The 60948-nt window shown below is 40.8% G+C and overlaps 4 protein-coding genes across 8 annotated transcripts; 2 read left to right on the forward strand and 2 right to left on the reverse strand.

Moving 5' to 3' along the window:
* The first annotated feature begins 10278 nt into the window (after positions 1-10278).
* psme4a (proteasome activator subunit 4a) lies at positions 10279-37858 on the forward strand. 3 transcript variants are annotated; one of them, XM_035530331.2, is made up of 48 exons: positions 10282-10752; positions 11995-12135; positions 12590-12706; positions 13147-13203; positions 14496-14540; positions 16573-16722; positions 16878-16941; positions 17040-17114; positions 17655-17777; positions 17940-18032; positions 18992-19257; positions 19562-19748; positions 20085-20174; positions 20264-20328; positions 20526-20673; positions 20971-21069; positions 21297-21366; positions 21517-21584; positions 21681-21896; positions 22617-22774; positions 23070-23165; positions 23281-23336; positions 23460-23516; positions 23671-23726; positions 23980-24078; positions 24178-24240; positions 24329-24424; positions 24879-25010; positions 25181-25390; positions 25682-25818; positions 27097-27150; positions 27245-27374; positions 27560-27668; positions 27893-28046; positions 28338-28407; positions 28553-28678; positions 28919-29071; positions 29624-29728; positions 29832-29923; positions 30643-30774; positions 31010-31215; positions 31304-31389; positions 31558-31686; positions 32036-32191; positions 33298-33460; positions 33745-33878; positions 35751-35891; positions 36053-37858. In XM_035530331.2, the coding sequence occupies exons 1-47, from the start codon at positions 10556-10558 to the stop codon at positions 35883-35885; spliced, it is 5565 nt and encodes a 1854-aa protein (XP_035386224.1). In that variant the 5' UTR covers positions 10282-10555; the 3' UTR covers positions 35886-35891; positions 36053-37858. The 3 variants fall into 3 exon arrangements, 2 of the variants coding, with proteins under 2 accessions (XP_035386224.1, XP_035386225.1); XM_035530332.2 differs by lacking the exon at positions 13147-13203; XR_014123823.1 differs by lacking the exons at positions 31304-31389; positions 33298-33460; positions 33745-33878; positions 35751-35891; positions 36053-37858 and having other exon boundaries at positions 10279-10752; positions 21517-21896; positions 32036-32175.
* gpr75 (G protein-coupled receptor 75) lies at positions 35752-41127 on the forward strand. Of its 2 annotated transcripts, none has more exons than XM_081714441.1 (2): positions 35752-35891; positions 39044-41127. In XM_081714441.1, the coding sequence occupies exon 2, from the start codon at positions 39140-39142 to the stop codon at positions 40793-40795; it is 1656 nt and encodes a 551-aa protein (XP_081570567.1). In that variant the 5' UTR covers positions 35752-35891; positions 39044-39139; the 3' UTR covers positions 40796-41127. The 2 variants fall into 2 exon arrangements, with proteins under 2 accessions (XP_081570567.1, XP_026870026.2); XM_027014225.3 differs by lacking the exon at positions 35752-35891 and adding an exon at positions 37994-38435.
* Positions 41128-42390: 1263 nt separating this feature from the next.
* Positions 42391-48740, reverse strand: erlec1 (endoplasmic reticulum lectin 1). 2 transcript variants are annotated; one of them, XM_035530272.2, is made up of 14 exons: positions 48410-48740; positions 47870-47974; positions 47614-47694; positions 47272-47349; positions 47036-47075; positions 46809-46864; positions 46449-46672; positions 45591-45726; positions 45130-45291; positions 44846-44905; positions 43821-43945; positions 43620-43697; positions 43458-43533; positions 42391-43310 (listed from the first exon to the last, which is right to left on the reverse strand). In XM_035530272.2, the coding sequence occupies exons 1-14, from the start codon at positions 48551-48553 to the stop codon at positions 43233-43235; spliced, it is 1443 nt and encodes a 480-aa protein (XP_035386165.1). In that variant the 5' UTR covers positions 48554-48740; the 3' UTR covers positions 42391-43232. The 2 variants fall into 2 exon arrangements, with proteins under 2 accessions (XP_035386165.1, XP_026870027.2); XM_027014226.3 differs by having other exon boundaries at positions 47012-47075.
* Positions 48741-53774: 5034 nt separating this feature from the next.
* Positions 53775-57017, reverse strand: chrna9a (cholinergic receptor, nicotinic, alpha 9a). The gene is made up of 3 exons (XM_027014221.3): positions 56942-57017; positions 56301-56655; positions 53775-54958 (listed from the first exon to the last, which is right to left on the reverse strand). The coding sequence occupies exons 2-3, from the start codon at positions 56641-56643 to the stop codon at positions 54129-54131; spliced, it is 1173 nt and encodes a 390-aa protein (XP_026870022.3). The 5' UTR covers positions 56644-56655; positions 56942-57017; the 3' UTR covers positions 53775-54128.
* Between the last annotated feature and the right edge of the window lie 3931 nt (positions 57018-60948).

Genomic DNA, 60948 nt, shown 5'->3' on the forward strand with positions numbered 1-60948 from the left:
AAAAAAAATCTTTAAAATGCTCAAAAAGCAGGCAAGACAATCCAGAGTAATTCTGTGGGTTACTCCACTTCTAACCCAATCTGGCTCTGCAGTCTCTGCTTCTTTTCCTCAGACCAGTATCCGAGTTAGAGTCTGTTTTCCTCTTTTAAAGTCCGACCGCTATGCAGGCGCCATGCACTTTCTTTACCAACTGGCCACTTCTAGAGGATTCGATCTACCATTTAAGTTATGTATTTATACATGTGGTGAGTCATGTCCGGTCAGAAATAAGTGTTTTGGACTTGCCACGCTCAATGCACTGGTTGCTGGTTTGAAATGGCTTTAGTCACACATATTCTGAGCATGTTAAAACTGCTAAAGAAGCAGTATGGGTCTGCACCGTTTGCTCCCATACACAGAAACCTCACTTTAACCAAACAAATGTGACGTTTATGGCAAGGCTTGTGCTGCATGCATGAGTGTTGTTTATTTGGCTAGAGTTTACTTGTGCATTGGAACAAAAACTGTCTCAAGGTGCAAGAGTGAGTGAGCAAAATGATATGACAGAGGGCACTGGACTTTATGCCTGCTGCATTGCTCACCTTTCCACTTGCTGTGGAAACAAATGTTTGCTTCTTTCCCATGTTTGTCACAATCACTGAAAACTATGTTTGAATGTATTTACTCAACATTGTGGCTACATTTCTACCAATCCAATAGCAATGTGAATGGGATATAAAAACATACAGTGTTTGTGTGTTTTGCTTGGTGTATCATCCACATTTCAAGCAATCCAATAATGTTGTAGGTGGACATTAGGCCAGACTACACATTTTTTGATCATGGTTGCATTAGATACCCCTAGAATGTGCATCAGTATTTTTACATTTTCTTTGTTTTGTTTTAATGTTCAGAGTACCAAAGATCAAATGTACAAAGTTGGTTGTGCCAAAAATAATATTTTATAATAATTCAATACATAATAAAAAATAAAAGTTAAATATATGTATATAATTATATTACAGTCTTGTCTAGACTTGGGGCTGCAACAGCAAGATTAGGGATAGTGAAACAGCATACAAATGAATAATGATGAGGAAAAAAACAGTATCAGGGTGAATGGCAAATCTGTTTAACAAAAGTATAAACAAAAACAACACAAACTGGTTTTACCATCAGGAGTGATTATCACAAAAAAACAAAAAAAAACAAAACAGGACCCATATTAGAAAACTAACAAGAACTAAACTAAACTGAGCTTATTAGGATTTTGGGAATAGGTAATGTGAAATAAAGAATGTTCATGTCATTCCTATCACATTTTGCAAACTCAAACTTATCACTAAATTGACTGTACGTTCTGAATTACAGATACGTTTTTGTTGTTTTTTGCCAAGTAGCTCACAATATTGTGAATCATTCATATAGTGTTTCTATAGCTTTAACAAAAATCTGCGCTTCCTTAATCTAAGACGTTTGTTTTTGTCATCTGAATTTTATTTTGGCTATTGCTAACTAGCACTGCAGGAATTATATATTGCTAACACTGTACTTTCTTTTATGCTCACTATTGCCAGATAGATAGATGTATTAAATACAGCTAGCACTGTAGGATTCACACATTTCTGGTACTATAGGAATCTGCATGGTAAAATGACATATTATACAAGCAGAGCAAAGCTACTAGACAAAATTAACTTTGTGACATGACTGCTATTATAAGGCAAATGATATGACAAAATACATAAAGCAATTAATTAATTTCATTATTTAACTATAATGTAAATCACTTAGACTGTGTGTAGATTGCTTAGATTGCTTAGGAATTAAACAGCAAATAGAATGTTAAACCTTCTCAGTGAAAGTGCAGAAAGCAAAGTGCACTATGCTATAAAAGAGATGTGATATTTTACAGAGGATCTCTTCTTCAGTGGGAATAACTTTGCTTTGAAAAGTGCTGGACAAGAATACAGATTGGTTATTCATTTTAGCTGCCCCTCAAATTCAAGTTCCATTTAAGAAATCGTTCTCAAGCATACATGTTCACTGAAAAGAAATCAGTGCAGGGACTAAAAAAAAAGGTTGACCAAAGGTTTTACAGTTGTATTTGTCAAGCCTAACGCTGTTGAACAATACAAGTAGTACCAGCACAGTGATTTAAAATATATTTGTAGTAAAACTGTTTTCTGTTTATTTTGATAAAGAGTTAGTTTCATTTCTCGAAATATCACTTGTGCCGCCTTTATTATCTCAGCATTATAGATGTGTGGTCATGCCTACTATTTGTTTTTTTCTGTGGGGCCATCATTTCCTTCCAAACAAATCTATGTATCCTCATCCTCAGAGCACTCTTCCTCAGTGCGTAATCGGGAACAGTCCACCTGGACACATTTCTCTTTCCTAGAACTGGAAATCAAGCTTTTTTACTGCATTAAGTCAATGGATCCATGTTTCAGGGATTGTGGGGCCACACATGGATGTGCTTGTGGAACTCGTCTTATTCACACTCAACACCTGGCAAAAACAACCAGAATGCCAGAGGCATGCATTCCCTGCACTCTTCCACTTCATATGTAATATCTTGAGATGTGGTGCTTTTTTTAAACATGTATTGATACCAGCTGGCATCTGCTGTTTTTTTGTTGGTTTTTTTTGGCTGTTGAAATGCCCTTCTCTACATCTGCACAGTATATTGGGTTTGTCTGTCTTTCGTGTCTATCTTTCATGACGTCTGAGACTTCATGCTGCCGCAAATCATGATTGACATTTACATTTAAAACAGACCTCACCAGCTTCAATGGACAGTTTTCATTTTCTTCACATTTCTCTGGCCTTCTCAAAAAGAATCCAAAAACCATTCCAATCAGCTGCAAAGGAAATAAGGTAATAAATACAGGAAGAGTTTTGGAAACCTGTGAAACATAAAATGGATATTTAAAAAAGGCAAGGGTGAGCTATGTATATAACCATGCATGAATGCAGGATTTGCAAGATAAACTAGAATACTATAACAAAAATCCATTACAAATTGTAATACAAACTGCACACATACTTTGAGTAATTTGTTTCCAAATGTAACACAACAGATGGGTTTTTTAAGAGAATGAGCATCCAAAGATGTGGTCAATAAACAGAAGCAGGTAAAAATTAGGGCAGGCAAAAAGGAAAAGTTGAAAACAGTCTAAGTAGGCAAACAAATTAGAATGGGATGACAAAACAAAACAGGTCAGTTAACAGGAAGGCAAACACAGGTACCACTCAGTGTATGCTGAGAAATCATGGCAATACTTCACAACAGGCAAGCATAAGGAGACAGGTTAAACAGACAGGATTAAACTAGGAACAAGTGCAAACAATTATAATCAGGAGAAGCAGAAAATAGGGCTTGGCTGAGGTTAGTGAAGCTGGTTGGAGTGACCGGTGGGCTGGTAGTAGGTGGCTGATGAGAGATGTATTCAGGGGCAGGGCTCATGACACTGAATGTCTTCATTCAGGATTCATCCTATGAAGGCAGTTTATTGATGTGAAAGATAATTGGTACCCAAAGGCATAGTTCATAGTTCTTCTGACTCATTACAGAATGCTGTAACTAACATGCAGACGGTGGATCCTGACACCTTACAAATGGCGATATCCTCACAGGGAGTTTTGTTGAGTCCAGAAGTTGAGTTTGCTCTGCAGCAGCAGAAACAACAAACACAGCTTGGCCAAATGGTGGCAGGAATCCGTGAACTCTCCTGAGGGGGACACCAATGGTGCTACAAGGAGTAGTTTTAAATATACAGGTTACAGATTATATGTGTCAGCCAAACCAGTGTTAAGGCTGCATGTAGACGATTTAAGGCTCATAGAGCCTTTGAAGATTTCTTTGTGAATCAGACATTTTGCTTAACACCACCTGCGTTCAGTCTTCCTGCATGCTCTCTTTGAATTTGAACCACAGTAGCATTTCTCCATGGTGCTTTCTGTTGGCATGAAATGATTTTAGCTGTAACTGGAGCAATCTCATTCATAACACTAATAATTTTTAATTGAATCTGTCCAACAGAGCATCAACAGACCTGGATGGTTTGTATGGTGCAATGCACATTTAGCTCTTGAAAAGTGTAGTTGTGCTGTAATTTATAAACCTCTTCTTAAAACTGATGCATTGGGTCTTAAGCTCTAGTGAGGTCCACATAGTAAAGAACACACAGTAGGGATCTGACAAAGCTACATCCTTAACAGCAGCTAATATGTTGAGACCTTTTGAGATAACCAAATGCAGAGTATGACCATGACAGTGTCTGCTCCCAGCCGAGAGAGACCAAAAGCATCCACTATAGGACATAAATCCTTGACAAAATTGTCCTGGGGATTCTCAATGTACATTTTAAGATTAGCAGCAATTACAAAATGGTAAAACATGACATCTATAAATTCATCAATAAAATCTGCATTGTCCTTTAAAGGCCTGTAGACCATTACTAGTAATATCTTTTGCATCTCTGTCAGAACTACACAGACATACTCAAAGGATATAAAGTAAACAGATGATAAGATCTTGCAATGGAATGATCCATTAAATAGAGCAGATATACCTCCACCTTTCTGGCTGGTGCGAGAGACATTTATAAAGTTGAAAGTTGGCAGTGCTTATTCGGAATGTGACTCGGACTACATTCATTTAATCATGTTTCGGTTAAAAACATAAAATCAATATAATTATTAATTAAATGAGATTTGTTTGTGAGTGATCTAATATTGAGAAGATGTATCTTAGTAACCTGTGTGCAGGTTGAACACATTTACAGTATCTGATGTATTCCTTTTTTCTGTTTCTTATAAGCATTAAACATTATGGGAGAGATTACAGGCAAACTGTGTCCGAGCTTCTTTTGAAAACATGTACTATTGACATCATCACTGTAGCAGCAGAGACCTGAAGAATATCAGTGTGGCACACTATATAAGAATGGGGTGTCTTCTTCCATTAGAGAGGATGACGGTGGGTAGGGCTCCTGTTGGTAATGGGGTAGAGAGTGAAGCTGCCTTTCCTGATGGTTGAGGAGCTTATCTGTTTCTATGAGGTGGTGGAGAACTTGATGCTAATTAGAGGAAGGACTGGGGATGGAAGTGGAGATGAGGCCGTAGATGAGGGCAGAGGAGGAACTGGGCTGACTTTACACTGGACTTAATGGGTAGCTGACTGGGAGAGCCACAGCCTTGTATCAGTTCAGGTGGCATGACTGGAGAATGGAGATGGAGGACAGTATTCCTCATGGGGTTATGATGTTCCTGGAAACTAATAATCTCAGTCATCACTGTGGCTCTCATTCAGTGTGAGCAGCTCCATCAGGGCAACCCACAGTGGGGGGAAGCTCTGGAGGGGTAGCTCTGTAGCTCTGGAGGGGTAAAGTTCGCTGAGAGAAGAGAGACCTTGGCTGTTTGTGCCAATATATTACCACTAATGAGAGTGGATAAATTGTGCACTGAGAAAATTAAGTTCTCTATCAGAGTTTTGAAACCACTCTTGTTTGTGTGCATTCCCCCCCAAAAAACAGTTTATCATTGTCAACAAAGTTCAGCCTGTTTGACCTATAGCCTTTGTATAGCCAAGTGTCTAATAAGAATATATCCTTAAGAATATATTTGTTCTCCATGCAGAAAAAACAAATATAATAACTTTGTAATAACTGACTGCTTTTCCCTGTCATACTTGCCACCATGCACAATAATCTGCTTTACTGTTAGTCAGCCAGTATAGTCAGCAGCTTTTCATTAATCTCAGAGACTTGTGATGTTTGGCTCACATTGAAGTTTCTAATATTTCACACCATTGATAGACTTGTCCCCAATTATGAGAATGTCTGCTTGGTCCACAGCCTGAGGCTCTCTGACTCTTCTTTCAGTGTAAATTTCACTGCCTTTCCAAGGATCCATACTGAGGCTTTGCAGGGCACAAATGTTTATCTTAGATAAAATTACTATACACTTCCCCTCAATCCACTGTTTATACTAACGGTGTCAAATCAGATTATTTTCCTTTGTCCCGTGGGACCAGACAGGCACATCCTTTATCTCCACTTTTTTTTTATCAATTGCACTGAAATCTTTGCCCCTCTTCCAAGGAATCACTCGTTCGGGTATTGGGCTAAAACTGTCATTATATGCAGATGACTTGTTATTATATGTGATAGACCCAGTGATCTGCTTTCCTTCAGTATTGTCACTTTTGAAGATGTTTTGTTCCTTTTCAGGATATAAAGAGGGTTTACAGAAAAGTAAATGTTATCCAGTTATTTAGCACTATCTCTTAATCAGTCTTACCCTTTGAATTTGCTCCAACTAGGTTTAGATATATGAGGATATAAATATCTCATACTTTACCCTCCCTCTTTCCCACTAACTTTTCTTCTTTATTTCTCAAATTCAAAATGGATTTACAGAGAAGATCTCTTCTTCTGTCTTTACTAGCCAGGGAAAACATTATAAAAATGAATGTCTTTCTTTTTCTGTTACAAACTATTCCTTTATTTTTGCCTAGAAAATTTTTCAAATCCTTGGACCAACTTATTGACACTTTCACATGGGATGCGAAAATCACTTTTACAGAGATTTAGAGCTCTTGGGGGGCTTATACTCCCCAATTTTTTGTTTTATTATTGGTCAGCCCACATACATAAAGCTGGCTTCAACCCAGCTTCACTGGCTTCAATCTCCAGGATTGCCATGGTGTAGGTTTGGGGCACACTCTTGTGCCCCATCCTCCATGCTTGCATTGCTTACTTCCTCATTACTACCTAAGCTCTCAGACTTGACTAACAATCCACTGGGGCTTTCCACTCTTTGCATTTGGTTCCAGTTCATGCATCACTGTCACCTTCTACAACATCACTCATTTCCCCCCAGCTTTGACTGACACAGCATTTAGAATATGGCTAGAGAGAAGTATTAAGTCTTTTCACAACCTTTATGAAGATGGTACCTTTCATAGTTTTGCTCAGTTGTCTGCTGACTTCAATCTCCCCACTTCACATCTGTTTTGTTATTTCCAAATCAGGCACTTTGCTCTCTCTTCCTTTTCAAATTACACAAGTTTTTCCACTGGACAACCTGATTTTGGAGGACTGAGAATGAGCCTGATGCCTTAAAGCAATGATTTGTTTTTCCACAGCCTTTCCCCTCTGTCACCATGCACCAGGCACCTATCCAAATGGATATGCCCACTGATATACATATACCACATCTACCTTGTTTGCGAACCCCAAAATAATTGATCAATGTCACCTGTGCCTTGTTTTCTCTTATTTAAGCCCACAGGTGCCTATAACTAAATATAAATAAAACAAAAACAGACAAAATGGGAGAATGTTAGTCCCTCCTAGCTTGCATGTTCAATGGTTTCCCTGTCTTGTGTGTTTTGGTTCCATTCCTTATTTTCGTTTTCTCCACCCCTCGTTTGGTTTTCGCCTGTCATTGCTTTCACCTGTTCCTCGTTTCTAGTCTTGTTAAGTTCATGTATTTAAACCCTGTCTGCTTCCCTTTGTCTTGACTGTTCAATGTTTGGTGGAATGCTTGTTTGGACGTATGTTTTGATGTTTTTTTGCAAGCCTGTATCTGTATGCTTGTAAGTTTGTATTCCGTGTATCCTAGTCTGACTGTTTGTCCTAGCCTTCGTGTTTCCTAGCCTATGGTATAGCCTGCTTCCCTTGTTTGTCTTCGTGTGTTTTTTGGTTTATAATGTATCCCTGTAATCTCCGTATTGGCTCTATGACCCTGGACTACTCCAGTGACTATGATTCTGGATTTGCCCCAAATAAATCTTGCTCTTCTCTGCACATGCGTCCGCCTCTTTACTGCTCAATGTTACAGTGACAGAGTGTGGGCCTGTGCTGCAAGACAGAAGGGGCAGGATGCAAACAAGGAGTCCATCTGATATTTTAACCAAAGTAAAAAGAGTCAGGCATGGACTGGTGAGCCCCAGGAGGGTTCCCACCCAGGCTAACTGTCCTATCAACCCTGAGATCTACCGGGGACCGGTCAGCCCCTAGCACCCCTCCCCCCCAAAAAAAAAATTCCAAGGGGAACCCTTCTCTCTGAGGCATATGGTGGCCCTGGAAACCACAACCTTTGTACTTCCAGCAGTGGTTGCAGTAGGCTCTGGATGCGATGCCCTGCTGGATATGAGATCAGCTGACTCCTGAAAAGAGTCAAAATAATCAGTTTTAGGAGTGGCACCATAATCTCTGGTGAGATCCTGGGGCAAACCGTGCCCCAGTGAAGAGCACTGGGGTATACTGTACCTCTACTGGCTTCACTGTTGTGTCAACACAAAGATATAACCACATTTGAGCAGGCCAGTCATGTAAGCTGCTTGGACTTACTGAATAACAGTCAGTTATTCTGTGATGAAACATTGTGCACAGGAACACAGAGTAGCAAGATGCAGGTGTGAGCCTTATGAAGGGAACAAAAAGGTGTTTCATTTAATTGAAACATCCAAAACAAGAATGGAAACTGGACAAGTATCACTGAGAATACACAACTATGCAAAACGACAACAAATAAGGGCATGCAGCATACACATGTTGGGAGTCCAATAACCAGCACAAGAGGTAGGAAACAAGTAGGATTTACACAGGGTTAAACAAGGAACAGGTGGCAAGAATGGGTGATGAAATGGAGATGAAGGATACCTGAACAGGGGAGTGGTGAGGAAGGAAAAAACAAGGCATATGGCTACTTAAATAAACAAAAGATCATGTGGGGGAGTGATACAGGTGGGGGGGGTATTACAGAGATCTAACTAAATAAAGCAATACACTTATAAAACAATATAGTAATAACAATCAGTAATTATAATAATTATGATAATAATAATGGTAGTAATATAACATTTGTAAGTCATACAAATTATTAAACATTCAATGTCAATTTAAAAAAAGGTAATAAAAATAATAACAAATAAATAAATCTAACATGGACAACATTCAGTTCATAATAATTAGGCATCTTGCTAGCAAAGTGGTGAAGGCAATAACATGACAGTTGGCATTAGTCAGAGATGAGTTGTTGGGTCGGATACCAAATGAAGCAAGAAGGGTATGCTTAGTGAATCTGAGCATCATAGATGTTACTGTAGGACTTAAATATGCTCCTCCAGATCTCTGCCAGTTTAGGGCATGACAAAACCATATGGACTATGGTGGCTAGAGTTTGTTACATAATGAACTAATAATGGTAGATGTGTTGGCTAATTTAGAATTGGTTTGAGCCTGTAGGCTATTTTAAATTGTATTACTCTGTGTCTTGCAACAGTGAGAATGAATGAACCTAGTGAAGAATGCACCCCCGCCCAACCACCCACAAACACACACACACACACACATGCTTATTGAACCCAGATTACAAGTTCTAGAAAACCAGAATAGGGATTTGTGGGGGGTTCATTACTTATTTATTTATTGTTTATGTCGCTCTTTATTGTTTATACTGTTGCTATTGTGGTGAATGTTGTCGACCAGAGGAGGATAACACACCCTTCTTTGAGTCTTGGTTCCTCTCAAGGTTTCTTCCTTATGCTCCTTCTTCCTTGCCACTGTCACCGTTATATTGCTTACTGAGGGCTTGCTTTGTGACATCTGCTGTAGTAAAAAGTGCTATATAAATAAATATGCCAAAAGTGCCAAAAACAAAGAGCCAAGAGTGACTTAACAACATCAAGAATGCAACAATTGGTGACAAAAGGGGTAATACGGATCTGCTCTCTAAAAATGTTTATAGTCCATGTAATGTATGTATTGTTATTTCATTTTAAAACTGTAAAGAATGCTACTTCTTTTGGGGTATCTTCGGATACCTGAAAAAAGTGACTTCTAATGAAACTTAAATCTTTAGGAATGACAGGAAAACGTTATCTTAAAACAAATTCTTTAAGCATATCATTCCATTCTTGTACCACATATAAACAGATGGTGAGAATAAGCAGTTTGACATGATAGGGCTCAAAACTAGGACTTACTGTCAACCAAAGTGTTTACGGAATTGGATGATGACTATATTAACCTGTTACAGATATAATATGTAGTTTTGGCGTTATTACTGAATTATCCTATTACATTAACCAGAACAACGAAATATACTGTGTGACTAATATTTTGAAGCACACATGATGTAGGATGTCTCCTTGGTTGACTCTAAGTAGTGGGCTAATTAGCTAGCAGCGTCGGAAAATATTTATTTTAGCAGGTCAGCAGGAAGTGACGATAAGACCAGCCCTTCCTAAATGGGTGGAGTATTGTATTGTTTTTGTTAGATGACAATTTGGTTGGGACGATGACGAGTGAATGACAGCTAACGGTGCTAGATAAAGTGTGGTGATTTCTGCGATAGTTCAGACGATGCCAAAACACTCGTGGGAAGTCCCTAACCGGCCTATGCATTTAACACTGGTCGAGCTCAGGTTCATTTATCGCATTTTGTTGTCACGAGTCTTCTTCCATATCCAAAGCTGAAATTGCCACCGTTGGAATTGCTGTTGGAGTCATTTTCTGAAATTCGAGAAGTAGAAGAAGCACGTTTAGACCGCCGTAATATGACAAAAGAAGCCTCTGAAGCATTAGGTTTTGTTCCTCAGAAAGACATTGTTTACAACAAACTTCTTCCTTATGCAGAGAAATTGGACGCAGAGTCTAATGAAATATTGGCACAAATCAAAGGAAACCTTGGCCGGGCCGTTCAGATTAGGGAATTATGGCCAGGTGTATTGTTTTGGACGAGGAAACTTTCCACGTAAGTAGGCGACGCAATTTACAGCAAGTTAGTTTGTATATAAATGCCATAAATGTAAATCTAAAACTCCCAGCGCCTGGTAGTTTTTTGTCAAAAATATTTATATATAATACCAGTCATATACCAGAGTCATATATTTAATGTAAGTGACAAGTAGCGTGTCAGTATAAGCCTTCGTGTGTAGAGCCTATTTTAACCGGATTTGTCGAATGGAATAAACCAGACTCGGGTATGAATTCCTTGAATAGACTGGCAATTCGGTGATCGTTTATAAAAGCGGTGTTAGAATATCGTAGTAACAAGACCCTTATGTTAACATTATTAGGTGTAGCGGCTGTCGGCGCAGATATTATAACCCAAGACAATGCGCACTGGAGAAAACAGGGAAGGAGGCATATGGTGATGCATAACTTTTCATATTAGTTCTTTAACTGGATAGTAGTGTGTTCAGTGTCCGTGCTTTCTTGGATGTTATTGAATAGACATGTGTCGTATCACATTTTAAATTTAAATGACCTTGTTTTAACTAGCATCATTTCACAAGGATTGCAAAATATCGTGTTTTGAAGCCAGTAGAACAAGAATCCTTTATCATGTTTCATTGAGCTACTGCTATTTTGAGATCTCAGCAAGCATGAACAGGCACTGCAGTCAGGTTGCTTGTGATCCTTACTGAGTAAACAGTAAACACAGAGTATTACACAATTCAGATCTGTGGTTGCCATCTGATCCCAAACAGATGTCCATTATGACGCAAATGTTGGATTTGCATGGAAATATGTTATGTGGAAACCTTAGTTGAAACCTTAGTCGAATTTCATCATGTGCCTACTTTACTGTGTGTTTTTTGAACATGACAAAAGAGTAATTCATAAGTGTAAAAATAGTTTGTAAGAGGAGGATCTTTTTTGGCAGTTTTTTTTCTCTCAGCTCTAGGAATAGTTCAGTATGTTGTCAGATTCAGTGTTTTGACTGAACGGCTGAATACTAGTTCTGTTTATCATGTTACAATCTAATAGCTGGCCTGAAAAGTGAAAAGTGTCTGAGTACTTCATTTTTGCTCCATTAGCTAAACCACAACATGAGACTTCTGAGTCATGCAAAGTCATCAGTTTGTTTGGGTTTTTTTTATTCTTACCCCTAACCAAACTCTAACTATTGTAATTATATTGGGAAGAGAGTTATTTAAGAAACCTTTATTTCTAATCAGGTGTCTGTAGTTATGTGTGTGATTCCCTACAGCTACATCCGCCTGTATGGCAGGAAGTTCAGCAAAGAGGACCATGTGCTGTTCATCAAGCTCTTGTTCGAGCTGGTGACCCTTCCCAAGCTGGAGATCACCATCATGCAGGGCTTTGCCAGACTCCTCATCAGCCTGCTTAAGTAACCTCACACACCGTCCCAGCATACACCATCCAATAGCAATGTATCCACATGCTCATGCCTGTCACAGTATGAATGTTATATCCTAATAAATGCAATTATGTGCACAAAGGGATGTTGAGCTAATATAATAGATAAGTATGGACCATGGTCTTAGAGCAAGGGTAAAGATGAGTGTGTGTGAGTCATTTTGTGCTTGATGTGGTTCTGTATATGAAGTCACATATATAGATTTTTAAAAAAGTATGTTCTAAGTTTATACCACATATCTAATGGGGGTTAGTTACAGTCACAACATTCCATTATATGTTTGGTCCAGAAATCATTGTCTTTTATTTTTCTGAAAAATTAAAAATGAATCAAGCTAGGAAAACTGGCACTGGTAACCTGTTCAATATAAGCAATGTCATTTTCACTATGTTTAGATGTTCTGAATAATTTTCTGCCCCTCTAGAAAGAAGGAGCTGCTCTCCAGAGATGATCTAGAATTACCATGGAGACCATTGTATGAGTTACAGGACAGGATCCTGTACTCAAAAACAGAACATCTTGGTCTAAACTGGTTCCCCAGGTACATAAATGCCTCTTTATTTTTATAGACGATTTTGACACTTACAATAAAAAGATGACAACTTGTTTTAAACTCTCTTAGTGTTTGCTGTTGAGTTGCTGTTTTTAAAAGTAACAGCCTTTAGGTCTAGCCAAACTGTAAGGTAGTGTTAGGAAGTAACTGTCTCAAGGGTATTTTACTTCACATCACTTGTCATTTCTAAAAATGGGCCCAAGAATTTGTCTTAAAAACTTTCCTACTTATATTTTGTTAAACTCTGTTCTCACAGGCTTGTCCCCTGCTTTCTACATAAAACCTCTGGATTACATTTTAGAATATAGTACATTTCATAAAGGTTCCTAGTAAATCAACATTTGTTTGTCATTAGACTAGTTTAGCTATGTGTAGCAATCTGTGCTGTGCTGAGTCTGCCTTTGTGTCATGTCTCCCTCCATATTCAGTTCTCTCCGGCCGCACTCATCTTCTAAGCACATAATCATAAAAATTGCTCAGAGATGGTAAGAACCTTGCTGCTTTGTCTTGATTGTTGACTTTACCGGTTTACGCCACCATTTCCGACACTTGGCGCTCTTGCCCTATGTTAATAGCAGCTGTTTTTGCTTGTGCACTTCATCGTGGTCACCTGACACCCCCGTGGCCTGCTGGCTCTCAGTCCTGCAGCCGCTACTAGAGCCACCCCACGGCTGGTCACATTTTCCTCTGTGAAAGACAGTAGGACTATTTGAGCTGTTGACCTTGTTTTAAAAAAAAATAGATCACTAGGATCAAGATGGGCTGACCCTGATGGGGTGTTAGGTATCTGCGCGTGCTGCCTTGAGAAGTTCATGAATTGAACTTCTTTTTGATTTGGTGGTGTACGCGTTTGATGAGTTAGAAGATGCCCGGTTGTGTTCCTCAGTCCTGGTGTTTTGTGGATATTTTTAGTTTCTATATCATGTTGCTCAATCCCCTCCTCAATCCCCTGAATACAGTTAGGACAGCCAAGCAGGGTAAGGTTAACCATGAAATTCAAATGTGTGAGGATGATATGTGAGGTGAAAACATGTCCTTTGACAGACAGCGCTGCTCTTTGTCCCCTTTTAGCAGGGGATTGGCAGGGTTTGTATGTGGAGCCTGGCTAATATATTGTTTTATTTTGTTCCATTACTTAAAATCAGAATTGATTTTGACCATTGATATTGATCGTAGTTTGAGGGGGTTTTTGTTTTTTATTTTCCTTTGTAGTAAACCTACCAATGCTTTATTTTATTTATTTAAGTGGTGGTTTCACATTGCTACAGCATTCAACCATGAAAAACAGGTTTTTTGTCTATCGCGTCAATGCTTGTGCTAGCGATGCAGTAGCTAATGAGCAAGCTAGCTAGTCAGCACTACCTGACAAAGGGATGGCAAGCCTGATGTTGACGCCTGCCATAAATAAAAGTAGCTTTGGACTGAAGTAAAAGCTTTGGAGAAAAAGTAGAATTGGCCTGAAGATTCATGAAGCTTATTGATAAAAATTCTGATGCCAGGCCATTTACAAGAATAAACTTTTTTTTTTTTCATTTATAAATGCAATGTGCATCTACATTAGAAAAACCTGTTTAATATAGAATCTAAAGTTACTGAAGGCACCTGTATTTAATGGTATAATAATTGTTGCATGGCATCAGTATCAATTTCAAAAATCCCATAACAGGCTCTATACTTGCACCATGTCTAACTGCATCCATGTGTGTTCATCTTATCTTTCTGTGACTGAAGCATGTAGTGTGTAAAGTAAATCTTAGTTCTCTCCCTTCCATTTCAGCTCGATGGAGGGTGTGCTGAAGGCTTTAGTGAAGAACTGCAGACCGTAAGTTCTCAAAAGATTTAAATGTTTATGGCATTAGGGTGGCACCATGTAAATAAAGATTAGAATTAAGTTGAGATATAGTCTACCATGAATGAATTGGGAGTTTCTATGAGTTTCCTGATGAACAGACATTCGATGGTGCTTCTAGAGAACGATGACTGGGGAGGGTCTGACCAAGGGACATGTCGCAGCATTTGACCTCCAAAGTTCTGCCAATATTTTTCCCATCTGAGCCGGACTAATTCATTTTGCAGTTAAAAATGCTGAAATGGATGGCAGAAACGTGAGCGCTACCAAAATTCATCAAGGGAATCTGAACAGATATGCTTAAAGCAATCTTGTGGCTAGCTCATGCTAAAATATACACTGGTGCTAAGGGGTTTTAATTTGTAACCAAAATACTTCTAGTAGTCAGAAGAATATAAAGAGCAAGACAAAGAGAATAAAATTTGTGACTTTCCAGTTCTTTTCTGTATTTGTTTTGGTTGCATTTGTGAAGTCAGAGGAGAGGTTTACCAGATCTATAATTTTCAAATCTATTTGGACTGCACATATCCAAGTTAGAGTCACATCTGCAATAAGAAGAAATAATAAAATGACACACACTCATCAGTCACGCTATCAGAAACTCCTGTTACACCAGTTACACTCACTGGCTACTGTGGTGGATTATTTTAGCTCTGAGACTTATGATACTCCATTTACATTTCTGGCTAGTTACAAACAAGTGGTTGCTGCTTTCTTCAGGGGCTCTCAGTCCTTGCATTATTTCTGTTCTTGCATAGCGAAGGTCAAGCAGGGTGTTCTCGCTTGCAAAAGATGGAGTATGAACCTTCTATATTACTTAACTGATACAGCACATCCCCCTTCTCCCAGATACCTCCCTGTGTGTGTGGGTCTGTGTGTGTGTTCATATGCTTGGCCACACCCCTCCTGTGTATCACACATGTTCCTTGTTTTACGTTGTTTCCGTGCATGTATAATAAAGTCCTGTTTAGTGTTTGTCGGTGTTTGACCCCACGTAAGCTGTGTGCTTTGTTGTGCTCATTTTGTTAAATGTGCTAAATAAGCATCTGTGTGTGCAACACAGTTCATCTCTGCATCCTTCCTCACCTCCCTCATCACATTAACACATGAATTATGAACACAAATAACGTGTAATACAAGAGTAAAATAGCATATGACTGAAAATATAAAAGTATCACTACCATACCACTTTCAGGTATATCCTCTCTAATAGGGGTAATTACATACTGTAGCCTGTAGCATGCACAGTTGACAAGCACAGTTTTGCCATCAATTCCACATCATGCTCCTCACATGTCAGACAACAGGAACACTACTGACCAAATACTCTTTGGACATGAAACCTTTCCCAGCACAGCAGTGACATTGCATTGACAAGGTTTTGGAACTGGTGTAAGTTTATCATGCACAGCAGTGTGGGTGTTTTTAATATTTAACACTGGTGGGTTTAGAGTGGGCCCAAAAAATGTCCAGCCATTAAAAAAAAAAAAAGTCTACATAACAGTGGTTCTGGGGTCAGAATCTAACTATTGATGAAGGGCTAGAGGGTGGCTAACACATACTGTGCATGGCAACAAATGTATTGTAGAACATAGCCTATAGTTTGCACCTAAAAGCTATAACTTCAAGGTAGGCATGTCTAATAAAGTAGTTGTGTAGTTGTATTATAAAGTAGGTCTGTGTATGGCAGTCTACAGTATGTCTAGAATATGTTAACAAGACATTTATAATTCTAATGCCAAAGACTTGTACTGATGATCTGTTTACAGCACAGAGAAGGTCATCCAGGCCAACCAGACATGTGTTGGTATCTGCGGTTAACCATTGTTTATAGGGGTTTGATATCTTTTGGTAGTTCACATTTTTGGCATAAGCAAATAGGAACAATGTATTTGGAAAAAGTGAGCTTAAACATTAACAGACATTACACTATATTTTGGTGTAATGTGTGTTTGTGTGGGTGTGTGTGTGTGTGTGTGTGTGGGGGGGGGGGGGGGTTGTATAGATATTTCCCTGAATCAGCCACTCAGGAGATGCTGGATGAGTGGAGGCCTCTGCTGTGTCCATTTGACGCAACGATGCAAAGAGCCATCGGCTACTTTGAGCTCTTCCTGCCTACCACACTGCCTCCCCACCTTCACCTCAAAGGCTTCAGGTGAGGCCTTATACTCTTGTGTCTCAAAATCCTTGACTTGATGGGTCTGTTGAACTAGCTTGATTTATACTTGCAGTAATATATGAGTAATTACAAGCCAGTCTAGGGCCTATGTAATTTGTGACATCTACTTATAAATCTGTGGTTACATGCAGACTGTGGTTTGATGACCTGATAAGCTTGTGGGTATCTGTGCAGAATCTCCCCGGATGGGAAATGGTAGGTTCAGATCTCTTCCCCTATCACATGTGGCTGAATCTGGTTTGTAATCAGAGCATAAATGGCTGACACTCTTTTCTGGTGGGTGTGGGTTGCAGCATCTTGTCAGTCTATTTGCTCGACTGGCCAATGACAACATTGGTTACATAGACTGGGATCCCTATATACCCAAGGTAAGGAAACACTTGCAATTGTTAATATGTTGGCATCCTGTAATTATTAATGTGTTTCCATCCTATATCACCCTGTGTAGATTGTCACTAACATATTGTATATGTAAACACAGTCTTGTAAGATCTTATATTCTAACTTTCTAATTTGTGGTTTGTAATGTCTGTACTCATACTTCCAATACTTATGCCATTCAGTAGGATAACAGCATGTTATAGCATGTTATAATATAATTATGACATGTTAATTATGCCATATAAAGTTTTATAAATGCATTATGGATACAGAAAAGTCTTACTCAATTGTCAAAAGTCTTACTCCTACTTAATAGTGAGCTGTTGTAGGACAGACTGTATTGTTTCTTATAGAACATAAAAATCATTTCCAGGATGAATAATAGCCATTCATGGGATCTGTTGTGAAAAATTAGTTTTTACGAACATGTACCCAAAAGTGAATTTGTGACCAGAACGCACTGCATACAAGTTGCAATGCCTTATGAAATACTTATCTTAATGTTACCACTGTTCATATACTTTCAGATCTTCACGAGGATCCTAAGGAGTCTGAACCTCCCAGTGGGCTCTAACCAGACACTTGTTTCCCGATACCAGACCAATGCCTATGACATCACTTATGTTGTCACTTGGGTTACAGCACTTCTGGTTAGTAGTGCTTACTTTCTAGGTGCAGGACAGGGAGGCAAAATTCATTACAGAACAACTACCACTACACAATGAATTTTACAATGTGTGTGTGTGTGTGTGTGTGTGTGTGTGTGTGTGTGTGTGTGTGTGTGTGTGTGTGTGCGTGTGTGTGCGTCTCAGGGAGGGCCTAGCAAGAAAGCACAGACTCAGCTGACTGGCCTTTTCAACAGTATTACCTCTTTCTATCATCCATCTAACCATGGGCGATGGCTGGTGAGTGTCTGAGTTTATTAAAGTAATCTCAGTACATATGATTAAGGACATGAACCCCTTAAGGGTTAAGACTGGCTTCCACTTTGGCATGTTTGTAACAAAGACAGACACCGATCGGAGTTCACATTCCATTCAGACACTATGCACAAGTAGTTTATTCATATACATAAATCAATCAGTCAGTGGAGACATGCCAACACTCCCTGTAGCTTTGTCATTTTCCCTTGACTATGTCAACATGTGATCAAGCTAAAGGGAGAGTGTTGTGCATGACTGAACACTAAGGCATATTCAGCGCATCCAGGGTTCTCTTCCCACAGTTCTCATGGACCATAGCCTGAGTAGCACTCACAAAGCAGCTTTACAGATGTATGGTTCCAGATCCCTAATGAACAAGCCAGTGGAAACAGTGAGAAGAAAAAAGTCCCTGGGCAGAATTAAGGAAGAAACCTTGGGAGGAGCAAGATTGAAGAGGGACCCAGCCTCCTTGGTCAACCCAACCTATAAGGAGGCCATGCTATACTACATTATATATAGTCTATGTAGCCAGTTCAGTATAGGTGTGCTTCTCCAGAGGGTTTAGGGTTGGCAAGCTGTTCGGCATCTATTGGAGTAGTGGTGTTAACTGCAGAGAATGTTATTGTATGCTTATTTGGCTGTAGAAGCAGTGACATCTATGATTGCTATGTAAATCATTTTAAAAAAGAAGCACGAACTTTTACCTATAAAGGTACACTGGTGCAGTCACTGTCACTGGTGCAATCACTTTCACTGATACAGTCACTTTCCCTTGCATAGTTACTGTCACAGGTCTTTTCACGGGCACCGTAAAAACCCAAAAATGTAAATGTTAAAAAAAAAAAAGGTACCACAGTGGCACTCCCTGTATCTTGATTCGGTTTAACAAACAATACATCGTGCAAACCTTCAGTGACGTGTTCCTGCTCTCCCTCGCCCAGATGAAGCTGATGAAACTCCTGCAGCGACTGCCTGCCTGCGTGGTGCGACGGCTGCACCGTGAACGCTACCGCAAGGCCACGTGGCTAGAGCCTGTCCCCGAGAGCCACCGGCTCAGCGAGCAGGACATCACTGAATTTGTGGCTAGCATGAAGCAGCCCGTCATACTTGCCATGTTCAGCAAGACAGGCAGTCTGGATGCAGCGCAGGCCCTGCAGAACCTGGCTCTGCTAAGGCCCGAACTCGTCATACCCCCGGTGCTGGAGAGGTGAGGAGGTCTGTGTGTGTGTGTGTGTGTGTGTGTGTGTGTGTGTGTGTGTGTGTGTGTGTGTGTGTGTGCGTGCGTGGTGCTGGATGAGGAGAGGTCTGTGTACATATGTATGTGTGTGTGTGTGTGTATGTGTGTATATTGCTGCATGAGGTGAGTAGGCCTGCGTGCTTGTGTGTATGAATGAAAAGCCTTCTGACATTTTGTCTATATTTTTTCAATGAGAGCCAAACTGAACAAGCTCTTCATAGACATTATTCTATGTTAGTATAACCTGCCTCTTCCCTCTTCTGTCTCCCTGAAGGACATATCCAGCCCTGGAGACATTGACAGAGCCACACCAACTTACGGCCACTCTGAGCTGCATGATCGCCGTGGCCCGGAGCCTGGTGGCGGAGGGCCAGCGTTTTCCTGAGGGGCCCACACACATGCTGCCCCTGCTCATGAGGGCACTGCCTGGTGTCGACCCCAACGATTTCAGCAAGTGCATGGTTAGGAGATGTCCATGCACTTGCTAAATAGCTGTATGGTAGGAGTAGCTATATGGAGGAGTAGCTATATAGAGGAGTAGCTATATGAAGGCAAGTGCGTGCAAAATGCAAGAGTCACCTTTGGACTTCGTAGTTTACTTTGGATTTTTCTATGCCATAGAAGCCTGTCTTGACTGCAGTGGTTTTGGGAGAAGTACACATTTGTTTCAAGTTAATCATTTTTATCTTTGTGGGCATAGTGACATTACCATAAAAATGTTCCTTAGATAAAAAATCTGCATTGTATATGTTTAAAATTTAAGTTTTATTTAAAGTTAAGTTTTTTTCCAACTTCAGATAACATTCCAGTTTATAGCAACATTCACGACTCTGGTACCTTTGGTGGACTGCTCATCTGCACTTACAGAAAGAAATGACCTGACCCAGGTGGGACCTTTCAGAGACCTTTGAACTAGTGTGCCTCCAATATAGTTGCATTGCTTGACCAACGTAAACTTTTGCTGTTTTTGTTTCAGGTGGAGAAGGAGTTGTGCTCAGCCTCAGCAGAGTTTGAGGATTTTGTTCTCCAGTTCATGGATAGGTAATTACTTTATATAAACATATTTTTACCATACGTCAGAGGTGCCATTTACTGATTGTGAATTTGCCCTGGCCTGGGCAATAGGGTTCATACTGAACTTAACTTCTGGTTGAGATGGCTTGGTGTTCTGCCTTGCTGTTTAGTAGTGGCGTGTCTGCTACACTACTCTGCAACTGTGTACTTGCATACATGTGCAGGTGTTTTGCGCTGATAGAAAACAGCACTTTGGAACAGACCCGGGAGGAGATGGAGACAGAGAAGACCCATGTGGAAAGCCTGATGGAGCTGGGCCTTTCCTCCACCTTCAGCACCATCCTCACTCAGTGCTCCATGAAGATATTTCTGGTCATTCACATGCACACACACATAGCAAAGATTTACATTTATGGCATTTAGAGCAATTGAGGGTTAAGGGCCTTGCTCAAGGGCCCAGCAGTGGCGGGGCTTGAACCAGCAACCTTCTGATTACAAGTCTTAACCACTTGTGTAAATGCATACAGAACAACTGTGCTCACACTGATACACACTCATACATACATACATACAGAACAACCATGCTAACACACACATACACAAACACACTGCAAAACACCCCAGTTTATTTTTACAGCTCACATATTAACATTTTCTGCCTAATATCAGGTGGCCTTGCAAAAGGTGTTCATCTTTGCCACCACTAATATCTTTGAGACTCGAGTGGCGGGGAGAATGGTGGCGGACATGTGCCGTGCAGCTGCTAAGGTATCCCACAAATCTCCCACTGGCATGTGGGATATATAAATGTGATCAGACATACATTCTTTAAGAGATGTTTTCAGTTTTAATTTCCAGGTTTATATTACTTGTAAGAGAAAGCATGAAACACTAAATATCTTTTTTTGGTCAGCTTTAAGCTTGTATTAGAGGTAAACTATGTGACATTTTAAAACCTTTTAGAGTGATCATAAAGCACGGTGTTCTCTCCTCAGTGTCACCCAGAAGAGTCTCTCAGGCTTTTTGTACCACACTGCTGCAATACTGTAATGCAGATCACAGCCAGTAAGTAAACTGCTTGTGTGTGGATGTGCTGTTGTTTATATATGTGTGTATTTATGTGTGTGTGTGTGTGTGTGTGTGTGTGTGTGTGTGTGTGTGTGTGTGTGTATGTGTGCACACTTATGTCCTCTGTAAATCTGTGTGTGTTACCAGATGAGGAGGTGTTGAATGAAGAGGAGTTAGATAAGGAGCTGCTTTGGAACATGCAGCTGTTGTCTGAGGTCCGTTTGATGAGATTATCACGCTCAATTCACACACCCATCCTGCAGATTCACTCTCACACGCTCTTCACGCTCCCACCACCCAACTCTCGGCAGGTCATCCGCGTGGATGGGGATAAGCTCTTGCCCTACAGTAACCAGCTGGTGCACATCCTCCATCTGACTCTGCATCTGAAGTGCAAGCAGGGTTATGGCCTGGCCTGCGATCTGCTGCACAACACACTGCGCTCCATGGCCCTCATCTACCCCACCGAGTACTGCAGCATGCCTGGTGGCTTCCTGCAGACCAGCCACAAGCATCTTCCCATCAAGGTTGGATTTATACCAATACCCCAAGCAAAGAAGGCTAACACAGCTAACAGGGAAGCAGTACTGCTGGGGACCAGTTAGCATGCTCTCTAGGGGTGACACGATATGGGACAAGGATATTTGGTATCACGATACTTTCTCACTCGATATCATGAGACATTCTGACTATAAATGATGTATATCACAATATTTGACAATAACAGCTATACATTCAGAAAAGCTATCATGTTTTAAATTGCAATTTTGCATAGCAATATGTTATTACCCACACTCCTAATGCTCAAGCATGTATGATACCTGCTGTTTACTACCATTTTGATATGAGCCTTCTATGTAACAGGCATTGTTCGATAAAGTATTTCTTTAACCAACAGAAGTAGTTAAATAGAGAAGAATAATACCACAGAATCTGCCGTCTATCCACAATGACATGATCAGTTTGATGTAGATATATGAAGTCAACATTTCCAGTGTCATTATCAATACTGATTCCTCTTTTAGACATTTTAAATCTGGGAAGTTAATCTACTTTAAACTCCATACATTTGTATACATAGATCTGCACATGGGCAAAAAAATCATATTTACATTTATATGTACAGCATTTAGCATACACTGTGTTTTTTGTCTGCAAGGAAAGTACATTAAGCCAAGATTATCCTTCCTCTTGTGATTTCCTCATTGACCTCTGTCCTCTGCATGTAAAACTCACCCCCTTTGCAGGACTGGGGCCGGCCAGGGGACCTGTGGAACCTAGCCATCCAGTGGCACGTGCCGAGTGAGGAGGAGAAGGCCTTCGTGTTCAGCACTCTAGACCAGCTGCTACAGCCCGAGCTGGAGCGCATGCAGAGGCATGTCCGTGCTGAGCAGGAGATGAGCAGGTCTCAGCTACCCCGAAACCCGCTTCCACTCACACTGTGCTCTATGATTTCACGTGCATGCTCTTGTTAAAATAATAAAATAAAATAAGACATGGAGAGATATGACCAATAAAGTATTACAGGTTTACTGGTGAAACATTGTCATATTTATCTTATATGATTTTAATAGGGTTACATAGTTACATTATAATATGGTTATGATAATTCTAGTTGCAGAAGAATGCTTCATGATCAGAGCAGTAGGACTTGCTGTGGTTAACTGTCACTGAGCATTAACAGTGAATCTTGTGTTCAGGGATGATGTTCTGCGGAGTCTTTCCATTGTGCATCACTGCCTGCTGGGAGCTGGCAGCTTTCTGCCTCCTCTACATGGAGAAGTAGTGCCAGATCTGTGAGTCTGTCTTTCCCATAACCACACATTCACCATTCACCATCAGAACCTTGGACACTGGTTTCATTAAGGATGAACTTGAAGCTGTGTTTTATTTTTGTTTTTTGTACGTTAGAGTTCACAGTATGGTACAACTTTATGAGACAAATCTGTATACTGGTGTGGACTATGGTAAGAATAACTACATGATAACTCTTAACTTTTTAGAAATCAGCTTTCATACTTTATTGACTCTCTCTCTCTCTCTCTCTCTTTCTCTCTCTCTCTTTCTCACTCTGTATGTTTCTTTTCCAGATTTGTCCAAACAGAACTACAGGGAGGCCATCTGTACAGTGATAAGACAGCTGCTACGTAAGTCACAACAGTGTTGTGGCAAAAAATCTCACTGTCACCTTTGCATAATACAATATCATTTGTGTAAAAAGCTATAGGCAATGCCTCAAGACCACATTTCTGTAAAGTGTTCATTTCACATGTAAAATGTTTCCAATAATACTTTAAACAGATCACGTCCTCGATCACTCTGAGGACAATATCAAATCACTATTTTCCATCATCAAGGTAAGGTCCAGTTTGGGAAAACTGTTACATAATATACATATATATTACATAGAATTTTTGTGAAAGATCTAATTTAAAAGTGTAATATCTTTGGTTTTTCACTGAAGCTTTCTGTGTGTAAAGAAACTATACAGCAACTTAATGGTTATATGTTTGGAAGGTACAAGAAATGCTCTTTCTCTAACTACACAAGAATAGGATGATATTATTGAATAGTATGGTATTCATTACTGAAGGTCCCTTTTCCCTGCAGATCATAAATGACCTCTTGCACTTCAGAGGTTCACAAAAGCATGAGTTTGATTCACGGTGGAAGAGCTTCAGTCTGGTCAAGAAATCCATGGAGAACAAGGTGAGATTGCAATAGATCAAAGGACAGTCAAAGTCATACTATTATGTCAGAGTGGATATCATGTCAGAGTGAAGAAGTGCTTCTTTTCTTCTCCTGTAGCTGTATGGCAGCAAACAGCACATTCGAGCACTGCTCATCGAGAGAGTCATGCTACAACACGAGGTGAGGATTTGTGAGTATAGCTAGCCATAAAACCTTCTCCCTAGAACTGTATAGGTGATTCTGTAATTTATGTTTGTGTGTGTGTCAGCTAAGGAATTTGACAGTAGAGGGCTGTGAATACCACAATGTACACCAGGATCTCATAAAAGACTTGCTCCTACTGTCTACCAGCACTTACAGTCAGGTATCAATTAATTCACCCATGCACACACATTCTCTCTCCATCTCTCACACACACACACACACACACACTTCTGTATTACTTTACTAAATGATTGTAGCTAACTTCTGATTTGCTTAAACCTAAACCTAATTCAACCCTACCTTAAGAGCAAGGCCCTTAACCCTCAATTGCTCAAGTTGTGTTCAGTAATAACTATAAGTCGTTTTGGATAAAAGTGCCAGCTAAATTCCGTAAATGTAAATTTCAGCAGCTACATGCCCCTTTTGATTCTTTTAGTTTTGCCTTTTGTGGATTTTTTGTCCCACATAAAACCAGCAAAATGTCCGTGGAACATCAAATGTTTTGTAATGTTTTCTAGTCAGCATGGGGAGATCTGGTCACCCCATAGAGTAAAACCGTACATACACGTTTAGATAGCACTGCCTTCTGTGCTGAGATTCCTGTCTGCTCTCAGGTGAGGAGTAAAGCTCAGAGTGTGCTCTTCAGCGCTTTGGGAGTCTATACTTTCTGCTGCCGAGACATTTTGCCCCGAGTGCTGGAGTTCCTGGACACCAGTCGCACTGACATCACACCGCATCAGTTCAAGGTGCCCCTCGCAAAGCGGCCACTGTTTATAGAACTGCAGATGTGTCTAACCTGCCCTGTATAGCATGGGCACTGCGTGGTCCAGCACGTTGGTGTTGGTTCCTTACACTCCATCCATCCGGCTCTTCTTCAACTGCTTCTTCAAAAGTCTCCACTCTGCTCCCTCCCCAGGGTGCCTTGTACTGCATGCTGGGTAATCATGTCGGCCTGTGTCTGGCCAACCTTCAGTACTGGGAGTGCATAGGCCAGACGTGGCCTGCCATCGTGCGTTCCTGCCTCAGCCCTGCCATGTCCCTGGAGAAGCCGTCGGTTGGGCGACTCTTTGATGAACTTGCTGATAAGGTCCACCGCCAGTACGAGACCATTGGCTTCGACTTCTCTGTGAGTCTGCTGGGAGCAGGGTGGGGCTTTTGCCTTTACCTATACTGTTCCCCTTCACATTCTAGATAAACAGGTTTAGAATATTGAAGGTGTATACATATATACCTACATACATACATACATACATACATACATACATATATATTGTCAGTATTAGCTTAGTATTTGCTTAGTATATTTGCTAGTCTATATAAGTCATGAACTAAATAGCACTAGTTGATCAATAGATATAGCTTTCTGCATTTATTTGTGTTTTTGATGGCATTAAAACTTGTGTGCTTTATTGGTTAGATCCCTCAGAGCTGTCTGGACGTGGCCATGAAGATTCTAAACTCAGCTAAGCCAGAGCCGAGTGTGGGTGTGGCCAACGAGGAGGAGGAGTTAGAGGGCATCCGGAGACAACAGGAGAAGAACAGAGACTCAGTGCAGTGGGCATGCGTGCACGCACAAACACACACACACACACACACATGACGAAAGCACACAGAATATCACACCATGCTTTCTCATGGCAAATGGCAATGCGTGCTGAGCCACTGTGGCTGCTGTCACAAGGAACATTATAAACCTCTTATCATCACTTAAAGTACAACCCCAAACAACTATAGGAGTGTGCAGCATAATGGTCTGACAGCATGATTAAATCTACCTCTCATCGTGATTCACCTCCACATGTAACACCATGATCTATTAGACTACTCAAAGCTTTGTAAGCATGACACCATACGAGATGGGCTCCCAGAATCAATAAGAAATAACTGATGCCATTACATACTACTTGGCTAAAGATACTTGGCTGTTGCAACAGTTAGCAAAGATTAAATATTAAATGCAATTTGTAAATAAGATTGATAAACAATATTTCTGTCATGTTGCCAGAGATCAGTGCTGCAAAAGAGCTCAAGAAACTGGAATTCTTTGGCTGTTGTAGATCTTTTTGGTTAGTTATGTTGGTTCTGTGATGATGAGCTGTTGTGACAGCCCGAGTGCCGCAGGGTGCGAAGCAGGACACGCAGACGCCCTTGACAAAGATAGACGTTTATTGATAGATGCATACAACAGTGGCACTCCCATATGACATAAACATCGAACACGAACACAGGAATTCACTATGTGAACAGAGACACAAACAAAGGCAACATGATGCACACACCGACAGGTTTAAATACATAAACACAGAAGAACACTAACTAGGTGCAGGTGTGATTACAATCAAAGAAGAAACTCCCACTGCACGTGGCGGGCTGTACCATATGACAGTGAGAGGGGAGTGTTCTGTGACAGCTGTATAGTAAAGCATGTACTAAAGCCAAAAAAGGGTTTTGTTTTGTTTTGTTTTTTCTAAATTTTCTAATTATTTGCTAATATATTAGTTTTATAGGTTGCTCAGGGAGTACAGCCTTACATTTTACAACATGTTCGCAATATAATCAATCGCACAATTATTTAATTTAAATAGATGATATCTATTTTTGATTAAACCTGAAAAATAGTTGAAATTATTCTGGTTTCATAACCATCCATTCAATTTCCAGGTTCTAAATGTGCTGCTGTTCAGATATGCGCTGGAATTGCCTATTCTAATCATATTTTATGATCTTTCACATGGATACTGGGATGTCCAACAACATTATCGCACATTGCTCAGTTTTTGCAGTCTTCTTTTTTCAGCCAAATAAAATGTTTCTCTTTTTTCACCTCCTCAGGAGATATGAGAAGTTAGTTGAGGATCTTTTGGACTGCATTAGTGACCGAAATATGTATGTTATTTCATACATATCATACATAAAGATGTGGATAAGTGTGTGTGTAAATGTGTCTCACATGCTCTTTTCACACAATGCCCACTTTTAGACCTTGGAAGTTTGAGCACATTGCTATTGGCTTCCTTTCCCTTATGCTTAGAGATGACCACATAGTCCCTACTCGGGCAGTCCGCTTTTTTGTAAAGAGCCTCAACCACGACTCCATCTTGGTCCGCAAGGTTTGTGCACGTGTGATGTATTTTATGCATGCAATATATAGTTTTGTACAGTTTTCAAACAAATACATATATGCTGACTCCATGTATATAGAGTCAGATCTACCAACACCCAAGAGAATGGCATTTAGAGTTGAATGACAGACACCCTTTAACTTTGTCTCACAACAATCTTCTATACATTGCAGGTTGCAATATCAGCTCTAGGTGGCATCTTAAAACAATTAAAGAGACCACATGAAAAGGTGCTGGTTAATCCATATGATATCTCAGAGCTCAAAGCCTCTCTTGAATCATGTGAGTATAAATGTCACTATATATAACTGTATGAAACTCAATAATTTCAGAAAATCCTGTGTGAAATATTATTTCTTTGGTAATCAAGTTCTGTCAAGTGGCATAGCCTTTCATTTCTCATTTTCAGTGCAATGACCATGTGAATTACAAAGGGCACCCAGGGAATGAAGCAGAAATGTCTCCCACACCGTCCACTTTTTCTGGTGTGTGTGTGTGTGTGTTAGGCTGTTATACACAGGCTGATCCATTGGTGTCAGGAGACAGACCAGAAAACCAGTGGCTCCGGTATGACAGCACCAGACTCCCACGCTCCCAGCAGGACTGGGACAAGTGCTGCTTCATAGAGAAGACGCACTGGGGTTACTCCACCTGGCCTCGGTAACACCACACACATGAACACAAACATATATACACACATACATACCACCTTCATGCCACACATGCCCAGAGGAGAAAAAATGTAATCCTACTGCCAGGGGATGAGGTGAACCAGCTAACACTAGCATTGGTTCCACACTGTTGGGTCGAATTATCCTTTTAACTGAATTGTTGTGACTTTCCACAATCCTTGCCTGCTGTATTAATCTAAAACAGATGTAAGCAGACTAAGAAACAAAAATTATTTGACATCAGTTCTTTTACAAGGATTTATCTCTCCCTTCTCTGTAGAAAACTCATGCTGTATGCTCCTCCTGAAGAGCAGCCCAAACAAGGCAAAACAAGAGAGGAGATGACAGGGGTATCACACACACATACACACACACCCGCATATATACACACAAAAACACACAAATAAAGAACAACTTTGTTATTAAGCACATTAAATGCTCAAATTAATATGAATGTTTAAATTGTGTGTGTGTTTGTTTGTGTGTGTGGTTCAGAGGGAGCAGATCATCTATGATCATTTTACTGACCCCATCTTCATCAACCAGCTCCTCCAGTATCTCTCTCTGGAGGAGCGAAAGGGTAAAGACAAGTTCAGCTCCTGCCGCTTCTACCTCTTCAAGGTGAGAACAATGCAGTTGCCAGCTACATGCAAATCTCAGGCGAAGACTAAAATGACTCCAGTAAGACTTCTCTATGAAGCTGTGTGGAATCTGCTTCTTTATTCTTTATTACCTCCTAACATACACATGCACACTTGCACACAAACAAAGCACAAAACAAAAGTATTGGGAAGGGACATGATTGATCAGGTCAGTGTTGGACTTCAGTTTTTCATCATGTGTCTCTGTGTGTTGTTCCAGGGGCTTTTCCGTAACTTTGGCGATGCCCTACTGCCGGGGCTGAAAGCCCACATGGAGCGGCTGGTGGCAGACACACATGAGAGCAGACAGCGCTGTGTAGCTGAGATCATCTCAGGCCTTATCAGGGGCTCCAAACACTGGAGCTACAGCAAGGTACAAACACACACACCATGCACAAACACCACACACACACAGATAGATATATATTTTCTGCAATATATATATATATATATATATATATATATATATATATATATATATATATATATATATATATATATATATATATATATATATATATATATATATATATATATATGGGGAAGGGACGTAATTGGTCTGTAATTAATGGACAATGTTGGGACAGTGTAGGACAGGTTTTATTTATATAGCGCTTTTTTACAACATGTTTTCAACATCCTCACACAAACACTCACACATACATGCAAACAGTTTCTACATACACAGAGAAACACACACATACACATCACATTCACATAGATCACACAAAAAATTGTAGTACTCATTGTTACTCAACCCAAGGAAGAGACTGGCCAAAAAATGATTATTGTCCACACCATCTTATCTTATAAACATACTTTGAACAATTTGCATTATTGTTCAATCTGTGTAGGCTTATGTTTGACTTGTTTGTCTATGTAGTCTTGTTTATGACTTTCACAGTGTGTGCACACATGTATACAGGTCGAGACCCTGTGGGCTTGGCTGTGCCCTCTCCTCCGTACTGCGCTTTTCAACATCACCATAGAAACCTACGCTGACTGGGGCACCTGCATCGCCATGGCCTGTGTAAGTACTTCCCTGCGTCCAGTACAGCTTATCTCTTTGAATCCTGTGTTCTTGGCATGCACATGTACTCAACATTGTTCCGGGCTTTGTGCTCATGCTGCAGGAGAGCAGGGACCCACGCAAACTGCACTGGCTGTTTGAGATGCTCATGGAGTCCCCCGTCAATGGAGAGGGAGGCTCGTTTGTTGATGCTTGGTAGGACTTCATTGATGTTGCAGTACTGTGGTCTGTTTGGCTTCCTGCCACCCACATCCATGCTGTTTTCCATTCATGAGCAAGAGTAGTTACTTGTTGTCTTAATTTTGTATGTAATGGGAAATAACATAAGTGAGAAAAATAACATAAGTGAGAAAAATTGGGCCTCGTGGCAGAACCACTAATAGGAACAGATTCATACTTAGATTGCTTGTACCAGCATTCACATAGTTTATCATTTTTGAACAAGATTTACAAGTGGTCATTTACAGCTACTCCCAAAAACAAAACTGAATGGACTATTCGTTTCATTATATTAAAATAAATAAGTTTAAATATACAAATAAAACTTTATCTATGCTCAATATATTATGATTATCCCCAAGAAGTAGCACTGTATTTGATTTTTCACTTTTGACTTTTTAAGTCAAAGTCAAATTTATGTCTATACATTACCAACATGCATGGTCACAAAGCAGCTGTACAAATGTATGGGTCCAGATCCCTAATGAACAATCCAGTGGACACAGTGACAAGAAGAACTCCCTGCTGTTCAACCTGCAGTAGCCATTAATCTTATCTGCTAAGATCTGACATGCTATTGTACATGGCCACACTGCCCACTGACTTTATATACAGTAACATATTAACCTTCAATCTCTCTCTCTCTCTCTCTCTCTCTCTCTCTCTCTCTCTCTCTCTCTCTCTCTCTCTCTCAGTCATTTATATGTACTGCAGGGAGGCCTTGCCCAGCAGGAGTGGAGAGTTCCAGAACTGCTCCACAGACTCCTGCAGTACCTTGAACCCAAACTGACACAGGTCTACAAGAATGTCCGAGAACGTATCGGCAGGTACCCTCAATGTTTTTCGCATCTTCTCATCTTACTGACATGTTCTAGTTGCACATCAATATTCCTTCTCTAGTGCTTCCTCTCCCTCACCGGATATTATCTCTGAGTCATTACATTAATCTCACCCACTCCACTTCTCCCCATGTCCACTTCTCCTGCCCATCTGACCCCTGTCACTTTTTTCTCTTCTCCTCCCCTTTTCGCCTGTCTAACGGTGGACTCAATCTGCCCACAGCGTGCTCACTTACATCTTCATCATTGACACGAAGCTGCCGCGCACGCAGCCCACCACCTCGCCTCGTGTCGCTGACTTCACCGCGCGCATGCTCGCCCGCCTCCGTCCGCTGCGGGAGGCTGAGGGTGAGATTCAGAACCACGTGCTGGATGGCTGCACTGAGGAACAGGACGAGAGGACCCAAGCCATCAAGCTGCTCAAAACTGGTGTGTGAATGCGTGTGTGTGTGCGCGTACGTGTGCGTGTGTGTGTGTTTGTGCATGTTTCTTATAGCAGTATTTTGCTGTGTTGCAGTACTGAAGTGGCTGATGACCAGTGCAGGACGCTCTTTCTCTTCTGCCCTCTCAGAGCAGCTCCAGCTCTTGCCTCTTCTCTTCAAAGTGAGCCTCACCTGTCTGGGGCTGGCAGAATCTTACTGACTGTGGATTCTTAACCTATTCTATCTTCTATTCTTTTGTTACCTCACTTCCTACCTTATATATCGCTCTATCTTACTGTCTGCCTGTCTCTCTCTCTCTCTCTCTCCCTGTCTGTCTGTTTCTCTGCAGATCGCTCCAGTGGAGAATGATGACAGTTACGATGAGATGAAGAGGGATGCTAAGACGTGCCTATCTCTTATGGCTCAGGGGCTGCTATGCCCAGACCAGATACCCCAGGTCCTCAGCACTCTGCGGGAGGTAAGACACACACACACACACACATACACATGCACAAAAAACACTCTCTCACACACACACATACCATGTGCACACATGCACATACATGTACACAAATACACGCTCACATACACAGACACATATGCATTCACACAACAAGCACCAGCAGGTGCCAAAGTTAAAGTTGCATGGTCTGTTCTTTCTCAGTTCAATTTAACTACAGCAAAATCTGTTATTTGTTCTGTAAGATCGGTGTACTCAGGCCAAGGTTTTGATAAGGGGCTAAATTAGTGATTACATGGTCTTTCATCTTTCCCAGCTAGAGGGTGTGTTACAGTTTCTGACCAGGAGATGGCACTGTGTATTGCAGATCTCCAAGAGCAGCTCATGGCATGGCCGCTTCACAGTGCTCACCTACCTGCAGATCATGGTGTTCTACAACCTGTTCCTCTTCCTCAGTGACACAAAGGCCATCAGAGACATACGAGAGCTGGTCTTAGAGCTGCTGGAGGATGAGCAGCTTGAGGTGCACACACACCCCATCTCACACACACACACACACACACAAAGAAAAGCAGAAAGATGAAGTAAAATGTATGTATGCATGTATCATCAATATACTACAATCAATATACTGTATATGTATATATTTAGAGAGAGAGAGAGAGAGAGAGAGAGAGAGAGAGAGAGAGAGAGAGAGACTGACCAGGTGGGGATAATCTCTTTTTTCAATGATTCAGCATTTCCTCTTTTCTTTTATGCTCCTTTTTCATCTGTCTTCCTTTCTAGGTGTTGCTATGGCAACACCTGGCTGCAGGGTTATTTTGTTTCTATGGCAACAATGGCCCAGCTTTCTGGAGGAGAGTGGGGGGTGGGCACTGGGGCTTGCAAGACAGGAAAAAAATCCCCTTTCTGCAAATCAAATTACAGCAGTTTTTGAATACAGGCCAATGTCTTGACTGACATTTAGTCCAGCACACACACTTTAGGAAGAACAGCAACTCCCTACGATCTGAAATATTAAGCTCTACCACAGTGACCTGATTATTGCTGACTCAGAAATCTTCAGAGGGCTGAGGGAGACTGTGTGTGTGTGTGTGTCTCATTTTAATAGTAAGGAGTGTTTTTATACTATGTATTGCCTCCACTGTGTTCAGAGCCCTGTGTGAACTCTATATAGTAATCTACCACACTATTGCCATGTAACATCAGTTCACTCACATTACTGGATAGAGTCTTGACTCTAAGCAGTCAAACAGGGCGTCTAGTTATGAGCTCCTTCCTCCTCTCTCTCACAATCATCCTTTTCTCAGTGAAACAAGGTGCTGGGGTAGTACCCAAAACTCATAATAATAATGAATGCATGAATTTCTTTTACAGATTTTTCCCCAGTTTATTCACTGTTATTTGGCCATCTATAGCCATACCACATACCAACCTGGGTGGGAACGGACTATCACATGCTTTCCCTTAGAGTCTTGGCCACTTAGGGCCCCTTATCATTGACTCTGAGCTCTCCTCTCCTCTCCTCTCCTGCCCTGCCCACCCAAGAATTAATTCACCACCACAGATGATAAATTTATCTAACTGACCTTCCCTTCACCACCCTCCTACCCCTCTTCCATATATTAGGTGAGGGAGATGGCTGCCACCACCCTGAGTGGGTTCCTGCAGTGTAATTTCCTCTCCATGGATAAGCACATGCAGGCGCATTTTGAGGCCCTCAGCAAGATACGGCTGCCCACACGCAGGAAGAGGGAGCTGGATTCAGTCGTGGACACCATACCCTCTGCTGGTAACCCCCCTCACAGAAATGTAGCATTGGAAGTATATACACATACCTACACAAATAAATAAATAAACTTTTTCTGTCACTTTAATTGTTACTGATTGTACCTCAGTGAAGTTTTTAAACAAAGGTAGACAATATATGCTATACAGTAGATCTATTTTCATTGGCTATTTTGTCAACTGTGTGTTTGTGCATGTGTTCACATTTGTGTGTGTGTGTGTGTGTGTGTGTGTGTGTGTGTGTGTGTGTGTGTGTGTGTGTGTGTGTGTGGGCGGGTGTGTATTCAGATCTAGTGCGGCGTCATGCTGGGGTGCTCGGCCTGAGTGCCTGTGTTCTATCCAGCCCATATGACGTGCCCACGTGGATGCCCCAGATCCTCATAGAGCTCAGTGCCCACCTGAACGACTCACAGCCCATTGAGGTACAACTGCAGCACTGCATCACCTAGTGCATGCATCACACACACTCACTTAGCAGGTAAACATTCTCTCTCTCTCTCTCTCTAACTCTCTTTTTCCTGTTTCTTTCTTTCATCCTTTTTTATCTTTCAGACTTGTTCTGGAGTCATTTACACATTCATTCAATACCGGTGGAATTGTTTTCATAATCATGATTTTTTAATCATGAAATCCAAACACTGATCTCATGAACCCATTTGAAAGTTTATTTCTAAATACTAATGATAGGACCCAGTTACTTTTTATTAGTTTTTAAACATTTTCTGAAATGATATCCATTTTTTTCAAAACTTTAAACATCATTCCAAACACTCAAACTTACTGTGAATTTTTACTATAAATAATTTTACTGTAAAACCTTTGAATTGCAAATCCAAGCAATTGCCGCAAAGCTGTTAACTTTGCTCATAATGAAACTTTAAAACACATACAAATCAAATGAATATTCACTACTGACCATCAATTAGAACTAGAGAGGGCTCAATTGAAAATCCAGTTATAAAAGTCACCCCAAATGATCATTTAAGTAGCATGGCGGGCTTGGTCTGTGTGGGTTTCTTCTGAAGTCTCTGGTTTCCTCCCACAGTCCAAAAACATGGAAGTTAAGTCAACTGGTTACCCTAAATCCTGGTGTGAGTGTGTTTGAATAGCAGAGTGCTACTTATAAAGTGTCCTTGGGTGTGAGAAAGGTGCATGATTAGTTACACTTGGTCAATCAAAGAATCCCAAAGAGCATTTCACCAAAGACAGCAAGGAGCTCACCTGAGGCAAAGGTCACAAAGGAAAAACTAGTAGTGTTGGTCCACCATGAGCCGCTTCAGTATGCCTGGGCATAGATTCTACTAGAACTTTACTGGAGAGCTTTTTCCAAAATATATACCATAAATCAGTGTTTTGATGACGGTGGTGAAGGGCACTTATCTGACGCATTGCTCAAAAATCCACCATAGGTGTTCAAGTGGGCTAATATCTGGTTCAACAGGCTATAGCATATCATGTGCATTATTGTTGTACTTATCTTAGTATTGGTTTGTTTTTTGTTTTTTTTGGTGACCTTTCCCTGTAAGGGGATAGGTAGGCCAAAAACATGCCATGCCGTCAAGGACACACATTCACACCTGTACAATTCCCTTGGTTCTCTTCTCCTTACGGGCAATACGTGTGTGCTTTTGACTAGAGTTTCATTTACATTTACATTAACAGCATTTGGCAGATTCTCTTATCCAGAGCGACTTACAAAAGTGCTTTGTTATTTACTCATCGAATACATCCTAGCCAGTACAGTAGGTTAGATTCCAAGATATCAATAGAGTGCTGCGGAAATACAGGGATCAATGCTGATACATAGAAGTGGAAAATCTAACAGCAAACAAGCAATTAGATTCAGACAAGAAGCCTTCAATTTAACAGAATCTATAGCAAAGTAAGTAAACTCAGAGCTACCTTAACCAACCAGAGGATGATCCAAAGAAAAAAAACAAAGAGAAAAAACCAAAGCATACAGTTCCCAAGTATTTATTATGGTGCTTTGTGAAGAAATGTCCTTATTTTTATTTATTGATTTATTTTTGGTAAAAATTTGTTGACTAGATATTAGAATTTGTCCATTAGCAATTAGAAAAAAACAGTATATAATCAGTATTACCCTTTTAAGTGGTTTGCAAGTTACCCATTAATGTAGCATGTGCAACATAATTTTTTATATTATTATATTTTATATTCTCAATTTGAATCAAATATGGAGATCAATGCCAATACCCAGCCCTCTTTATTATCTTTACATCTTCACACAAAGTTCACTGAAAATGGCTCCTTTTGTGTTGATGACCTTCCAGATGACGGTGAAGAAGACCCTGTCTGACTTCCGTCGCACTCATCATGATAACTGGCAGCAGCACAAGCAACAGTTCACTGACGACCAGCTTCTGGTGCTCACAGACCTGCTGGTCTCTCCATGCTACTACGCCTAAACTGAGGTAGATCATAATTGAAATATTACAAAATATACAAATATTTAATATAACTTGTTATTGTCATTTGACAAGCACTCAGATGTGCTCATTATCATAAAAAAATACATTACTTTTATTGGTGTGGGTTATCTCCTGTTTTAGAACATCTGGATTTTCCTTTTCAGAATGGCAGCTTGTTTGAATGTTCTCATGTTAAAGGACAAGTATAAGCTGCATATAGGCTGACCACGTTCACTCCAACTTGAAGAGGAAAGGGATGCTAGACGACAAGCTTTTAACTGTGTTTATATATCAAAAGTTCTTTCACTGATATTCTTAATATTTAAGGTTTAACCATTAGCAGGGATGACTGTCCTGCAATATGTAATATTTCTGTACAGTTTCATTTTCTGCTTATGGGAGTGTGCAATGGAGAAATAATTTTGAGTTGTTAGTATGGACCATCTGAGTCTTATTTGCTGCAGCTTTCTGCACTTCTCTGCACAGAATTCACAATTAAGTGTTAATAAATGCAGTCCATAGGGACTTTAGGGACACACTAAGTCAAAAAAGGGATTTTCTGAAATCGTGTTCAGAAATACATTCACATATTTTTGCAGTGGCTCATGCTCCTGTATATGACATGAAAGGTACAATCTGTATTTATTAATTTTATTTATCTTGAAATATTTTTTCTAGGGAAGAACAGCTGCATAATATGTTCTTGATGAACAAGTTCTTCAGCTTGTTTTTGCAATAATATGTTCATTAGTACTTTTGACTGAAAGAGAAACTGTGTGTGTGTGTGTGTGTGTGTGTGTATGTGTGTGTGAGAGCAATGGGGAGGACAAATAGAGTACCTTATCTTAATGCAGTGTCATTAGCTTGGACAGTGTGTGTGCTGTGTGTTTGAGTGCAGTGTCACTAAAATGGATGCAGTGGCTAAATACCCTTTTAAACCCATTGCACTACCAGCCCTCACATTTACGAACCCTCCTTACTGTCATCTGTCTACATGGTGCTTCTCAGTAGATAGTACCACAGTGGACATACTTTTTTTAATCATATTTTATGTCTCTGAGTGCCCTCATGCTACTATAATATCAGGTTGTGTTTGTAGACTGGGGGGGTCTTAAAGCCTCAGTCATGAGGTTTTACTGAGTTGCAGTATTTTTAAGGAGTAAAAAGTAAATCTCACCTCCCAAAAGTAGCAAACAATATTTGTAAAGTTGTTGTTTATTATTTTTACTTTTTTTCTGTAAAGTACAGTTCACATTAAATTAAATTGGTTTGTAGTCCTCATATGAACCACTTTATTGCTCCTTAGAGCAGATCCCCCACATAGAGGTGCCCATGTTTAAAATAGATAAAGTACAGAATCTCTGAAACATCCAGGCCACTAGGTGTCAGACTAATGGCTGTTTCATAATGTGAACAAGATTTTTTTTTTTTTAATGACTTATTGCTCCTTTAAATCGATTAATATCCACATACTCAGGACAAGCTAAACCCTTCATAAAGAGATATTATTCTGGAATCTGTTTGGAACTAACAGGTTCAAGCTGGGATTGCTTTTGTTACTGGTTTACTTTGAGAACCATAAAAAGCCAAATCTGCGGACGCTTCAAATGCCTCAAAAATACATTGTGCTGACTGAGGCTTTAAGGCTGATACACTTAAAAGAAACAAATAATTTTGTCTGTAAAGGGAGTCTTCAGTTCAGTCGCCCCATCTAGATGTCAAATAGATTATTGGACACCAATGGCAAATAGTCCCAGCAGTCCCTTTGGGGACCCTTGTTTTATCGTACCTGAAGAAGCTGTTGCTACGTTTACTCTCAGGCGAAACGTACACTGCCATTGGATCTTCGTTTTGAGATTTTGTCCAGTGTCTGATTTATTTTTGTTTTTCGTAGAGATGGCACGTACAGATATTCAGAGGAAAGCCAAACGCGCTGTTTGTTTATAATAAAGCAGAACGTGTTAAGCTTACGTGTTCAAGTTGTTCTCGTCCTTCTCTTCCGTAAATAAAACAGCTTAAAAGCGCATTATGGTTATTTTTACATTAGTTCTGTGTTACTCTACTGTGCGTTTAATTGTTTTTGCATCACTTTTTAACTCCACGGTGCAAGCTTCTGTCTAACGTGATTTTCCTTACGTCTTCCCTTTACACATTTTTCACTAGTAAACTATTGTCGCGTTTGAGGCATTAAATTGACTGCCACAATTTGTAAAACATTTTCATTTTATAAATGATTCTGAAAATCTCAGTAAAGGGAGAAGACTTCGTGAATTCCGTTACAGCACGGATGTATCGACGGGCAGTATTTCTCTTCCTCTGCCCCCTTCACTGTTCTCCATGGTCACGCGCTTGCTGTCTCTTCCGTGTGCGACGAACAGTTCGGTCCCAGTTGAGGCGCTCGCGCGCGCGCACGCGCTCCACGTCCGTATTGAATCCCGTTTTCCGCTACGTACTGGTGTAAGATACGAATGCCTATAACATAGGACATGCAATTTGGAAACCATATAATTCGCCAAAAAAAAAATGGGACAGTTACAGGAGACCGTGGTAAGAACGTTTTCTGTTTTTACTGACGAGGGTAAAAATCGTTATGCTCAACCGTCATAGACTTACATATGTGAAATATTTAATTTGGCAAGATGTCCAGACAACACTGATAGCATATTTGTTGTGTGTAAAATAAGTGTTTCCAGGTATTATTTCTGAGCCTGTTTGGTAGCGCGTAAGGTTGGTCGCAAATGATGTGAAAAGCTGAATTCTCATCTACCTAATTTGAATGCTCAAAATCACAGTGAAATAAATAATTGGCGTAAAAAGTCGCGCTCATTTAACGTATGCGTAGGCCTGTGTCACCATTCCAAAGGTATCGATTATTCAGTGAGAATGAGAAATGAGATGTTGCATTTGTGGAAAAAGATGGTAGACGAGTAGTCGTAACAAAAATAGTAGAACATTTGGGTTTTATCGTCTTTAGGCCACTGGACACTCGACTCCCCTCATCGTTCGAGTGCATCAATGTAATTCTTAAATAATAAATCAAAGACGGCCGTCTTTTACTTTTTTCTTTTCTTTCTCTTCTTGGTTTACAAACATGAATGCTTTGAGCCCTACACTGGTAAGTTATTTGTTTTTCCCCGCCCTGTGTGTCCTGTCAGTATTCCTGGAGAACCAACAGTGCAACACGCTGCTCAACGTGGGGTGACCCAGGAAAACGGGCAGAGTAGCAAAAGGCTGTGATTCCTGTCATCGCCATGTGTACGAAGAACAGCACTGCCTGGCCTTTGGACCTGGCGGACCTTGCTAGACACCAGGCCTTCAACAGCAGCCTAGGCCAGAGTCCCAGCCCTGGTGGCTGGGCCTTGATCCACACAGCCACATTGGCTTCCTGCTCTCTGCTTCTCATTCTCATCTTCTGCCTGGGCTCCTATGGCAACCTGGTGGTGTTCCTCTCCTTCTTTGATCCAGCATTGCGCAAGCTGCGCACTAATTTTGACTTCATGATCCTGAACCTGTCCTTCTGTGACCTGTTTGTGTGCTGTGTCACAGCACCCATGTTTGCCTTGGTGCTCTTCCTAGATGGTGGTGGAGGGGGTGCGTCGCGTGGCTTCTGCTTCGCTTTTCACCTCACCAGCTCGGGCTTCATCATCATGTCACTGGAGACGGTGGCTGTCATTGCACTCCATCGGCTGCGCATGGTCCTGGGCCAGCAGCCCAACCACACAGCCTCATTCCCGTGCACGCTGGCCCTCACCGCCCTGCTGTGGTCCTCCAGCTTCACGCTGGCTGCACTGGTCACCCTACGGGTATACCCCAGCAGCACCGGGCCATGCTTGCCCCACTTCGGGCTCGCCGGGCGACCCGCCCAGGTGGTCTTGTGCGTGTACCTGGCGGACTTCGCCTTCTGCGTGGCCGTGGTGTCCGTCTCATACGTGATGATCGCACAGACTCTGCACAAGAATGCCCAGGTACGCAAATGCCCCATCATTGCTGTGGATGCCACGAGGCCACAGGCCCCTCCCCCACCCTTTAGCACCGCTGGTTTCGAGGGCATGCAGCGTGCCATGCAGGTGCCATCCCTTTACCGCAACCAGGCCTATGGCAAGCTCCAGCATGTTCAGACACACCCACTGGCAAAGAGGAATGCTCAGGCCCTGGCTCCAGGTGCTGCCACTGGCGCCACCTGCTGTCAGTTGGTGTCTACGGTCAACCTGGCCACAGCCAAGGATTCCAAGGCTGTGGTAACATGTGTAGTCATAGTAATTTCTGTGCTCCTGTGTTGCCTGCCCATGGGCGTGTCGCTGGCGCACGACGTCCTGGCACAGAAGAGCGGCTTCATCCACTACCAGTTCGAGCTGTGTGGCTTCGCCCTCATCTTCCTCAAGTCAGGCATCAACCCATTTGTGTACTCGCGCAACAGCGCAGGCCTGCGACGCCGCCTGATCTGTTGCTTTCAGTGGCTGGCGCTCGGCTTCCTCTGCTGCAAGCACAAGACCCGCCTGCATGCCATGGGCAAGGGCAGCCTTGAGGTCAACCGCAACAAGTCATCACACCATGAGACCAACTCAGCCTATGTGCTCTCGCCCAAGCCACCACGGAGGCTGGTGGACCAGGCGTGTGGACCCAGCCGTTCACGGGAGAGCGGGCCAAGCCCGCGTGGCACCACTGGCCGGAAACCGCGGCCTCCCAGCACCTCCACGCCCATCAACACCCGCATCGAGCCCTACTACAGCATCTACAACAGCAGCCCCTCGGCTGGCCATAGTTCTCCCAGCGGCTTGCAACCAGTGAACTCGCATACAACCACATTCGCCAAAAGCTACGTGGCTATGCACTACCACAGCCACCAGGAGGTGCTGCAGGACGTTGACAGTGCATCAGCACATCCGATCCCCATACCCTCAGTGTGAGCTCTGTGTGACTCTTCAGAACGGCACACTGCTTATGTTGTTAATAATGGAGAATTTAGTGTTCGCTTGTAATTTACTAATGGTTGTTTTTCAAGCGACTACAAGTGTAATAAAATATATGAATAAAAAGTAATAGTGGGTATTAAATCAGACTAAGTAACGGTTTGGATTCCCAAAGTGTTACTGAGTTTGCTTGACAGAAGGATATTCTATTTTTACATAGACATTATGTTTTTCATAATGTACAAAAGTGTGTCTTTTCTCCATTAAGATAATGTATTTGTGAGTGTTCTACATTTTATATCTTAATTATTAAATGTTTTGCAAGTGCATTTTTGCTTATGTTGAATTCCTTATTTGGAAAATAATTCTGATGCCCAGCTAAATATTTATAGGAGAAGCATAAAGACCTTGTGTTTCACTTCTTCCTTCCAAACATTTAGTATAAGCATTTGTGCTTGGGTACTGAGTAGAAGGTTCCATACTGGAGTGTGGATGTTTTGTGCAGTGCTCCAGTTAGATCACCTCCTTTATAGAAAAGGAAGTTCAGTGGTTACGGTATTGGACTTATAATTGAAAGGTTGCAGGTTCAAGCCCCACTACTGTCAAGTTGCCGCTATGAGGCGCCCCTGAACAAAGCCCTTAACCCTCAATTGCTCAAGTTGTACTCAGTCATAAGTGTAAGGGTTTTTTTGGATAAAAGTGTCAGCTAAATGCTGTAAATGTGTACAACCTGTATGGCTGATGGTTCACACCACCACTCATTGTGGATGCTTCTTTTGAAGCAGTTTAATTTGAACAATTTTATTAAGCAACTATCATCTAAATCTTGCATGCCAAGTTATTAGGAACCTATGCTAGACAAAATCCAGACTGGGTGATTACAACTGATGTTCATTTTGAGCAAGTAATTAGCAAGTAACTGTAGTTTTGCATTCGCTATCAGCATTGCTATATGTGCCTAGAAACATACTTCCATTCAGTAATTGGCTGGGACCTTCCATAAACCACCTAGATCATGTGTTAGAGCCAGGCTTGAAGGAATCACTGCTTAAAGGTAAATGTCTCCAGGAGCATCACTAAACCCTCAACCAAGGCTACAAGAGTATAGTTATATAATTATAGTGGATTACTTCCATCCACTGACATCTTATTCAACAACTATATCCCATGGAGGCTCGTGGGCAAACAGCACCTTCTTCTGGAGATGACAGTGGCCACAAGAAGCTCACTGAAACTTTTCACACCTATTTAAGGACATTGTGCAAAATACCTGCTCAGATCAGAGGTGCTATTTAACATTGAAGTTTATGCAATTTAAGAAAAGCTACAGCATACTAATCTACAGACATTTTTCCTGGTTAATTTCCCATTTTTAATTTGTCAGGAAAAATATGCAATCAAAACCCACACCAACATCCCTGAATTTTAGTCTAGTTGTGTGTATACTGTATACTCACATGTATACAATGCACATTTTTTGCATGGTGAAAAATTTCAACACAGCTGAAGAAAAAAAAAAAAGCTATTTGTTATTCTTTGTTTAACTGAATCTCAAGCACTTTTCAGTAAAAGTATGAAGCAAAAGTAAAAAGTTTTCCTCTTGTATATTTCCAGGCATTTTAATTACCGAAATGTAAGGTATGAGAAAAAATACCTCATTTTATAATACATTAAATCTTTTAATTAATTTGACCCACTACCAGTATGCAGTTAAAATAGAGAAGAATGAACACAAAACTGACAATTTCAAAAGAATGGAATACGGGCTCAGCCATCCTATGATATGACAGTATTACTGACATTTGGTAATCAGCTCAACTGCTTGAGTATACAGTAATAAAACTTCTCCATTTACTGAACAAGGCATCTCTCCTTATATTTTTCATTGATCAGATCGCTTCTTGAATTGTTGGCTCCTGGGATTACGTAATTAAACACTTCCTAGTGCAAAATGCCAACTACCAGCATGTAATCAGAAACAGAAATGTGAAATAAATAGCAACAGTTAAAACAACCCAACAGATTACCCATCAGACAAATAAACGAGTGATTCAATTAAATGCACAAAGATATCTGCAGTGCATGACCAACGGCCAGTCGTTAAAATGTGCCAAAATAAGAAGACCTCCAGGAGTTAATAAGTTTTCATTTTCTCCTTTTTTCCATCCCCTGAAGACATCCAGCCACATTTACAAAATAAATTAACTTCCAGGAAGGCCCCTGTTGTTATGCAGGACAGAGATTTCCTCCAGAACTCAGTGTGGAGAGAGACCTCATTCTTCTTAAAGGGACAATGAGGGTTCCCACGGTTCTCCGTTGTCCCCGTGATCCTTGCTCCAAAGCCTCGGCCAAGCCTCTTTCCCTTCAAAAATGTACATCTTCCACCAAGTATAACATTTTCTGCAAGTACATGTTCATTACTCATCTTTGTTGGTTATTTGTAGCTAGGGACAGAGAGAAGACCATTCTCATCAGCAGTGTCCAGAATCTTACAGATCACTGGAGACTCAACCTGCGAAGGGAAAAAGGCAAAAAGAAAAGTTTGGAAAAAGTACCTTATAGCCTTGCTATCAACCTTTTAATAGTACGTTTGTAAAATTAACTTAAAAAAACACATGGTGCATGGCTCGTTCCAATAAATGCCAGTTTTGGCCCTCACCCCAAGAATATACTGGCATGTTTGGGGCTCCAGCAGATACACGGTAACAGCGTGAGGGGACTCTGATTCCTTACACCTGTAAGCAAGAATGACAGGGCTTGTACACATTCCTGAGGTAATGGCCATAGCTCATACGTCTGAGAGAGTACTGATGCAACTTACTTGAGCTTCACTATGACCTGCCTGGGCTTCCCTGTCAGGTCACACACATCTCCATGGCCATAGAAGTGAGACACCACCCTTGCATTTTACAAGTAAGCAGGGTTAATGGCAAACCACACACACAAAAAAAAAAACACATTCCGAGACCTATTATAAAAGAGCCGTCATAACATTCAAAACGGGCATAAAAAGGCAGCATACTTGACTCTCTGTGTTGTGTCCTCTCGGAGCTGGTAGGTGCGAGCCACGTTCTTCCGGGCCCACTCTAAATGCTCTCTGCGATTCCAATTACCCACCACCACTAGATTCTTTCCCTGTTCTTTGTCCTGAGAGGGCACAAAGCAAGAAGTCGCTCTGAATAAGAGAGTGCCAAATGCCATAAATGTAAATGTAAGAAGATCCACTGACTACAGCATCTACACCAGCCTCGCCTCACACCCACACTTAGCAGCCAGTTTAGCAGAAACAACATCTCTCACTGGCCACCTTATGAAGTACCAATTATCTTACAGGTGTGCCAGTCAGTTTCTAAACACAAAAACATAGCTGGCTGGACTTTTTTTGACTGAGAGTGACATGCTACGGTTCCTTGGTTTTGGAGCTTGTGCATATCTCACTGTTGGGGTGACAGTGAGTAGACACTCAAAAATGTCCAACCAACAGCAGGCAAGTGATGAGAAACTGAGGACAGTGCAACTGTGCAAGTGTTACATATTTTCAACTGTACACCTACAACTGTGCATGTGCTATACATTATCACTGTATACCTACAAGGCATTTTTATTGAAGACAAAGTTTTAATAAAGTGGACTGGGAGTTCAATTTGCTCATAAAAGACAGGGACAATTTTACTCCAGCACTTTGAATTTGGAAAGAAACGATGAAATTGAAGCTGATGGTGTCCTGTCTTTTTTATTGTACTGGGGAAATCTTAGCCATGAATTAAAGTCAAAGTCAATTTTATTTAAATAGCACTTTTTACAACAGCTGTTGTCACAAAGCAGCTTTACGTATGAGTCCAAGCCCCCAGTGAGCAAGCGAAGGGCTACAGTGGCACGGAAAAAGCATGAGGAAGAAACCTTGAGAGGAACTAAGACTCAAAGTGGGGGCCCTTCCTCCTCTGGCTGACAATGGACACTACAAACTTCATTTATACAATCTATTAAAATGGGAAATACTTCAGAATTAGATAATATTCATTCTGTTATATTGTTTTCCCCTCTTACCTCATGATACTGGTGGACATGTTTTCCATAACAGAATTCGTATTTCCACCATCCCACCCCCTAAACAGAGGAGTACAGGGGATTAGTCAAACACTGGTGTATCATCAGGTCTAAATGCAGCAATTATCCTAAAAAATGATCAGCATTGGGGTCGATAATAAACCAGTAGCCAAAAATAAGTTTGACCTTTCATGTCCAAATAAATACTTGGACAATGTAGGGTAGGAATCTGATTCCATATCAGCAGTAAACCACTCTGATGTGCCTAGATCTTGGGGCCTCACCCCATGAAGACAGTACGAGCCGCTTAAGAACTCCTTGATGAGCTGTTCGTCGGTTAGGCGGGAGATGTGAGTGGTGCCCACTGTGACCTGGGCTTGGCCGCCCACAGCTAGGGGTTTGTGGGTAGAGGTGTAGGCTTCTTCCCGAACAGGGGACGTCTCCTCCTGATGCAGACGAAAGTATCTTTAACTGTTACTCAACAAATGTCAATAAACCCTTTAATAAGTGAAAACTGGTGACAATTCCCAGAGCCAGGCGGAAAAATGAGGGGTGGGATGACTTTTTCCATGTGACATAGTGACAATGTTTTTGGGTTGGTTCATGTATATTATGAATAATTTTAATCCCACAAAGAGTATGTACCAGCATTGTGCTTGTGCATATAAGTGTGTGTGTGTGTGTGTGTGTGTGTGTGTGTGTGTGTGTGTGTGTGTGTGTGTCTGTGTGTGTCCTCTCCTCTCACCTCCCTCTCAACAGAGCCAAAGGGAGGTCGCAGCAGTTGCTCCTGTTGCTGGTCTAGCTCAGAGAGACTGTGTGGTTTGAGGGGGGAGCCCGACAGGGCCTGGCAAAAGATATCATTCACTGGGAATGTCTTGAACCTGAGAAGAATACAGACAAAATACTGTATTACATATACAATTACACATACTTTGACAAATATTTGCCTTGAAATATATTAAAAACACTTTGGTGAACCCATGATGTGACATGGGTAATGACTGTCCTGATCAAAATTATTATTTGTTATTATTGGTATAAATGTTATTCGTTGGATCATGTGAATGCCACAATTCAACAGTCACGCCCACAGTGTACTCATCTGGAATGTCTGGGAACGTTGAAGCGCAAATACGCAATAAACAAAGAATTGTTAGAAAACTTATTTGCATCTTGTGGCTTTCTGTAATCCCAGTATTGTTGCAATAATGATTACTACACAATATATTGTACAAAATGAACAAATTTAAATACAGAATAAAATCCAAACAATAACATTATTTTTTTAATGCTCCTCAAAATGTCCAAGGCCTGAAATACTTCAAATTAAACTGAACAGCAAGAAAACAATTAACACAAGTAATATAGTGAACAGGAACTCATACAACATCGTTGCTGCCCAACTGCACTGAATGACTATTTGCAACCCATTAAGACTAAGTGCAGGATTTACCTTTACTCTCATGGCTGACTGAACATACTGTAAACTTGTGTCTGCTTATTGGCTGAAGACTGCATGTAGCTGCATTTGGACCCTTTTATTGGCCAAGTGTCACATTTTCTTACCCCCTACCCACCCCCCACCCCAAAAAAGTTGGCATACCTGTATCTGGGATGAGCACACAGAAGTGGGGTGAGCACCACCACCTCGTACTCGCATGTGGTCATCTCCGCGATGGAGAGGATCTCATGCTTGGCCTCGGGGTGGCACACGTATAGTACAGAGGCGGAGCGCGGCCTGTTCTGCCTGAGGACACACGGTGTTCCGTTGCCCATGTTCACCGGGTAGTAGGGTGTCTCCTGGCCTTCCACCTTTTTCGTGAGCACCTATAACACATTACCATTCACAGAAAATAACAGACACCAAAAAAAATACAACACATCTCCAACATAACATAGTCTGTGATAGGTATCCCTGTTTTAGTTTTTGCAAGCAGGCAATCTGTTCAAGGGTGTTACCAACCTCTCTGTTGATATCTGATCTTTCTTTGGCAGTGTCCTCAACTTTATCTTCTGATTCTGAGGAGCAGAAAGAGCATATAAATACCTCACAGAAAAATAAAAGGCCCCTAACTTGAAAACAAATAGACATTGTATGAAGAAATGGAAGCCAAAAAAAAAGTACATGTCTGTTAGCAAGAGTGATAAGTAAATAACATTCTCCACCTGCCATAGCATCAGCCGGCTTACTTGGCATGGTTCCTAAGTAGTACTCTTGAATGCTGAGTTTCTGCAGGCCCAAAACAGACCCAAAGTCAGCATGGAACTTATGTGCATCAAATGATTTCAGTAAATACAAGCCAACACCATGTTTTATAGTCATGTAGGCCATGCAAATTTGGTACTTAGTAATTGTTACCATGATGACAACATTTTACAAATTGTTACATTACTGACAGAGAGAAAAGCAGCAGTGTGAAACGGACCTGGCCCGTCTCCTTCTCCTCATGGTACTGCCTCACATGCTTCCCGTGACACACCTCATAGGTCCAATAGGACTCAATCTACAACATGCAAAGAGCCAAGGGCATCAGTACAAGTCTGAGCACAAAATCATCCATGTCAAACATGCATGACTGGAAGGTAATATTATTTAGGTATCCTGCTCTCAAACTGGACCAGCTCACACTAAAAGAAGATTTCAGAATGAACAAAACCCAGATGCAGGTTCCATGGACTACACAGCACATGATGACACACTGATGCCAGCTTGTGAACACAGTGAAAAATGAGTGTTTAAAGGAGAGAAACCGAAAGATGAAACTCACCCGATATGAGCAGCTGCTCTGTTTGAATAATGGTGCAAGGAGCACAGCTGGGCCAGGCCCTGTGTACTCCTTCTCATCATCCTGACAGAGCAAGACAAAGAAGGTAAGAAGGAATGCAAAGAGGAAAAGATAAAGGGAGGGCAGAACACAAGGAAGTACGTTTTAGAGGAACACAGAGCATCATATCTATAAAATATAATGTGTATGTTTGAGGGGGGGAGGCAATGGCTAGTTTTACTTTATTGTAATCCTTTACCTCATCACTACCAGACAGAGAAGGTAATAAACACTTGTATTTCTCTTTCTCAGTAGTTGTCATTATAACGAAGTCATCTTCTTTATAAAGTGGTCCAGAAGTTGGCTGTGAATGACAGGGATGGCAAAAATACTTTCAATACTTTGAAGACATGACAGCGTGGATAAAAGGTTAGCTAGCTAAATAATACGAAGCCATCAAAAGGTGTCAAATATGGAACTAGAATTAGAGTACAACAATCGAAGGAAATCACTAAAAACTACCTGGATGTTCGCGCCATCCTTGTTATTAGAAACAAAACATCACTTCGAGAAATGAGTACGACTGATCCGAAATTAATATGACACGTAACTCAACTTCAATAAAGCCCATCATGTGGCAAAGACACGACGCTACACAAGTTCATCCTTAGCTACTAACTAGCTATCCAAGTAGTGGCTTGTCAGCTTTTTTTTTTTGTCAGACATTTTGCTGTTGACAACCTAACTTTTGCTGACAATAGAGCTAAACGTGCCAATACATAGAAAGGTGGCTACTTACCAGGGTGAAATCTTCCCCAGGCCAGTTGATCTTGAAAGGGATCTCATCGGTAAATAAAGGCGAACCTCCGCGACTGGCAAAAACTCTGACACCCACCAGCAGCAGTCCACTGAAATATGCGAAAATCAAGCGGACTCTGGTCATCGCCCCAGCTAAGGCAGGTCACTACTTTGCTATAGCGACATTAGACAGTCAGCTAGCCAGCTAACAAGGATAACGATGCTCTACAGCTAACTCTAACTCTTGCACCTCGCACACAAGTCCAGGATAACAGCCACTAGCTAGCTAACTAACCACCTCAGAGAGGCACTGACGGACTGTAACTGAAGGAACTGCATTTGCAGCTTGCCACGTCCATTTCCGGTGCAGCCCGCCTCTTTAAACCTAGCGGGATTTAGAACGCGTTAGTTGCTCAAGCAGGTGCTATTTTGTTCAGTATTTTCGGCAATAGTTCAACGACATTAACAGGTGCATGGATAGGGATGGGATGGGTAACTTAACTAATAAAATCTGCATTAGCTCGTGCTGTAAGTTAGTATTTACTGTTTACCATTTATACATGTATGCGAGCTGTGGTAAGGCCTACACTGTAGTCAGAAGGCGAGACAAGTAACGCTTAAGTTCTTAAGTACAAAACCTCGGTTTTAAGTGTAGATAGATCGTGCAAAAACCTTGGTTTTAAGCATATTCCATGACCTGGAAATTCACAAATTCATCAGAGAAGGGTACAAATGGAGCATATAAATTAGAATCTGAAAGCAAACATTAGCCAAGCTAAGGAAACAGCGACCTCTTTTGGTGGAATTGTGACCAGTTTAATAAAACTTCTGACATGAAGGTATGCGTGTAGGGAAAAAAAAGTCTTAAGTAGACCTAGTACTGTGAGTGTGTGTGTATATACTTGGACATTGTGTAGTTACCGTTCTTGTGGTTTTATACTGCAAGTGTGTCAGTATAACAGTTCCTGGTCGCAGACGGTCACGGTTATGGTCTCTTGTTCTGAAATTCGAGAGGATAATATGTAAGACAATGAGAGGACCAAGTGGTTTCCCCACTTTAAAATTATTTCACTCAACTCATTATCAAGCTAAATCGCATGTAAGTGATCATCACTGTTTAGTTGATAAATCACTCATTAGATGTCATTAATTAGTTATCAGGCTAAATCACGCATCAGAAGTCATCGTTATTAAATTTTAAAGCCATTATTATTTAATCAATTTATTATTTAGGTCATTATTATTTAGTTTAAAAGCTGCACCAGGTCTGTTAAAACAGGAAACACTAATCTGTGCCGTGCACATGTTTAGCTGGACTGAACTGGTTTCTCTCAGATAGCTCATTCATTGTAAAACAGCAAGTGCAGAAGAAATGGGGGTCATTAATTGCCTCAGTGATAAATATTAATCACATTATAATCTAATCAGAAGAAACAAATCAAAGATATTTTACCCATATAACATACCTGCAACAAATGAAAGATCCCACTAATGGATTCCTAAATCTTTCTGACCATAGAATTAAGTCATAGAGTAATCAGTGCTGCCCCACCCATCCATTTCCAGATACCCTCTATGTTTCTGTGCTTCAGATCAGAACATGCATGCATGCCTAGGAGCAAATATACATCTTTCAAAAAAATTGTTTATTTGCTCCTCACAACTTAGCAGCTTTTCAAGTTGGGTTGGAATTAAACCCTGCTTGGCAGGTCTTAAGGAGCATGGTTTCTCTTGGGAATCAGAGACAGAGATTAATTGTCATACATCCATTCCTATCTGTGAACATATAAAAAGAGATACAATTATTGCTGATTCATTTTTATACGAACCATTCAGTGTGGAAATAAAAAAATTAAAAAAACAGGATGTGCATATGTATGGCATATGTATTTAATGTTGCCACAAAGAATGTCCCCACAGCACACTAGGCCAATATACCAGTTTTAAATAAGTGTAAATAACTTAATTCTGGTTCAGAATGCTAAATTTGTGTGATGTCACAATTTTTCTGTGCAGGCAACAAGACAGAGTTTTATTTTTCATAAATGCAATATTTAAAATATTCCAGTAGAGTACAGAAATCCATTTAGAAAGTCTTCAGTATAGTGATGGAATATGTTTTTGAGTATGCTCCTCATTCATTTTACAGCCATCTTGACCCTACTTTATCCAGAACTGTATTGACTGAGTTTTAGCACTTGTTCTTTGATTTCTGTTTATCAGTTTTCACTGCATAAACCTTGTTTTATTGTGTCATTTGAAAGTCTGTTTACCATATGGTTCTTCATTTGTTTACTTCAGAAGCTTATTAGAGCTCTAGACATTCTCTGTGTTGAATAAGTTCATAAGGTATCTTCATGTTAATCATTTCAGATCTATAGCAGTCACAAAGAGTAAATATAGGCATGTCAAAATCCTCCCAGTGTAATTTTCTTAGCTATAATGGTGTTGCAAAATGCATGAGTTTAAAACATGTCACTACTTTGAACCCTATGGCTGTCTGGTGAGACTGTGCTTCATAAACTGAGTAAGTGATTTAGCAATTTGTGTTAAGGTTTGATGTCAGGGTATGTCAAATTTCCAAGACTGGCATGTTGCTGTTGTTGCTTTGAGTGACCTTGCCACCAGTTTAACATAATGCCTTAGCAGCACATTCATAATAAATGAACTGTACTGAGTTCTCCACCATATTGTAAGATATTTGCACTACTCAAAAAGAGAATTATTTACATTACTTAAATGGGCATTCTCATCTATCTTACCAGGCAACAACTGGACTTGAATGGTACAGTGTACAGGGTCATTTAGAGCAGTATACAGTTATAATGAGACAAAATTTCAGAGCAATGCAATTGATTTCAGAATCAATACTTGAAAATATTCAGCAGTTCGATTTATGATAACTTACTTCACAATTTTATGATGTGATGAGAAGCAGTTGGTATGAACAGATCTGTGGAGACCCACACTGAACACAACAAGCACGCTCAGCCAACCACAAGCAGTAACTTGGAGAGGATCAGGCAGCTCCATGTGTCTCAGGGGAAGCCTGTAACCTCCTTCCCTTGACCGGCCATGTGATAGGTGCAATTCAGACAGCAGGTGGGAACTGGGGACTACTAACAGGTAACTGGGCAAAGGTTAAAAATAAAAAGTGAGTCTGAAAGGCAAGCCAGTCCATTACAATTGGCACAGGTCCTTAAGGGTCATGGGGTGGCATGTTTATGGAGTTTATGGAGCAATCTGCTCTAAAAGTTCAGGTAATGAAGGGTTTGCTAATTAGCTGGGGAACTGAAACAGAGAAAAAGGCAGCCTCAGCTGTCTGTGGCTGTCTGAGGCTGTAGCTGACATCAACTCTGTTCAACTTTTATACTGTATGAAAAAGCCTAAATGCTCATTTTAAAAATGTATAAAATAACAATAATTTAAAAAATATATTTTAATGAACAAGAAAAGTGAAAGGTAACAGTAGGAGGCCAGTCAACTAATACATAGATTCTGTGGTTACCATATAATTCCCAGCTGTATCACCTGCCATCGGTGACTGTACAACTGGCTTCACTCTGAGTGGCTTTAAGAATGGCACAGTTACTTAACATGCCTCTGTATCTGTGTCAGTGCCACAGATCCCATGAACCATGTTTGTCCCAACACTGCCACGCCCACCTCTTTTTCCCACTGTCTTCTCTGATCTGATTTGCTGGAGTACAAACTAAATACACCTGTTGCCTATTCTCTCCCTCTCTGAACTCTCATATTTAAGGCCTCCTCCCTCACACTTTTTGTGAAGTACTGTCATTCTAATGAAACATACCAAACCTTTCGTGTGTGTAGTAGGTTTCCTGGTTATTGAACTCTGCGTGGTTTCCAGACCTTGTCTTCTGCTTGACCCTCAGACACTACCCAGACTCTGCTCCTTTTTTTTCAAACCTGGACCAGCCTAATCTACAGTACAAACCAGCTCCTCCACACCTGTCTTGCTACATTCAGGGTCCAGAAACCTCTCCATTCAGCCCCAGCCTACTCAATAAAGCAAAGAAATTTTGCATTTGGATCTTCTCTGATGTGTTTGCATTCATTATAGTCAGTAAGCAAATTGAGGTAAATTAGCAATTTCTGCAGTTTCCTGTGGGATCAATAAAGTGATAAATATTAAATTAGGCATGTCAAAGATTAGCAAGGAGTACGCGGGCCTGTTAAACATAATGAAAGTGAACATTAAGTGAAATAGTGTGTCCTGAGCTGCTTTTTAACATGGTAAGGCTGAGGCTGACCAGTGTATAATGGGAGCTCATTCTGGATTTGGTGTGCATTGAAAACAAAAGGCTAATTCCATTGTTTCACTCTAATTCAACAGGTCTGCACTATATGTATTAAAAACAAGACCCTTAAAACCAGGAGAGTATTAAACCCTACAGCTTTATCAAAACAATTAAATAGATAAATAAATAAATGCAATTTTAGACTAGCTGCATCTGAACAAGTTGCTGTTGGGGGCATTTTTAGGTCGCTCACTAAAAGAACACATGACAGAAACCAACTCCATGTAAGAGTCTTCTGCTTCTTAGAATCTTACAGTGAAGACATCAGTCCTGGAAAAGGGGACGTGAAGGTAATCAAAATCAAACTAACTAAACTAACCTAAATCTACCGCTTGTGTACACCTGCATAGACTTACACTCGATAGATTGCTATTGTCTTAGCAGCATGTGTGAGTAGTGCATTTTGACAAGATAACTTTCTGTTTATGTCAGACGATTATTAGTCTACAATTTACTTATTGAGGACATTTTGTTCATGGTCATGAGAGTAATTATACTTTCATTTGTTAATGATACATTATTGATATGTATGCAGGTGGTGGTGGATGTAGGTGTAAGTGTGGCTATGTGTGTGCATGTGTATTGGCTTAGGGTTGATGAATTATTGATGTGTGTACATGTCAGCTACAGATTGTATTACTCCTGACACATGTGGAAACATGAGTCATTTTAACTATTAAGCACACTATTTTAACAATTTAAGACATGGGTTATTTCTGAATGGACAGTAAGAAAGAAGAAAGAAGAGGAAAGAAAGAGTGTGACAAATGGTCTCCAGTAAATAATATTTGGCACACTCAACTACACTGGGATACATCATTATCATACCAAAACTGTGCAAATGTCCAACTGGCAGATGTAACACAACCATGTAGAAGCATAAGGCCTGCTGAAATTAAAAATTAAAAATATTATATGTAATATAAAAAATACTATATGTAGCATGATTTATTATTAATATAAAATATATGAATATAGTATCATTAATTATATACAATTATTATTAAAATAATGCTTTTAAACCACCCAGGGCATGAAAAAAAATAATTTTACTGAGGTTTTAATTCACATATAAACCAGCACTCTTACATTTATCATTCATTCTGAGGAAAATGGTATTCTTTTCCATGCCAACATTTGTGTTTTGTGAGATCCAGTCTACATTTTCTTCCTGAACTACACTTTTCAAACATTAAAAATGATTCAAGGCACCACATCATAGTGATAATGCAAGGAGTTAGTGTTGGTTGAATACTTTAAAAATGTAAGGGAAAAAAAAGTGATTTTCAGCACCTTTTTGTGTTCAGTTTTTTTAAAGCTTCTTCAGAGCTGGCTGCAATAATTGCAACTGACATGACCTCCAACTATAATGTGTGGCACAGCCAAACCCAACTACCCTCAGGATGCCTTGGCCATGACCAGGATGCTCATGAGGAAGACCATGATGAAGAAGACCCACATGAAAAACCTATCCATCACCTTGGCGACCTTCTTCCACTCTGCCCCTTTGGCCTGATGTGACCTTTGCTCGCGAAAGCAGTTGGCGATGTACTCGATGTTGTGCACCACCTTGCGCTGCTGACCACACACACACTCCACTGTGGCAGTTCCCTCGCTGTAGCCACCCAGCATGTGCGGTTTGGTGTATCTATCGTCCTGCTGGTAGCCATGGGTGTAGTCATCTCCGTGCTTGTAGGCATAGCTGCTGAGTTTCTCGGGGATGGAGAGATCACTCTGCTTCAGCTTCTCCTCACTGGGTTGCACGGCGTTGCCATCACGGCCAATATGGTGTGTGTATTTGGGCCGGTGCACATTTGCTCTCATCGTGAACTGTGCCGGAATGCCACACCCTGCTTGGTGCCCATGAGCACCACCCTGCTGGTACCCGTTGCCTGGGTGATTGCTGACACGGTGACAATCTCCATCATGGCCATCATACCTGTGAAACTGACAATGATCATCACAGAAGCCATTGTCAAAGTAGCCATCTTTCTCCAGTCTGGCCAGGGGGTCCTCACTAAAGGGAGGGATACGCTCACTCTGGGGTGTAGTGCAGTTCTCCCCCACCTCATATACAAAGAAGATCTTGGACATGTAGTTGATGATCAGGACTTTAGCCCAGTGAGGCACCGGTTTAGCCTCTGCTCCGCAAAAGTGAATGTTCATGATGAAGATCGTCAGAGAGGTGGAGGCCGTGATCATCGTCATCGTCGCTATGTAGTATTTACCTGCCATACAAGATGGAGCAAATGAACAACCCTTTTCCCTGTACATTAAAATAGTGAGAAGATGATTCAGATAGATCACCCTGGTTCAAATAGAGCATATATGCTTCAGATAGAGCATTTGCCAGGATATTTCAGAGTCATATTTGACAGGGTATAACACAATCATTAGGTATTTGACATGGTATGTCACAGTCATAAGATATTTGACACAGTATGTCACAATCATAAATTAGGCCGTAAGATATATATTTCTTTTGATTCCATTTCTAATATAAAATCCAAGTGTGTTGACTTATAAAGCAGTTGTAAAGCAGTTGTGTTCTTTTGGTTCAGTTGTAAAGCAGACACCTTTTCCTAAACAAACTTGATTTCCTAAGACATAGCATGTCACTTCCTGCTGACTTTGGCAAAAGCTTCAATATCCCAGAGCTTATTGTAAAATAAACTTGTGATTTCTGCATCCTTCACTTCCTGAAGCTAAATCTAAAAACAACAACAACAACAAAAAAAAAAACATAAAAAGTTTAGTCTTTACAGCTATTGTCAGAAACACCCTAGATATTCACCGTGCTGGCCATCAGAGGTCCTTGTCTCCGGAGTACTGACTATTGCCATAGTTAATCATTATACTAACCTGATCCCTGTTGACTAATCATCCATGGTATATATCTGGTGTAGTCTTTGTAAAGTCTTTTGCATCTACCTACCATGCCTAGTTACCTACTTGTACTTTTGCTGGCTTTTGATTCCCTGCATGTTCTTTAAATTTTTGTGATTTTTGCTTGGTCCTCTTGCTTTGTTTTATGTCTATTTTTGCTGTTCGGATTTTTGGACTGTCCCTGCCATGTTTTTGACCATGAGTTTACCTTTGGCCTTGTGCTTCCTTTTCAGTATAAAACCTGCCTATGGATCCTCATTAGGTTGCCTGAGACCTTCATTGCCTGAGACCAACAATGCTAAGAGAGATGCTATGAAGTATCTGAATTAATATATTTTGGAACTTCTGTAATCTTATCAAAGACTGTAATAGTCCTTTCATTCTGGCCAAATATAAGCATTTCTGGTACTTTCAGTTTGATCATGCACTAAAACCACTTTCATTCATAAAAAAGAACCACGACAGGGGGGGAAGTACATCATCACACAGGTACTGAACAACACTACAGCTTGCACTTCCACATAATGAAAACTGTAAGACCCATGTCTCCAAACTGCAAAAACAGAGCCCAGTTATTACAGTACGATCCTCCTTCTTACACTAAGAAAATTTATCCTGGGTGGAAAGTGGTAGGTGTGGCCAAAAAACCCCAAAAAACTAATGATGCTCTATCCCCAGACTCACCGATGAGCGGGACATTCTCAGATGGGGGCATGCTCTCAGCCACCATCATCTGAAAGACGGTGAGTGCCAGCAGCACGGTGACGCCAAGCGACACCTTCTCGCCCGAGTCAGCGGGCAGGTAGAAGCTGAGCGGAGCCAGGAAGGAGATGAGGAAGCAGGGAAGCAGCAGATTGTAGATGTAGAAGGAAGAGCGGCGCTTCAGCAGCACCGTGTACGTGATGTCTGGGTACGGGTCCGAGCAGCAGCCATACATAATAACATTGCGCACGCCCGGCATGCCGTGGCATTCCCACTCCACATTCTCCACAAAGTCAGAGAGCTCGCCACCCTTCAGGCCGCCCATGGTGATGTCCACCTGTGGGGGTGTTGGTGGGGTGGGGCAGGGGGAAAGCATTATATCCATATAGTAGCAACTGTTCTGATACCTTCTGTGTGTGTGTCAGTTGTGCAGTTATGCATGTAGCAGTCACTGATTTTAAATTATCACCTAAAATGGTAAAATCTTCAAAGTGTGCTGTAATTGAAAATTGGAATGCATGCCAAGTTTCTGTGTGTGCTTGCAGATCTGAATATGATGGCAGTTGGACGTGTGCATTCATGTACAGATTTGTTTTTGTGTGTGCTACAGTTGTGCACATCACCTGGTTGCCATTGTAGGTCCAGGAGCCAAATGTGAGGTTGCACTGCTGGCTGTCAAAGGGGAAGTAGGAGACATCCACCACACACGAGCTCTTAGTGATGGCAGGTGCATCCCATGTAATCTCACCCGTGTACCGTAACACCACGTTAGTGTTTGGTGGCCCTGAGGAGTCTTCTTCATCAGCACTGAGTGAGAGACAAGGGGCCAGAGAAAGAAGGAGAGAGGCAGAGAGATAGACGGAAAACACCTTTTGTAAATATTGTGTGTACTGTTTCAATAATATAAAATATGGCTTCACTGCTACCAAAAAGTGTCTTATCATACAGTACATGCCAATTATTTACCATAGTGAATTGTGAATGAGTTTAACACATGCTTCCATACTGTATTTAGGGTCAGAAGGATAAACCGTGTTACTTGTTATAAAGAACTATATCGGGTCTCCAGACGAGGTTACTAGGGATACGGATGACCTCCAAGCCATCGTACTCTTCCTTATCCCAGCGTAGGTAGGCATCATACCATATCTGCCGCACCCACAAGTATGTGGTCAGCACCTGGTTTCTCTCGTCCTGTCAGCAGAAAGCAGAGGCATGCAAAGACCCTCTGTGTGTAAAGAACCAATTACCTGAAGCTAGGAAAAGCTGATTTCAATTTGTCATTGATCAACACTCCATCTGTGGCAATGTACACACATTTGATTACCTCAAGAAAGAATGAACTGGCAATGCATTCAAACTGAAAAGTTGGAAACCCAGAATTCAAAGTGTACTTTAATTGTACAATTAAAAGAACACTGACAAGAACAAATCAAAGAAATGATTAGTGCCCTTCTTTCATCCTTTTTGATATAACTGTAAAGATAAAAGCTCTGAATAAACTTCCATTCATACATTTTTCTGTCTGAGTTTTTATAAAGTTAGAACTTTATAAAGAGCTTATGACTGTTTTATTAATCAGATCAGAGTTTTCACAAACACAGTGTATCACTAAAGGTACAAAACTGCATAAGAAAGTAAAAAGGATATTTTCCAAATCTATTCTCCTTAATAATCGATATGGTCTTTGAGCTACAGTGCTTTTGAGAGATTAACCCTGCCACTGTGGAACAAGGTAAGAGTTGATTTAAGACTCAAGCCCATTAGATTTAATCAGTATATTAAAGAAACCAAATACAGTTGGTGGAAAGTCCTCGGTCGGGTCAGTAAATTAATATTTGATTGGGTTTGATAAGAGCAAAAACTCAGTTTAGAAATTCACTTTAAAAATTTTAAATAGCAGGGCTGATTACAGGGTGATGAACACGCGAGCATTTCACTGCGAGTTATACCATGTATGACTATGTACGTGACAAATAAGCCAAACTTGAAACTTGAAACGTGCACTATTAAATGCTAGATGCATTCAGATAAACAGCTGTATTGTTATTGGAATAAGAAAGAACCAGCCACTGAGGTAGTTGAGAGGCTAGATATCAAGACCAAACATGCGTCACAGCTAAACATACATAGATACACCAATACATATGATGCACACACAATACACATCTAAATTTATAGCCCTCTGCCATACTCACATATTCTGCACCATACCAATGCACAGACACATTATTTAAGTCATGTGGTATATTTTTTTCTAAATCAGTACCTTGTCATCTTCAGTTATTATCCTTTCATGCCCAAGCAGACCCTGTATACAGGCTTCGCGTACTTCTCATTGACCTTCATTTGCGCTATGACCTGTACTGGCTACAATAAAACCACATTGCCTCCTACAGGATATAGGCCTAATTTCAATTTCAATAACAAATATGGTTATACTAATATTGTGGTTAATTATAAGGCTGGGTTTTGTGATATCTATATTTTAACTGTGATTTTGAGAATGAGTATTTGAATCCTCTAGAATATATTCGAGCAGTCATGAATGATTTATAATAGTGTCCAAGAATCTACCTCTACCACAAACCAGCTGATAAACAGTTTCTAACCTCTGGCTATCAGGTTATGTGAAGCAGTTAGTCCTTCCCAGTATCAGTTCATTATGGCACTTTATTACTTTTACTATTAAAACATTGCAGCACGCCACTACTTAAACATTTCCATATAATGACTACTAATATACAGTATCCCTTAGATTATAATATCCCTTAGATTATTATATATGTACAAAATATTCAAATAGCAGGCAGCTCCTCCTTAGGACCCTTCTGAAGTCTTATTATTTATTTTGTCTGAATTTGGTTCCTACTTTTGATGGTATGGAAATAATGGCATTTATTACCAGCATACACAGCAGTCTGTCTTTTCTATGGCTACTAAACTGAAGTTTTCATACCACAAAAAGGTACCAATAAGTATCCTAAACTTATAGTGATTTGACCAGTCATTTGTAATAAACTAATAAAAGACTGTAATAAACTATAACGTAATGGCTACTGCTTACATAAGGTGTGTGGTTAGAGACATGGCCCATTGCCTGAATCATGTGGTTTCCTCACTGTAGCCACAAGTGCATAGCCAATGTACGCACACGCACACACACACTCCTACACATAGCATAAACTTGCCCACCACAAGAATATGAGGACAATAGTGTGGGTGGTGTGAGTTTACACAATCACTGACCATGACCTCAATATGAGAGGAAACATTCTCAGGCCTGGCATTTCAAGAGGTTGCATGTTTCACCAGGTCAGCTCGATGTGGTTGTAATCTTGGCTGTGTCTGTGTGTGCTCACCATATCTTTGATCTGCGAGAGTGTAATTTGCAGGGTGACGTTGAGGGCCCTCTCTGTGTCCTCCACGGGCCGCAGAGCACTGGAGTAATTCTCCATCAGATCATTCAGCAGCTTCCTAGCATAGTGACCCTGTGCAGACAGCACACCTGCCCAAAGAGGAGAGAGAGAGAGAGTTGATGGGGGGGAACAAAAAGAAGCAATAAAATATATATCATGACAAATGACTTTACTTGCTGATTTAAAGTACAAATTAAGCATGATTTTTAATAAAATGAGTACATTTTTAATAAAATGAGTACTTTCCATTCAAATGGACGGACGGACAGACGGACAGACAGACGGACAGACAGACAATTTTCCACTCCAAAATTACTAATTTAATCATTTTCATGCTCTAATGACAAATTCACAATTATTTACACACACACTTATAGAGAAAAAATAATTCATCATTTACTCCAGATCATCTAGCATCTATCTGCTGTGATGTATCAACTACGTGCTCGTCATTGCGCTCTTCACTTACCACCAAGCCACATGCTAATGACAATCGCAAGAACCAAGACCTTCATCTTTGGTTAAAGGCAAAACAAATAGATAAAACAAACGCACTAAACTGCGTGACTGTTCTGAGCTGCTGCCTCAGCTGTAGCTACATGTTGTAGTAATGGTGGAGAGAGAAAACTCTGTAAGCAGAGTTAGCGGAGCGCTAACTACCCAGCACAGGCTAAAGGGCCGAGGGCCTGAATGTCAATCTCCCACAGTCTCTGGAACAAGACCTGGGGTATCGCATAGCATACCCCCCCCCCCCCCCCCCCCCCACACACACACACACACACACACACACTCACGCAGAGAGTAACTGAGGAAACCAGGTGAAACCGTGCACTGTGTCCGATGGAGTACGTTTGTTTGTCAGGCCTTTTAAAGGATCTCTTGTTGGAGGGTGTATGCGTGTCCTGTCGTGGTGATATCTGATCATACAGTGAACGTAGGTCATGGGGTTTAAGCATTACCAAATTGTAAATCTAGGCATTAGTAATGCACACACAAGTAGCTACAAATGCGTACACGCCAAACACCATTATGAAGAATCAAAAACGTGCACATAAATGGGCATGTCATAGAGAAAGAAAAATTCACTACTTTTTCTGGCTAATGGAGATCAAATTTCAGGTCATGGTAAAAGTGCTCTAGCCACAACTAAAAGCTAGGGGTCGCAGCTCCCATTCAGCATCAAACATGGTGTGCAGTACACAAATGTAACA

The sequence above is a fragment of the Electrophorus electricus genome, chromosome 5 (genome assembly GCF_041902795.1).
Source record: "Electrophorus electricus isolate QZ-2024a chromosome 5, ASM4190279v1, whole genome shotgun sequence".
NCBI lineage: Eukaryota > Metazoa > Chordata > Actinopteri > Gymnotiformes > Gymnotidae > Electrophorus > Electrophorus electricus.

Excerpts from the sequence above, each read along its gene's own strand:
- psme4a (XM_035530331.2), top strand. The coding sequence starts at position 10,556 with ATGACAAAAGAAGCCTCTGAAGCATTAGGTTTTGTTCCTCAGAAAGAC. Across the intron at positions 12,136-12,589 it reads CTCCTCATCAGCCTGCTTAA|AAAGAAGGAGCTGCTCTCCA; the intron begins GTAACCTCACAC and ends CTGCCCCTCTAG. Across the intron at positions 19,258-19,561 it reads ATACCCCCGGTGCTGGAGAG|GACATATCCAGCCCTGGAGA; the intron begins GTGAGGAGGTCT and ends GTCTCCCTGAAG.
- gpr75 (XM_081714441.1), top strand. The coding sequence starts at position 39,140 with ATGTGTACGAAGAACAGCACTGCCTGGCCTTTGGACCTGGCGGACCTT.
- erlec1 (XM_027014226.3), bottom strand. The coding sequence starts at position 48,553 with ATGACCAGAGTCCGCTTGATTTTCGCATATTTCAGTGGACTGCTGCTG. Across the intron at positions 43,946-44,845 it reads ATGTCCACCAGTATCATGAG|GACAAAGAACAGGGAAAGAA; the intron begins GTAAGAGGGGAA and ends GTGCCCTCTCAG. Across the intron at positions 43,698-43,820 it reads GACACAACACAGAGAGTCAA|GGTGGTGTCTCACTTCTATG; the intron begins GTATGCTGCCTT and ends GTAAAATGCAAG.
- chrna9a (XM_027014221.3), bottom strand. The coding sequence starts at position 56,643 with ATGGGCGGCCTGAAGGGTGGCGAGCTCTCTGACTTTGTGGAGAATGTG. Across the intron at positions 54,959-56,300 it reads TGAGAATGTCCCGCTCATCG|GTAAATACTACATAGCGACG; the intron begins GTGAGTCTGGGG and ends CTTGTATGGCAG.